Source organism: Colossoma macropomum, unplaced genomic scaffold (assembly GCF_904425465.1).
Source record: "Colossoma macropomum unplaced genomic scaffold, Colossoma_macropomum, whole genome shotgun sequence".
NCBI classification, from domain to species: Eukaryota; Metazoa; Chordata; class Actinopteri; order Characiformes; family Serrasalmidae; genus Colossoma; species Colossoma macropomum.
Window position 1 is genome coordinate 12,106,562 of NW_023494809.1, and position 55,657 is coordinate 12,162,218.

Here is a 55,657-nt window from a genome sequence, read left to right on the forward strand (position 1 = left end):
GCACTCGGCAGCCCTGCACTGTGAGGTTGCTTGGTTTAGCACTTTGCAGCTGAGCTGTTGTTGCTCCTTTTCACAACAATAGCACTTTGTGTTTACCAAGGCAGATCTAGCAAGGCAAAACTTTCACAAACTGACTTGTGGCAAAGGTGACATCCTGTGACAGTGACACATTTAAAGTCAGCAAGATCTTCAGTATGACATACTCTACTGCCAGTCTTTGTCTATGGAGATTGCAAGGCAACATGCTTGAATTTATAGACCTGTTAGCAATAGGTGTGGCTGAAACACCTGAATTCCCTAATTAGGGTTTGTCTTTCAGTGTGAGTGGTGCCACATGGCACATATGCCACAGACACTATTACACCACCACCATGACAAATAGTGGCTTTTGAAATTGAGCTGGCATGGTGAGGTTGTTAATGCGACACAATCTGTAGGATCAAAGCTTGAGGATATTCTGTTGTGATTGTCAGCTTTGCCGTTTACGCACAGAGATTTCTCTGGATATCCTGAATTTTTTGCTGATACTATGCACTGTATATTGTAAAATACAAATCCTTGCAGTTGCTCCTTGAGGAACACTGTCAGATTTCTTGCTGATTTTCCTGCAAAGTGATGAGTCTCAACCCGTCGCTCATGAAGGACTAGGCTTTTCCTGGATGCTCCTTTTACACACAGATATGATTGCAACACTTGTTTAAGATGTAATCAAGGTACAAACAACGTAAATGTACCCTCAAAGTTAGCACTGTGATCTTAAGGTCCAACGGTGTACCTTGTAGGTTTTTCCCAGGTATGCATTCGTACCTTTTAATAACCTGTTTTGAAATATTAAAACGAAGCTTATGCAAGATGTTTTAATCCTCCCAGTGACCTCAGGTGGCTACTGCTGATCAACACTTTACAGATATTACCAACTGCAGCTGTATGCACCTGTATATTGTCTGTATATTTACATGAGAAGTAGAAATATTCAGTACAGAAATTTGGCCATCATGTTTTGAATCAGATATGTTGGATATATACTGTTTATTACATGATTAAATGACTTGTTAAGACATCATTATTCAAATGCATTAGTCTAACAGAATCAACAGTTAAAGTTATTCTGCGCTATCAGTCCAATGAACAGATGAATACATTCATTAGGTCCACTTCCAAATAGTATAAATACTGTTTCTGGTGCAAGTTTAGACAGCCCACTTGGCTATCTTGGAACACCTATAGTATTTGTTCACATTAATATATCAATTTTGATAATTTCATACTGACATCATATTCCTCACATTTCAGAATCTGCAAAAATAGTTCAGATTCATTAGATTTCAAGTGCTGACTTAATTCTACTTCTTTATTGTAGAAGAATTTATCAGATTCTGTTCACTTAAATCTTTTTGCATATACATTTTTGAACTAACCAAATCTTTCAATGCAAAGATACTTTTATGAATGCATATTCATACATTGAGCTTAAATTCTAGGATGCTGTACTTTGTTTTTCTCCCTCAGGCAACTTTTCCATAAAAACCCAAAATTATTTATAAATTTAGGTCAAGAAATTTGCTACTTGACAGTTAAAAATGCAGAAATGAAGGTGTGAAGAAGTCTGTTCTTACCCGCTGCTAGTTAGTGATGCAAATGGACAAGATGTGACCTCGCTAGTGCTTTTTTGTGATGCTGCAATAACCTGCAGACTTGTTTAAGAAAGATGAAACCACTGTTTTTTCAGAATTTCATTTCTAGACTTCGTTAGAATTCACTGAATTCCACTGAATTTTCTAAATTTCTGCATAATTCAGTGGTTGAGATGTATTCAAAGTCATTTGAAGTGCCATTTGAAGTGTGATTTGAAGACAATTTAAAACCTAAAAATGACAAATTTGTACAGTGTACAGTGTAAGTTCAGTGGGATATCATGGTGTAGGCCAGCTGGTAGTATGTTAAACGACATATGCCTAAAATGCTGTCCACAAGGGTGCGCTATTAGGCCTCAAATGTGTGCATCACTGGCTATTTTTATGTGCAAAGATTTTTGCCAATCCAATTGAATACATTCCGATTATAGAAGAAGACTGAGGTGTTTTTATGCTCACTCTACTCAACAATCTGATGGAAAATCTCCGTTTATATGCACACCACAAGTAAACTGATCCAAAATCACGCACATGCGTAGAGAACCACTTAGTGTACATGTTCCCATGACAACGAGCATCACGTGTGTCCAGTCAGTGAGATGAGCAGCAGTGAGCAGTACTTGTGTTTTAAAATACTTTAAAATGTCAGACTCAGGAAAACATACTTCACATGTGCTTATTAAAGAAGGGCGAGAGGAAGACTCTGGACGCCCGTCCCACCTCCATCTTTTAAAGCTCAAGGCATAAACTTCGTCTCCTCTGCAGACCAGTTTCTGCTCCCTCCATGTTGAATGTTACAAACTTTTGCTATGATGTAACGCACATGCGCAGAATGTACTTAAAATTTCTGATTGGGAATGTAATCAGATAAAGGTGTTTACACGGCTATTATTCTTCTATTTAACGGATTATTTACGCGATTACCCATCTAGTTCGATCGGATAGAAATTGTATTCCGAATGGAGAATCAGACTAGTCTATTCCGACTGGCCTATACATGGATGTATTCTATTAGAATTGAGCTATTTGTTGGATTATTAATGGATTATCAGGCTGCATGTGACCATGGCTATTGAAAGAGAGGATACTGGCTTCAATAAAGGTCAGCTTTAGATTGAAATTTTTACTGAAGAACTCACTTTAAACCTTGTTTTTTCTGTAATGGAATACTTGGCTTTTTTGTGCTCTGATCTTGGGATGTTCTTGATTTTAACTACATGTAGGATTGATGGCCTTTATAGCTTTGCTTGGGAACATCCTCAGAAATGAATGCAATGCTTGTGCAAAATGCAATACCAACATGAACAGTGGGGGCAGTATACCACAACGTAAGACAGGGCAAGTTTATTTGTATAGCATCTTTTATACACACTGGCAATTCAAAGTGCTTTACACAACCCGCAAAATAAAATAAGGGATTAAAAGAAATTAAAATAGTGCTATAAAGTGCAGTAAAAACAAGGGAGTTTATCACATCCCAAAATCAAGCACCTTAGAAAGGCCTTTGCAAAGGTAGTTAATTGAAAGAAGGTACAAAGTACATAGCTCAAAGTACAAAGACAATAATAAAAGACAATAAAATCTCATCTGGGAGTTTGTTCCCACAGTTGGCAGCATAGTGACTGAATGCTGCCTCACCCTGTTTGATTCTGATTCTGGGCACTAATAACTGACCGGTCCCAAGTGATTGGAGAGGCCTTTTGGGTTCATGTGTTTCCAGGAGATCAGCAAAGTATTTTGTAAGATGATTTCAGCAGAAGACGGAACAAAACTATGACCACAACCATTTCTGCTGTCTGCTTCTTTCATTTCTCAAGATACACAACTGTGAACAATTGCTTAACTGTTGCCGTGTTGGCTGATAACCTTGTGCCATGTTGGTAGAAACTGTCAAAGAAAGAAATTTTGGCCTGTGATGTGTCAGCCCTGAACTGACCTCTAGTTTATATAGCTTTCAATTCTCCGCAAAGGTTACATAAAAATATACACAAACAATAAATTTGCATGAATTGAACAGATGCAGAGTACACAATAACACATACTAAACCACACAACACTCTTCTAAACTGGGTGAAGAAAATAAAGAACTGTTAAAATTTAAGGAAATTCCACATAATATGTTCTAAGAGCCCTTACATTTGTATAGGACATTTATATTATGTGAAGGTTCTTTACATCTTTAAAACTTTCTATAAATCTTTTTTTTTCAAACATGCGCATAGCTACAGGACAGATCACAAACTTTGATAAGCTGTAGTTTGGAGCACTGTAGGCATCAGAGCTGGAGTTTTGATCCTGTGGTCACTGTTCAAGGACATACATGATCAATTTAGTTTTGGGGTTTCATCCTGGTTGCTCTTGGTTAACAGTCTACTGGTATTCTTGATCTTCATTTTCTCACAAAGAAATGAGGGAAAAGAGCAATCCAAAATTAATGCTGAATCAAGTGAAAGCTGCCGCTGGAGCTTTGTGTGTTCTCCTTAGCACTGGAGCGGTTCATCTTGGGGCAGCACAGAGCTTTGGGACAGCAGGACAGCCTTTTGATTAGTCCCTGTAAGCAGTGTTTGAACGTTGCCCGGAGTGCTGAAGAGGAGAAATAGAAGATAAAGGGGTCCATACAGGCGTTAAAGGTGCTGGTGAGCAATGCGTACACTCTCCAATTTGGACTGTACCAACCAATGAAACCCACCAAGTGGGTCATGCTAAAGGGCATGAAGCAGACGATGAAGACGAGGAGAGTGCCAAGAGCGAGCCCAATCGCCCTGAAGCGCTTCTTGGGATTGACGTTGGGTAGTCGGGAGAGGATGAGGATAAAGTTGATGTAGCAGAAGCAGCAGATGAGGAAAGGGACGCAGAAAAATACCACAAACAGCTCCAGGCGGAAGGGCATGAGGATGGTCATCTGTTCTTTGTTGAACTCCCCATAGCAGGAGTTTTGCTTGAGTCGAATGGTGGTGTTGGTGGGGGAATAATACTGCACAATAAAGACAACACTGCAGTGCACAATGGAAATCACCCAGAACATGACGCTTGCTGTCACCGCGTGGCGAGGATTCCGCTTGATTTTGTACCTGACCGGGAAGGCCACTCCGAGGTAGCGCTCCACACCGATAGCCGTCAAGAGAAAGGTGCTGTTGTAGATGGTGGTGAAGAAGATGAAAATCGACACTGAACAAAGGAAGTAGCTCATGTTCCATTTCATGTCGGCTGCCTCTTTCATCCGTAAGGGGAGGAAGAAGAGGAAGATCAGGTCTGAGATGTTGAGACTTAGCAAGAGCACATCAATGGGTTTGGCGTTCTGCTTTACTTTTTGGACGAAGGTGTAGAAGGCCAGCAGGTTGGCAGGAAGGCCTGTGATCAGCGTGATGCCATACACTGCCAGGACCAGGTCACTCGTTTCCCTTGTCCACTGCATGGTGCTGATATGGGTAAGTAATCTGTGGAAATAGCGACATTTTAACTGCATGTCAGATATAACATAAAACTTAATGCTGGGGAGAAGTGATATGAGCATAATTTAGACAGATAAGAGCAGAAAGTGAGGCGTAACGCAGAGTGAAGGTAAGTCTTTAACTAGGATTTGAAAGTTGAGATGGAGATGCTACCAAGGGTCTGTTGGAGATTATTCCAGAGTTTAGATGCCATTCCACTGACTGATCTGCTGTTCATGGAAGAGAGGTGGAACTCGAGGACTGCAAGGACACTATGACTAGAGTATATAAGGCTAGCATGTAAGGATTGAGTACCTCTGACTGAGGAGGCAAATGGTTAACAATGTGAAGTGTAACTGGTTGCCATGGCAAGTTGTCAAGGATGAGGGTGATAAATGTACAGCAGTCAAAAGAGCATTTGTGAGGTCAGGCACTGATGTTGGATGAGAGGGTCTTGCAACTGACATTCCAGTTCATCCAACAGCCCCAGACCATTATCCCTCCTCCACCAAACTGTACTGTTGACACTGCATTCAGGTAGACAGCATTCTCCTGGCTTCCGCCAAACCAATTTTGTCCATCACACTGCCTGTTGCATTCCAGTGAAGCATGATTTATCACTCCAGAGAACATGTTTCCACTGCTCCAGAGTCCAGTGGTGGAGTACTCTGCACTCAAGCCGCCGCTTGGCATTGCACATAGTGATCTTATGCTTGTGTGCAGCTGCTCAGACGGAAACCCATTTCATGAGAGTTCTTGTGCTGACGTTGCTTCCAGGGTCAGTTTGGGACTCTGTAGTGAGTGACGCAACAGACAATAGACGTAGTACGTGCTTTAGCACTCGGCAGCCCTGCACTGTGAGGTTGCTTGGTTTAGCACTTTGCAGCTGAGCTGTTGTTGCTCCTTTTCACAACAATAGCACTTTGTGTTTACCAAGGCAGATCTAGCAAGGCAAAACTTTCACAAACTGACTTGTGGCAAAGGTGACATCCTGTGACAGTGACACATTTAAAGTCAGCAAGATCTTCAGTATGACATACTCTACTGCCAGTCTTTGTCTATGGAGATTGCAAGGCAACATGCTTGAATTTATAGACCTGTTAGCAATAGGTGTGGCTGAAACACCTGAATTCCCTAATTAGGGTTTGTCTTTCAGTGTGAGTGGTGCCACATGGCACATATGCCACAGACACTATTACACCACCACCATGACAAATAGTGGCTTTTGAAATTGAGCCGGCATGGTGAGGTTGTTAATGCGACACAATCTGTAGGATCAAAGCTTGAGGATATTCTGTTGTGATTGTCAGCTTTGCCGTTTACGCACAGAGATTTCTCTGGATATCCTGAATTTTTTGCTGATACTATGCACTGTATATTGTAAAATACAAATCCTTGCAGTTGCTCCTTGAGGAACACTGTCAGATTTCTTGCTGATTTTCCTGCAAAGTGATGAGTCTCAACCCGTCGCTCATGAAGGACTAGGCTTTTCCTGGATGCTCCTTTTACACACAGATATGATTGCAACACTTGTTTAAGATGTAATCAAGGTACAAACAACGTAAATGTACCCTCAAAGTTAGCACTGTGATCTTAAGGTCCAACGGTGTACCTTGTAGGTTTTTCCCAGGTATGCATTCGTACCTTTTAATAACCTGTTTTGAAATATTAAAACGAAGCTTATGCAAGATGTTTTAATCCTCCCAGTGACCTCAGGTGGCTACTGCTGATCAACACTTTACAGATATTACCAACTGCAGCTGTATGCACCTGTATATTGTCTGTATATTTACATGAGAAGTAGAAATATTCAGTACAGAAATTTGGCCATCATGTTTTGAATCAGATATGTTGGATATATACTGTTTATTACATGATTAAATGACTTGTTAAGACATCATTATTCAAATGCATTAGTCTAACAGAATCAACAGTTAAAGTTATTCTGCGCTATCAGTCCAATGAACAGATGAATACATTCATTAGGTCCACTTCCAAATAGTATAAATACTGTTTCTGGTGCAAGTTTAGACAGCCCACTTGGCTATCTTGGAACACCTATAGTATTTGTTCACATTAATATATCAATTTTGATAATTTCATACTGACATCATATTCCTCACATTTCAGAATCTGCAAAAATAGTTCAGATTCATTAGATTTCAAGTGCTGACTTAATTCTACTTCTTTATTGTAGAAGAATTTATCAGATTCTGTTCACTTAAATCTTTTTGCATATACATTTTTGAACTAACCAAATCTTTCAATGCAAAGATACTTTTATGAATGCATATTCATACATTGAGCTTAAATTCTAGGATGCTGTACTTTGTTTTTCTCCCTCAGGCAACTTTTCCATAAAAACCCAAAATTATTTATAAATTTAGGTCAAGAAATTTGCTACTTGACAGTTAAAAATGCAGAAATGAAGGTGTGAAGAAGTCTGTTCTTACCCGCTGCTAGTTAGTGATGCAAATGGACAAGATGTGACCTCGCTAGTGCTTTTTTGTGATGCTGCAATAACCTGCAGACTTGTTTAAGAAAGATGAAACCACTGTTTTTTCAGAATTTCATTTCTAGACTTCGTTAGAATTCACTGAATTCCACTGAATTTTCTAAATTTCTGCATAATTCAGTGGTTGAGATGTATTCAAAGTCATTTGAAGTGCCATTTGAAGTGTGATTTGAAGACAATTTAAAACCTAAAAATGACAAATTTGTACAGTGTACAGTGTAAGTTCAGTGGGATATCATGGTGTAGGCCAGCTGGTAGTATGTTAAACGACATATGCCTAAAATGCTGTCCACAAGGGTGCGCTATTAGGCCTCAAATGTGTGCATCACTGGCTATTTTTATGTGCAAAGATTTTTGCCAATCCAATTGAATACATTCCGATTATAGAAGAAGACTGAGGTGTTTTTATGCTCACTCTACTCAACAATCTGATGGAAAATCTCCGTTTATATGCACACCACAAGTAAACTGATCCAAAATCACGCACATGCGTAGAGAACCACTTAGTGTACATGTTCCCATGACAACGAGCATCACGTGTGTCCAGTCAGTGAGATGAGCAGCAGTGAGCAGTACTTGTGTTTTAAAATACTTTAAAATGTCAGACTCAGGAAAACATACTTCACATGTGCTTATTAAAGAAGGGCGAGAGGAAGACTCTGGACGCCCGTCCCACCTCCATCTTTTAAAGCTCAAGGCATAAACTTCGTCTCCTCTGCAGACCAGTTTCTGCTCCCTCCATGTTGAATGTTACAAACTTTTGCTATGATGTAACGCACATGCGCAGAATGTACTTAAAATTTCTGATTGGGAATGTAATCAGATAAAGGTGTTTACACGGCTATTATTCTTCTATTTAACGGATTATTTACGCGATTACCCATCTAGTTCGATCGGATAGAAATTGTATTCCGAATGGAGAATCAGACTAGTCTATTCCGACTGGCCTATACATGGATGTATTCTATTAGAATTGAGCTATTTGTTGGATTATTAATGGATTATCAGGCTGCATGTGACCATGGCTATTGAAAGAGAGGATACTGGCTTCAATAAAGGTCAGCTTTAGATTGAAATTTTTACTGAAGAACTCACTTTAAACCTTGTTTTTTCTGTAATGGAATACTTGGCTTTTTTGTGCTCTGATCTTGGGATGTTCTTGATTTTAACTACATGTAGGATTGATGGCCTTTATAGCTTTGCTTGGGAACATCCTCAGAAATGAATGCAATGCTTGTGCAAAATGCAATACCAACATGAACAGTGGGGGCAGTATACCACAACGTAAGACAGGGCAAGTTTATTTGTATAGCATCTTTTATACACACTGGCAATTCAAAGTGCTTTACACAACCCGCAAAATAAAATAAGGGATTAAAAGAAATTAAAATAGTGCTATAAAGTGCAGTAAAAACAAGGGAGTTTATCACATCCCAAAATCAAGCACCTTAGAAAGGCCTTTGCAAAGGTAGTTAATTGAAAGAAGGTACAAAGTACATAGCTCAAAGTACAAAGACAATAATAAAAGACAATAAAATCTCATCTGGGAGTTTGTTCCCACAGTTGGCAGCATAGTGACTGAATGCTGCCTCACCCTGTTTGATTCTGATTCTGGGCACTAATAACTGACCGGTCCCAAGTGATTGGAGAGGCCTTTTGGGTTCATGTGTTTCCAGGAGATCAGCAAAGTATTTTGTAAGATGATTTCAGCAGAAGACGGAACAAAACTATGACCACAACCATTTCTGCTGTCTGCTTCTTTCATTTCTCAAGATACACAACTGTGAACAATTGCTTAACTGTTGCCGTGTTGGCTGATAACCTTGTGCCATGTTGGTAGAAACTGTCAAAGAAAGAAATTTTGGCCTGTGATGTGTCAGCCCTGAACTGACCTCTAGTTTATATAGCTTTCAATTCTCCGCAAAGTTTACATAAAAATATACACAAACAATAAATTTGCATGAATTGAACAGATGCAGAGTACACAATAACACATACTAAACCACACAACACTCTTCTAAACTGGGTGAAGAAAATAAAGAACTGTTAAAATTTAAGGAAATTCCACATAATATGTTCTAAGAGCCCTTACATTTGTATAGGACATTTATATTATGTGAAGGTTCTTTACATCTTTAAAACTTTCTATAAATCTTTTTTTTTCAAACATGCGCATAGCTACAGGACAGATCACAAACTTTGATAAGCTGTAGTTTGGAGCACTGTAGGCATCAGAGCTGGAGTTTTGATCCTGTGGTCACTGTTCAAGGACATACATGATCAATTTAGTTTTGGGGTTTCATCCTGGTTGCTCTTGGTTAACAGTCTACTGGTATTCTTGATCTTCATTTTCTCACAAAGAAATGAGGGAAAAGAGCAATCCAAAATTAATGCTGAATCTAGTGAAAGCTGCCACTGGAGCTTTGTGTGTTCTCCTTAGCACTGGAGCGGTTCATCTTGGGGCAGCACAGAGCTTTGGGACAGCAGGACAGCCTTTTGATTAGTCCCTGTAAGCAGTGTTTGAACGTTGCCCGGAGTGCTGAAGAGGAGAAATAGAAGATAAAGGGGTCCATACAGGCGTTAAAGGTGCTGGTGAGCAATGCGTACACTCTCCAATTTGGACTGTACCAACCAATGAAACCCACCAAGTGGGTCATGCTAAAGGGCATGAAGCAGACGATGAAGACGAGGAGAGTGCCAAGAGCGAGCCCAATCGCCCTGAAGCGCTTCTTGGGATTGACGTTGGGTAGTCGGGAGAGGATGAGGATAAAGTTGATGTAGCAGAAGCAGCAGATGAGGAAAGGGACGCAGAAAAATACCACAAACAGCTCCAGGCGGAAGGGCATGAGGATGGTCATCTGTTCTTTGTTGAACTCCCCATAGCAGGAGTTTTGCTTGAGTCGAATGGTGGTGTTGGTGGGGGTATAATACTGCACAATAAAGACAACACTGCAGTGCACAATGGAAATCACCCAGAACATGACGCTTGCTGTCACCGCGTGGCGAGGATTCCGCTTGATTTTGTACCTGACCGGGAAGGCCACTCCGAGGTAGCGCTCCACACCGATAGCCGTCAAGAGAAAGGTGCTGTTGTAGATGGTGGTGAAGAAGATGAAAATCGACACTGAACAAAGGAAGTAGCTCATGTTCCATTTCATGTCGGCTGCCTCTTTCATCCGTAAGGGGAGGAAGAAGAGGAAGATCAGGTCCGAGATGTTGAGACTTAGCAAGAGCACATCAATGGGTTTGGCGTTCTGCTTTACTTTTTGGACGAAGGTGTAGAAGGCCAGCAGGTTGGCAGGAAGGCCTGTGATCAGCGTGATGCCATACACTGCCAGGACCAGGTCACTCGTTTCCCTTGTCCACTGCATGGTGCTGATATGGGTAAGTAATCTGTGGAAATAGCGACATTTTAACTGCATGTCAGATATTTTGGCCATGAGAGAACAAAACAGCAAAACATAACACATAATTCTGGGGAGAAGCAATATGACCATGTTTTAGCCAGATAAGAGCAGAAAGTGAGGCATAACGCAGAGTGAAGGTAAGTCTTTAACTAGGATTTGAAAGTTGAGATGGAGATGCTACCAAGGGTCTGTTGGAGATTATTCCAGAGTTTAGATGCCATTCCACTGACTGATCTGCTGTTCATGGAAGAGAGGTGGAACACGAGGACTGCAAGGACACTATGACTAGAGTATATAAGGCTAGCATGTAAGGATTAAGTACCTCTGACTGAGGAGGCAAATGGTTAACAATATGAAGTGTAACTGGTTGCAATGGCAAGTTGTTGAGGATAGGAGTGATAAGTGTACATCAACTGGTGTGTGTAAAAACTTTAGCTGCAGAATTTTTATTACCAGTTATTGATGGTAAGAAAGAGAAGGTCAACGAAAAGTGTATTAAAGTTCTCAAGAACAGAGGTTATGAAGGCATGAACTACAGTTTTCACATCCTTTCTCATTCCAAAATCATGGGTATTAATATGGAGTTGGCTCCCCCATGTGGCTGCTATAACAGCCCCCACTGTTTTGTTAGGGCTTTCCACAAGATTTCGGAATGTGTTTGTGGAAATTTGTGCCCATTCAGTCAAAAGAGCATTTGTGAGGTCAGGCGCTGATGTTGGATGAGAGGGTCTTGCAACTGACATTCCAGTTCATCCAACAGCCCCAGATTATTATCCCTCCTCCACCAAACTGTACTGTTGACACTGCATTCAAGTAGACAGCGTTCTCCTGGCTTCCGCCAAACCAATTTTGTCCATCACACTGCCAGTTGCATTCCAGTGAAGCATGAATTATCACTCCAGAGAACATGTTTCCACTGCTCCAGAGTCCAGTGGTGGAGTACTCTGCACTCAAGCCGCCGCTTGGCATTGCACATAGTGATCTTACGCTTGTGTGCAGCTGCTCAGACGGAAACCCATTTCATGAGAGTTCTTGTGCTGACGTTGCTTCCAGGGGCAGTTTGGGACTCTGTAGTGAGTGACGCAACAGACAATAGATGTAGTACGTGCTTTAGCACTCGGCAGCCCTGCACTGTGAGGTTGCTTGGTTTAGCACTTTGCAGCTGAGCTGTTGTTGCTCCTTTTCACAACAATAGCACTTTGTGTTGACCAAGGCAGATCTAGCAAGGCAAAACTTTCACAAACTGACTTGTGGCAAAGGTGACATCCTGTGACAGTGACACATTTAAAGTCAGCAAGATCTTCAGTATGACATACTCTACTGCCAGTCTTTGTCTATGGAGATTGCAAGGCAACATGCTTGAATTTATAGACCTGTTAGCAATAGGTGTGGCTGAAACACCTGAATTCCCTAATTAGGGTTTGCCTTTCAGTGTGAGTGGTGCCACATGGCACATATGCCACAGACACTATTACACCACCACCATGACAGATGGTGGCTTTTGAAATTGAGCCAGTGTGGTAAGGTTTTCAATGCAACACCACCTGAGGGATCAAAGCTTGCGGATATTCAGTTGTGATTGTCGGTGAGGTGTATTTAGAAGAGTAACTATAAAAGAAGGCAACAACACTCTTAACGTTGAGTATAAGTATCTAGGAGTTCCCTGTGTGCTCTGTTTTGCAGGTATGTTTTTGCAGGTTTCAGAATGTTTAGGTTAAGGGGGCCCCCTGGTCCAAAAGGCCCCATAGGGAGTGGGCCTCTCACTTTCTCCCTTCTTCTCTTAGTTCCACATAGATTAGATCATTTTAAAAAGGACCATATGTTCTGTCTCCTGTTTCAACAAGTCCACTATATAAGCAGCTGGAATATTCTGTTCAAGAGAGGACATTTAGAATTGGCACGGATCCTCTCTCAGGTACTTTATAGTGCTTGATATGATGCTGTTTTACTTTGTAATAAACATTTTACTAGCAACACAGTGTCAAAGGAGTTGTCCTTCACAACATCTACACATCATCGCTACTTAATAAACAACATCGGCTTTGCCGTTTACGCACAGATTTCTCTGGATATCCTGAATTTTTTGGTGATACTATGCACTGTATATTGTAAAATACAAATCCTTGCAGTTGCTCCTTGAGGAACACTTGGATTACTTGCTGATTTTCCTGCAAAGTGATGAGTCTCAACCCGTCGCTCATGAAGGACTAGGCTTTTCCTGGATACTCCTTTTACACACAGATATGATTGCAACACTTGTTTAAGATGTTTTCTGGACATTTCCCACTTTCCTACACAGTCAGAAGAGGATGTACTGTAGAGGTGAAGTTTTGGTAATCAAGGTACAAACAATGTAAATGTACCCTCAAAGTTAGCACTGTGATCTTAAGGTCCAACGGTGTACCTTGTAGGTTTTTCCCAGGTATGCATTCGTACCTTTTAATAACCTAATGTTTTGAAATATTAAAACGAAGCTTATCCTCCCAGTGACCTCAGGTGGCTACTGCTGATCAACACTTTACAGATATTACCAACTGCAGCTGCATGCACCTGTATATTGTCTGTATATTTACATGAGAAGTAGAAATATTCAGTACAGAAATTTGGCCATCATGTTTTGTGTCAGGCATGTTGGATATATACTGTTTATTACATGATTAATTACTTCTTAAGACAATAAATTACTTCTTAAGACATTATATAATTCCAAATACATTAGCCTAAGAGAATCAGCAGTCAGTTGAGAGTAAAAGTGATTCTGTTCAGTCTAATTAACAGATAAATAAATTCATTAGGTCCAGTTCCAAATAGTGTTATTTTAGAATTGTTTGTTTCTGGTACAAGTACAGACAGCCCACTTGGCTAAATTGGATCATTAATAATATTTGTTTACATTAGTATATCAATTTTGATAATTTCATACTGACATCATATTCCTCACATCTCAGAATCTGCAAAAATAGTTCAGATTTGTTACATTTCAAGTGCTGACCTAATTTTACTTCTTTATTGTAGAGGAATTTATCAGATTCTGTTCACTCAAATCTTTTTGCATATAAATATTTGAAGTAACCAAATCCTTCAATGCAAAGATACTTTTATGAATGCATATTCATACCTTGAGCTTATATTCTAGGATGCTGTACTTTGTTTTTCTCCTTCAGACAACGTTTCCATAAAAACTCCACATTATTTACAAAATTAGGTCAAGAAATTTGCCACTTGCTAGTTAAAAATGCAGAAATGAAGGTGTGAAGAAGTCTGTTCTTACCCGCTGCCAGTCAGTGATGCAAATGGACAAGATGTGACCTCACTGGTGCTTTTTTGTGATGCTGCAATAACCTGTGGACTTGTTTAAGAAAGATGAAACCACTGTTTTTTTGTTTCAGAATTTCATTTCTAGACTTTATTAAAATTCATTGAATTCCACTGAATTTTCTAAATTTCTGCATAATTCAGTGGTTGATATGTATTCAAAGCAATTTGAAGTAGTTTGATTTGAAATGGTTCACTGTAGAGAAACTTACTCAATTTTCTTTACAGTGGTGGTGATGGGAACCAGGTGTTGCCATGACTACAACACAAACATAGCCATTTTATTTACTATCCACAATCATCAGTGAACCTACACGTGTCTCCTGAGTTTTTATATGTAATTTTAATGATGGTTAAATGGAGGTAAATCTGTAAAAATATAGGTTTTCTTTGGGGACTATTTTGCCTCACAACACCCAACATGTACCTCTCCACCATGAATGGATTTTTAAAATACATTTTAGACCAAATATATCAAAAGTCCTGGACAATGTATTAGCGGACATTTCATGTAAAAACTTTCTGTGAGGGAGCTTTTAGATGTGGACATCTGGTTCCTTTCACCACCACTGTGAAGAATTCTCAATCTGTAAGTTTCTCTAGAACAGAGCATTTCACAACAAACCACCCTGAATGACTCTGTTTACATATTACCCTTTTACTTATGCAGAAATTTGGAAAAATCTGTGAAATTCCTGCTTAAGGTGGAAATATATTTATTATATCATGTAATAGCTTCAGATAACTGGCAGTCACTTGAGAGCAAAAGTCGATCTGTGCTGATGGTTAATAAACAGATGAATAAATAGTCAAATATATTGTCTGATTTAGTACATTCATATTTGTTCATATTTGTTTACAATCGATTGTCTAGTTTGTTTCATAATGTTTCATAATTACATCACATTGGTATAAATATATTTCAGCATTGATTACTGATTACTAAGATGACCATTACTTAATAAAAGGCAAGCAAACTGGACTATTTCATAAGACAATATATGTGACATAATCGTCTGCGCTTTATGTGTCTGTCATCCATTTGAAAAAGTCATCAAATATTTTAGTGAAGACAATTTGGTGTTCAAATAAGGCATGCACAGTCTGGAACTGGTAGAACCACAGAAGACATAAGAGAGACGTAAGCAGCTGCTATTGTGTCTCACACAAATAATCATTGACCTCAGGTTTTGCTATATGACCAAATGTAAGTGGAGCCAAGTATGCAATTATTTCAAATCTCAAATACACTATATGGATTTATGCAATTAGGCCTCAAATACACTATATGGTCAAAAGTATGTGGACACCTTCCACTCTTCTGTCCGAGCTTTCCACAAGATTTTGGAGTTGCCTGCGGTAGTTTGTACCCATTCCATTCAGTCGAAAGAGCAGTTGTGAGCTCAGACACTGATGTTGGATGACAATGTCTGGCTCGCAATCAACGTTCTAATTCGTCCCAAAGGTGTTCAGTGAGGTCGAGGTCAGGGCTCTGTGCAGGCCACTGGAGTTCTTCCACAGCAAACTCATCAAACCATGTCTTTATGGAGATCACTTTGTGCACAGGAGCACAGTAATAGTGAAACAGCAATGGGTCTTCCCCAAAATGCTGCCTCAAAGTTGGAAGCAGTCCAGTGGTGGGGTGCTAGTCATCACTCTTGGCATTGTGCATAGTGATCTTAGGCTTCTGTACGGCTGCTTGGCCATAGAATCCCATTTCATGAAGCTCCTGACAAAGTTCTTGTGTGCTTCAGCACTCAGCTTCTCTGCTTTGTGTTTGTGTAATTTCCACTTTGTGGCTTAGCTGTTGTTTCTTGTAAATGCTTCCTTTTTACAATAACAGCACTTACATTTTTACAGGGTAGATCTAGCAGGAAAGAAATTTCACAAACCGACTTGTGGTAAAGGTTGCATCCTAGGACAGTGACATATTTAAAGTCACCAAGTCCTTCACTGAGACCCATTCTACTGCAAATGTTTGCCTATAGAGATTGCATGGCTATGTGCTTGATGTGATTGAATGCATCATTATATAATTCCAAATGCATTAGTCTAACAGAATCAGCAGTCAGTTGTCAGTCTAATGAACAGATAAATAAATTCATTAGGTCCACTTCCAAATAGTTTTGTTTTAGAATTGTTCGCTTCAGGTGAAAGTACAGACAGCCCACTTAGCTAACTTGGATCAAGCACAGGATGCTGTACTTTATGGGAGGATTGTGCAAAAATGGATGGAATGGTGATTCACTGATGTCTGTACACAATATTATGTGCAACATTTTCCAAAGCTGTCACTGTAATATCAATTCCGTATGAGTGCTAATGTATTAGTATAGGCTTACGTTGCTCTGCTTTAAGCTTTAGCTCAACTATAGCTGCTTTTCCCTCATCTCCAGCAGGAAACTTTTCCTCAGAAGTAGAATAGTTTCTTGTAAAATGTCTCTCAGCATTCAGTTTTTTATGAGGCTGAAGTCAGCTTCTCATTCGCCAGCTTCTTGTTTGAATTTTCCTGTTCCACCTTAAATGGTGCCTGAGGTCCCAGAATGTAACTGCTGCACCATTTAAGGTGGAACAGGGAAATCTGAACAAGAAGTCAACTTAAGCTTTGCGACTTTTTAGTGTTTGACAGTTTCTCGTTGCAGATTAAACGTATTAGGAAACAAGCTGAAGTGATCACAGATGCTAATAAGTCTGTTAGTCTCCAAATTATCTATGTTTATCTTTAATCTTTCTTTTTGCCTTTTTGTTTGCTACTAGCTAGGCGAGATTGTTGATATTTTGCTATGGTGACCAGGAGTCTGCGCACCAATCTTCAGGATTAAAGGGTGAATTAGCAGTTATATATTAACTCCAGCATTTAAGACCATTTATTGTTAACACTGTTTGAACAATCAGCAGAACTTTATTTTACTGCAAAGGAGGATTATTTTATTTTTACCTAAAATCTAATTCTGTTGTAGAGCCGCAACAGGGCAGTAAAAGAGCCACATGTTGCCAACCACTTGGTCCAGTCTGTCACTTTTTCCTCACTATGTGCTTTTTGTTGTTGTTTTGATGTCTGTCTCCTCCCCTAGCCTGCATGTAGTCTGTAGTCCCAGTTGTTTCTTGGCTGTTCCTTGTGCATTTATTCCCCTGTGTTTTCTCAGAGCTCTTTGGCTTGCATTGCATATGTGAGCATTTGTTTCTGTTCATAGTAAATACTCATCTTTGTGTAGGTTTTTTGTTTAGATTTGTCTTTATCTGTGTTTAATTCAGTGTTTTACTCCTGTGCGTTTTCCTTCGTTCCTTTGTCTAATTTGTTTTACAATGTATATTTTTACCTGCTTCAGCTAATCAGATTCTAGACTGTGTAAAATTTGATGTTAGTAAAAATAACTCTGCCTCTTCGCCTACAACGCTACACCAACACACTTGATCCAACTAATCATCTCATTAGCAACCACTCACTGAGTTGAAGTGGAAGTGTTAAAGCAGGGGAAGCACCAAAATATGCAGAGCACTGCACTGTGAAAAATTAGATCAGGTCATCTTGAAATTTAAGTTCACCTTTTGCATAACTTTTTTTTAAAGATCTTATAACTTACAGTTTTTATCTAAACTAAATTAGGTCTACAAAATACACTTTAAGTCAAACTTACTTAAATAAAACAGTGAATGTGGTTGCCTCACCTTTACATTCTTTCTCAAACACAGAAATTTAAAGCAGTTTATGGCTTCTGAGTGGTACAGATGTCTATCTGCCTAACCATCAGGAGCATCTGCAATCAGGAGGCTGAGTGGAGGAAGCCCAAGCTGGGGGCACTGTTTGATAAAGGGGGAGTCGTTATCTGTGGGCAGGAAAATTGCAATCGCTAAATTTGTGGAGGAAGCCATAAACACATTTACTCTTTTTTTAAAACATATTTCTTTTATGTAAATGTGTTAAAACTGTATTGATTATAGTTTTTATTTGGATATTACAGACCCTTGAACACAGTTGGGGGGCGCTCATAATGCATTTTTGTCTGAACACTGCAGTCTTTTATTTCCTTTGGGGTTCACGCTTTTAAATGCATTTATTGTTGCTAAGCAACAATAGCACTGTAATGCTCAATCAGCTAACAAAAGCTAAAAAAAGCCAGCAAATACATGGTTCTTAATTCAGGGAAGCATCACTGAGCCCCCACCACTGGTCAGGTACACGAAAATGACTTGGGTTTCAACACAGGGCACATGGAATTTTCTGCATAAATAGAGCTGCGCAGGTCACAAAAAATGCATGACTACCCTTGATAACCTTGAAAAAAGCAACACCTCAAAAAGCGCATACAGTGTAAGACAACCCACATGGTACCCCATATACATTTTATTATTGAATATTTGTGCCAAAATCCAAAGAATTCTTTTAACACAGCCCAGACTCTGTTCTAATTCATACACATTTATGACCGATTTACAGCGTGCACCTTGTCCTCATTACCAAGCAGGTCAGCCCAGCTACAGGAAATAGGGCTAATGAGCTGTCAGTCCACTCGGATTCCTGATAAACACTGCAAAAAGGCACATAACAATATGTGAGCCAGAATACAAACAAATGTCCGCTGTTTGTGGGACTGCACTCTGGGAGGTAGAGGGAGTCTGAACATTTGAATCAACTCATTAATAGTTATTAAACATGCACCAACTGAACCCACTGCAGTGCTACAGTCCATGAGGGGTTTGCATACAAGCCCAGACTGGCCTTTCTGCCTTTGTGGAGAAATTTGTGTACAAATTAGTTTCGCTCATAGGAAAGCACATTAGCAATAGTTAATATCCCTCTTTTCATGCTTTTTTAATTAAATGTTGTGTTTTAACAGCTGTAGAGATTCACATATTAAATTATTATAATTGTATATGTTTAATTGGGTCACTGATATACATAAAGTCACAAGGGAAAATTACCTTTACTTTGACTGTAAAGAGGCACTCCAGCCTAAAACTTGGAGTTAATATGGTAATTGTTTGTGTTATGATAAGGTGACCATATTTTAGCTGTCAAAATGGAGGACAATGGAGGCAGGAAGATGGCACAAAGAAAGCAAACGTCAATTCCCAGACATTTTAGGCAATTCAGAAATCCTTTTTTAGGTCCCAAAAAGTGGATCTATCATTACTCTGTTATGCAGTATTCTTCAACACAGCACTGTATCCCTCACCCTTATCGGTTTGACAGGATTCATGATTTTATTTCATGTTTTCATTCATCAGTGTTCTCTCACTACAGTACCCAGCATGCACTACACTCATCACATCACACACATCACACAGCCACTGGGAATTGCGATGGTGTAACTATTTTTACTTTAAAACCAACAACACATAATTTGAAAGAGGGGTGTTCAAACTTGCACATGACTGTATTTAGATAACCAGCTATTTGGCTTGTTGCCCTCCTGATGAGTCATTTCTGTCATATGAATAATCCATTCTCTCCACTATAATGAAGATTTGAAGACAGTTACTACAGTTATACATCTGCAGTAACTTCAGCTCGACAGTAAATACCAACAACATTGTATGAAGAAAGCACAACAACGTCTGTACTTTCTAAAGTACCTTAAAAAGGACTGACTCCACAAAAGAGAACTCGCTTTTACAGAGGAACCATTGAGAGTGGTGTGATAACTGGTTTGGCAATGCCATGCAAAAAAGTGAAACAAGCCCTCCAGAGAATAGTTAAGATGTCCTACAGGATCATCGGAGTAGAACTTTTTTACGATGGGTTGTTTGCATGAAATTCAAAATGGGCATACATTTTTCAAAAAAACAATAAAATTTCTCAGCTTCAACATTGTGTGTAAATTTCATGGTGAATGGACCAAAAGAAACAGCCTAAAAGTACTTGGAAAAAAGTGTGGTTGCATGAAAAGTAAAGCATGTTTTGTCCTTCTCCTGTAAAGTTATCATTTTGGAGATACAAGGTTTTGTTCCAACAGCAGCGATATCTTTATATATTTATTTACTTGACTAAGCACTGTGTTAGAATTGGTGTAAATGGCAATGGTGTAAAATCTTTAACTTGAACTTGTATTTGATAAGGTATTTGGCTTTTTAGCGTTAATGTTTGCCTTCGTTCTGGATTGACCAGCTAAAGTAATAATATTAATAGTAATAATAATCAATATAATACTAGCAATGATAACTTCAAAACAGCCCATCGAAAATCCACTCAAAGCTGTTGCAGTTTCTCAGAAGTTCCTACCAGCTTGAAGATCAAAGAACCTCAGAAGGGGGTTTTGCTTGTCTTTAAACTGGAAAATTTTACTCAATGCAGGATGTGAGTAAGCATAAACAAAAGGTGGTTATGCTTGTATTTCTCATTTCCTATTTAACCCAGCCATATATTAATATCATGGCCTTTAACCTAACCACATGCATGAACCTTATGCTTAGTAACACCGAGTTTTGGCTTTTTCCCCTTGTTCTAATGAAAAAGAGAAATATAATATCTTTGCACTTCGCCTAGTGGATATCTATCTGTAAAGAAATACTTTTATACTTTACTCCTATACACGGGATGTTATTAGGGGTCCAAGCACCTATTGCTCTTGCTAGGATTTTTCTTCTTATTCTTTTTCTTCCCTAAAACGGTTTGTGGAGAAGACATCGTAAGTCATCCAAAGACCAAACTTGGAGGGTAGGTGTAGATTCCCCCCACTACTCAGGCAACTGAACTGACCCCAGTTGGCCTGATGGTGGCGCTGATAGCAGAGCAACATTTTACGCTTTTGCCCATATCTCCTGAACCATGGGGTCTACACTCAAAATTCTTGCTTCTTCAGAATCCTTGCTTTATTCTACATCAACGCTCCACTGCATATTTTTAGCCCCAAATTTATCATCATTATTGGCAAAATATGTGACATCTACATTTTTACACCAGTCTGAGGTTTTTCAAGATATCAACATAATAAAATGTTCAGGGGAGTCTGGATATCAAGAATTATCAAAAAAAAAATGTATATTTGTAAACAGTATGGCTGCCACGTGCCAATTAAGCCCCTCTGGGTTTGGTTTAATTCACATAAATGGCTACAGATCGAGACTGCTTTTGCCAATTCACATCAAACTTAACAGTCCTGTACCCCACATGATTCTGTAGAAGCCCACCAAGGTTGATACCGATTATTCAATAGGGGGCGCTATAACAACCAAAAATCTGTTTCTCAGCAACTGCTTGGCCAATTGAGCTGAAACTTTGCGTGCTGTATCCATGGCCTAATATTTACAAGATCTATTGAGGACAACTGAATCATTGGACAAATATGGCCGCCATTAGCCAATAAGCTTTCAACAGGCATTTGGAGGGCTTAGCATTGGCCAATCATCACAAAAATTATATCATGTGTCCAAATAGGCAATCTCTAATAGCCTATAAAGTTTGATCTCAATTGGCCATGAGGTGGCGCTATAGAGCATAAACAAGAATAAGTCCTATACATTTTATCATATATCAAAATAAATCAATACATATCATTGCTTACACTGAGATTGACATTTTATCAAAGTCTTTTAAAATTCTGTAAAGTTTTTCTTTGATTGATCAATGTTTGAAAATTGAGGTTTTCGAACTAGTCTGTGGATTTTAAGACAATTGTTTCAATTTTGGTCTTAAAATAATCTGTGGAGTCCGTAGGTAAATAATTATCAAAAAAACTTTGACTTTTTGCAAATATAAAATAAAATATTTTTGCCATATGACACCAATGAATCTGTGCAGCCTGGCCTTTTCTGACTTAGGGGGCTATAGATTCTTTAGTTTTTAGGTGATTGTGATAAATCTTGGTAAACTTGTACAATACCATTTTCTGAGCAAACATGCAAATTCATTTAAATTGATTTGTCATAAGCCCCTACAATACTTAATCTAGTGCGTAATTGTCATTATTTTCTTCTATGAATGAAATAAAGAAAAGACAGTGGTTTTAAATTACACATCTCATTAGCATCTAAAACAGTGCAATTATATGTGTGTTCCAAAATTGCACAAGACATCTGGAAATTTGACTTAAACCGAGGTTGGCCACACAATTAATAAGGGTAATATCTTTTCTGCCCAGCAGAGGAAGCATCAGCATTAAATGCAAATTATTACTTCAAACATACTTATGGTCATAGTCTTTGCAACATCCATCTTGCGGCAAAGGAACTTTCTGAATTTTATGTATTCCACTGAGCCAAGCAATTTTGCTTATACAAGTCTTTTAAAAAACTATATTGTTTTTCTGTAAATCATCAGAGTTTGAAAACTGATGTTTTCATACTGCTTGTTGAAATGTTTTTGCAACATCTCAAACTTGGTCTCTAAACAACCGTCAAAGTGTTAAGATCAACAATTATTTTTAAAAATCTTGCCTTTTAAGCACAATATTATTGCAAGTTATGGATCAGTCAGTGCGGTCCAGCCTATTCGGAAACAAGGGACCACAAATCTGTCACTTATGCTCTGATTGTGACCAAAATTGATCTATACTTTGAAAATAATCAGCTGAGGAAACCTATGACATTTGGCTTGAATTGACTTAATTTGGCTCTTACAATGCTCAATGGACTGCCAGCAATCTAGAATGTAATTATTCCTGTCTAAGATTAAAATAAAGACATTGTTTCAAATTATGCATCTTAATGAGAATTAACACTTTGCAAATATGTGTAGGTTGCTTAACTGTATAGGAAATCATATAATTTGATTTCAACAAATTTTAATAATTAGCGCAAAAGGTGTTTTATATTTCTCTGGCCACCAGAGGGAGCCAAATCAGTAACTGTAAATGTCAATGTTGAACTAATTAACAGAAAATATACAATTAGTGGAAAGCTTTACTGTATGTCTTTAGGTCAAGACCATTTCTGTATTTTATGCTTTCCACCATGCCTGACAATTTTGCAAATACAAGTCTTTTAAAAACTCTATTGTTTTTCTAAAATGTAATTATTCCTGTCTAAGAATAAAAACAATAAAAACATGACAATTGTTTCAAATTATGCATCCTAATGAGAATTGTCACTTTGCAAATATGTGTAGGTTGTACTGTACAGAAAATCCTATGATTGATTTCAACAAATTTTGTTCCACCAGAGGGAGCCAAATCAGTAACTGCACATCACTGTTGACATATACATGGAAAACTTTACTGTATGTCTTTAAGCGAAGAGCATTTCTGAATGTTATGTTTTCCAATAAGTCTAACAATTTTTCAAATACAAGTCTTAAAAAACTTTCAGTTTTGTCAGTAATATCTGAATTCAGTAATATCACAGCTGAAAAATCTTTTCTTAAAACAATCATATTGAAAATATCATGACTTTTAATCACAGTGTGGCTGAAGATTTGAAGAAATTGATGTGAACTGGCTTATTCTGCCATAAAAGGCTAATAATACACCAATAATTGTCTGAATATAACCCAATTTGACACAAATATACAAAATGACAAACTGACAGTGTATTATGATTTCATTTGGAATTATACTCCTCAATAGTCAAAGTAATTGCAAGGTGGAAACTAATTCCCAAAATGGTGCTTGGCTCCTTATTGCTCCATACCAATAAATTCTCTCAAAAAAACAGGTCTGCTGTGGGCCTCTTGTAGCTCACCATGAAAACATCTGCCTTTGAAGAGTAAAGTAGTGGGTTTGATTCCCTGTCACAGGTATTGGATGGTGCTGTAGCAGTTGTTGTGAACACACACTTAGTTATCTTAATGAAGGGTCTTTCTTAAAAATCCATCAATTTGCTGCCTACTATGTCCAGAGACATGAAATTTGTTCATGCTGCTACTTTGTCCTAAAATGGTGTGTGGTTCCTTGTTGCTTCCTTTCAATAAATTGTTTCAAAAACTGCAGTTTTGCCACAGACAGTAGCTCACCATTAGAGCCTTTGAACTCTAGGGTTGTGGGTTCGAATCCCTGTCATGGATGTTAAAATGAGTTGCGTAGATTGTAGCAGATGTATCACCTAGTGGTCTTAATCATACGAAAAGGAGATCTTTCTAAAAATCTGCTGCCTTCTACGACCAGGAGCCACTACTCTATTCCTCGGTGTCTTCCTAGTGCTTGGACCCCGCAGATTTCCGCTTGCGGCTATATTTGCTATTGTTATTGCTTATTGCTTGGGAACGCCATTCAAAATGAGAGCTACTGTTGTTCCATATGGAATTTGCTTGCTCTCCTGAATATACTAATGTGTTTGCATCAAATCCTCCACAAAATGGTAAACATGAGATATGATGACAGTAACATTGTCTTTACTTTCAGTATATGTACTGCAACCTGGGTTCCCTAAAACTTTTGTTTTCAGTTTAATTCAATAGTAAGACCAAAGGTTAGAGGCTACATGGAGTTTACTTTAACATCAGCTAACAACAGGAGAAAAGCTAATGAATACATTAAATAAACAAGAAAAAATAAAAAGCCAAACAATCACATTTGCAATTAATCAGCAAAGCCTTCTGTGGAATGAGAAAAAGTCAGCTGAAACAAATTATTACTTTGTCGAGCTTATTTTCGGAAACCAATTTGCCTGAGCCCTTCTCGACAACCTCCACCACTTCAAGTCATTAGTATTTTCCAAGTCATTAACATTAAATAAATGTGCATAATTAATAAGAGCATGTCCGTTTGGCGGCTCTCCTTCATAGTTTGCTGAGCATTTCGTCCACATGGGCACCGTGGCGCATCGCGCTAATTGAGCAGTGTCGCAAGAAGCATCTGTGAAGCGAGCGCTGAATAAACAGCTGTGTGAGAACGCACAAAACTGGAAGTCCATTAGTTATCATTTAGCGCTTTCTGGTAGCTTGGCCTCATTTTCCCACTTGGATCCGGTCCAAGTCCTCCACTCGACAGAGCGACACTTCACTCTGCATTGTGAATTATGTTCGGGCTCTAATGAGTAAGAAGTTATCCCAAAGTAGCATTGTTTCACTGGTAGATAGTCATCATACAGAAAGCTACACTGTAGTCTATTGAAAATCTTTAACAGTTCAATTTTTATTTGCCTATGCGATATGGCCATTTCACAATTAGTATTCTCTATAGTTATACAGCTGGTGAAACAACAGCTCTGAAGTACAATGAAGTGAAAAATGCTACTGAAGTGTGACACAATGTCTGCTATATTCTGTTTCCCCCCTAAATTGTATTTTACCAGCATGTGTCTTGCTGTCATTGTTGTGCTTCGTCAAAGCAATGGGCTGTCTCAGAGTCTGGGTCTACTTCTGTGGACCTTTTGAAAGAGAGAGAGAGAAAGAAAGAGATAGATTCATGTCCAACACACTATTTGACACAGTGAGGCAGTAAAACATGGCAGATAGAGCCCTACTTCTAAATACATAGGCCTCTGCTGCTATGATAGCACACCTGCAGGAAAGTATTACTCATATGCTGTCAGATAAATATAGACAAATAAATAAATAATATCAACTGTGCACATTCTGAGTACAAATGTACCTGATAAGTAAGTGCAACAAAACTAGCACGTCAGAACATGACACGTGGGTGGTTATAGTGCTCAGATGTGCAATAAATGGGTGCAACCGCAGACATGGCAAGCTAATGCATTCAGCAGCTCTTTCTGCATTACAGATACTGTGCTTGGTTGCATAAGACACCTTAAATTTAATAAATAAAAGGCGCCAGATTGTAACTGCTGCACAATTTAAGGTGGAACGGGAAATTTAGCAAGCTAGCTACCAAGACATCCGCATACTACTATATAGTATACAGATGTCTTGGTAGCTTGTTATAAAGAAAAGGACCATAATACACTGAAACGACATTAAACTAAGATAATACAGTGGTTATTATAATTCTTTTCAGAGAAAATTCTCACATTTGTGGGTTTCTTTAGTTGCTTGCGCAGCCATCTTGCTGTTTCTCTCATAACACTCTATTTGGAGTGTGCCTCTGGAAAAACCTCAGTTTGGAGGGTCATGTAGCCCCAAGACTTCGCCCTACCCCTTTATCTCAACAAAATTCGGGACACCCTACCTCTAGAAGTGAACACGCAAAATGGAGGGGAAAGGGCTAAGTGGTAGGAGCGAGGGGTGCAATGGGATTGGACCCAAATATGTATTGGCTGACTGACTACAGTTAAAGTGAAATATTTTGTCAGTTTGATTTTACCTCAGGCGTTTCTCTTGAGAGATACTAAATGCACCCACTGGGCATGCATATCCATAGCACATTGCTCAAAAAGTCAGAACTGATTACCAAATAAAGCAGCTGTCAGTGGAGTGCAATATTCAGACAGTTTTAGCAAGCTGTAGTTAATGAACTGGCTAACTTAGCACACCAAAAGGGGGTTGGGTTCACCTTATTTTGTAATGTTATAAAGTGCTTTTGTGCAGTTGTGGTCTAAAATATGAATAAAGAGGTTCAAAATGAACTGTTTATCTGTTTTATTCTAGGCAAACCTACTTGCCTGTTGTAATGTTAATGCTAGACAACTAAAAAGTGCTAAATTAAACAGGTAAGAGAAATAATCTCTTCACTGGTAACACTTTAAAGAATTTAAAAACTGAGAAGTAAAATTTGCTATAATTTAAGCTTTTAATATCTGACAAATCAAAATAGCAGCCTTAACAGTGGTATATTCCCCTGATGATATATGTATTAATAGACATTGGATTGCGTCTTTATTCACCAACTGAGCAATATAAGGCCACAGAGCCTATCAAATCATTTATACAGGGTAATGTTAAGTTTTTATATGTATGGTTATTATAAAACAGAGTAAATACATCTAAACAGACATACAGTAAAGTCCAACAAAGAGTTTCTCCTTCAATGACCGCTACATCACTTGTTAGGTGGTGAAATTGCTACTTTTGCTTTGTTTGGCTCCACATGGCCATTATCATCTCCCATTTATCTTAGCTAAAGGATAATGCTGAGGGGTTTATTGCAACGACTGGGGTTTACTGTTGTAAAGTTGCATCATATCTATGACAGCATTCTGTCATTAATGGAACCTTCTATTACCAGCTAATCTGGTTAATACTAAATTGACTCTCCTAAGATCAGTTTTGATAACCTGCCAAGATATTAAAAGAACTGTTCGGTTTAACCCTGCGATGGACTGGCGACCTGTCCAGGGGGTATCCTGCCTTCCGCCCGATGACAGCTGGGATAGGCTCCAGCACTCCCTGCAACCCTGAGGGAGAAGCGGCTTAGAAGATGTGTGTGTGTGTGTGTGTGTGTGTGTGGGTGTTTGGTTTAAGCACCAGCAAAGTGTGTCTTCCTCTCGTTGGATAACCCTGCCCAGAGAGGGACATGAACATGAAAAACACTTCCTGTCAGAGACTGTTTACCACTTGCTTTAGATGTTTGTTTTTAACACCAGTGTAACTGGCTCTGTATGTCACGTTTTTCATGTCAGGCCAAGATTTGAAGCTTCCCAGAGGAAAAATGTCTTTCTTAAGATTGCCTTTAAAAAAAATGAAGCAGATCTTAGTCTTGTATTAATGAAGGATCACTGATTTCTGTATTCTTTCTCTTAAACCAAGAGAAAAGAGGAGGTTAACATCAGCATTTAACTGTAAGAAGTTCTGGTGATGAATGAGAAAAGCATGAGTTCTCCTTCTACACTGACAGACAGCTGAAAGAGTTCTGGAATATAGAATAGAGCTGTATAAGCAAACAATGAGATCTTACACTTTTGTTATGGAAATCTTATTCAGCTGAGACTGGAGTGAGATAAGTCAGACACAAGTTCATCCATATGTGTGACAATATTTTGATCAAAGTGAGAAAATCGGGGCTATTTCTCAGGAGCCAAATTTCAGAAACAGAAGAAAATGGCCTAAGAGTCACTCTGATTTCAATCATAACCATGTCTAGGAGAAGTACAAGAGATTAAGAGGAGATCTTATTTAGAGTATTTCCTCTGGGTTATCGGTCTCTACAGTTGGAACAGAGTAAAACTGTATATTCTCACAGCCCAAAATAAAAAACTCTTTCTAACAAAAAATTAGTTGGATCATTGAATGCCTGTTATTTTCTCTGAAGGGTGTTTACATGCACTCAATTATCTGATAACTGCAGAAAGTCTGCTTTGTCAGGTATTCACCCCTGGTTCCCATCTGCACCACTATAAAGAAATTCAGTCAGTAAATTTCTCTCGAATGGAGCATTTCACATCAAACCCCTTGACTGACTTTGTTCACATCTTAAAGACTGAATGATGCAGAAATCTAGAAATTGTTGGAATTCCACTTTAGGGCTTTTTTGTGCAACACACTTAAAGCTACACTATGAAAGATCTGAAGACCTCTCTGGTGGAAATGTGGAAATGCACACAATGTGCAGAAGAACATTGTGTAATGTGGGTTGTGCTTTGGACCCCTTCCCCAAGCAGTTCAATCCAAATGATTGCAAGCGAGTAAGAGAACACAGTCAGAGCTTGGTCAAGGACGTGTCTTCTGAAGATAAGAGTGAATTATCTATTATTGTCATCATATTTTCATTAATATAACTTTGACTTTGAGATCCATACACTAAGTTGGACCTTCTTTTTGAGCCAGTGGCTTTAGTACGTAAAGCAGCACACACACTGTGTTTTAGCCTGTTTTTTTTTTCTCCTGACTCAGAAATGCTACTTATTTCAATCTTAACAAAAAATCTTAAAGGTAAACTTAAGGGAAAACTCATCTTAAGATGTTTAATGGAACCAGGCACAGTCTACACCAAAGCTCTCACCTGGCTCACGTGTGGAGGGTGTCTATGGGCTGGCGCATTGCCGTGTCTGTTTGGGTTGCCATGCGTGTGCGGGTTCCCTGTGTGTCTCTGTGGACTGGTATGCATGGCGTGTCTGTGCATATTCTGAGGTCTTTGACCATGAGGCCTCATCACGTGAGCGGGCTGTAGCGTCCTCGGTTGCCGCAGAGGATCTTGCGGTAATGTCCGAAACTCCGCCGGCCGCAAAACTGGAGGGGGAGTTGGTGGCCTCTGGCCTGTCTGCTTTGTCTCTGCTGTAGGACGAGGTTGGGATTGACTGGGCTGGACAGGTCTTGACCCAGGTCCAGGGTGTTGCAAAGCAGCTTGGGTCTGCTGGTTTCGGTTGGTGAATGGTTTGGGAGTGTGATTGGTGTGCAGCTGCAGGGCAGCTTGGGTGAGAGGGACAGAGTTTGGAGGGTTGGCATTTTGTGGCGGTTTAGCAGTCTGTACTTGGGTTGTCTGATTTTGAGGGACGCTTGCTCTCTGGGATGCCCCTGCATTTTGTGTGCCGTGTGCCTGGACAAAAGGATTCTGGGGTACAGCAGCCTGATTTTCATGAGCAGCATGTAGATAAGCACCAGCATTGCGCTGTACATCTTGCCTCTGCACATTCGGGTCCATTTGAGAGGGACTTGCTATACTGTCACCTGCATCCCTCTGAACGTTTCTCCTCGGTGTCCTGGAAACAGTCCGAATCTGGGCATCTACAGGTGACCTCGGTCTGGGAACCTGAGATGACCGTCCCCTCTGTGGATCTGACCGTGCTGGTCTACCTTGCAGTGCTGTAGTTTGAGACTCTGAACTGTCTGAACTGTCCACTTGAGGATTGGGGTATGCTGGTGTACCCCGAAGGCGATCCCATGGCATTTGATGGAGATGTGTGCTAGTACTTGACATGGGGTCAGGAGATCTGGAGCGTGCATCGTTCGAGCGCCTGTGACGGAGCTCTGAGGAAGGATCTGTAGCTCTAATGTTAAGACTAGTCAAGGTTTGGTTGGTGGGGTGTGAGTAGCCAGTCTGAACAAGGCCACTGGGCACTTGGTTTTGAGTTCTTAAAGTGCTATTCAAGGCAGCTTGGTCTGTGTTACGCATGTTTTCCACTACATGAGCTCTGGAGCGTGGCACAACAACATTTGAGAGATTTTGCTGGCTAGCATTAGCAAGATGCTGCGGTAATGTATTGTTTTGCTGTTCATTATACTGTGTGTCATTCTGGTTTGGCTGGCCTGGAAATGGTTGAGGAGCATTGAGACTGACTTGCACCATGTGGGGTTGTGTGGTGGTGTTCCGTGGCTCCATATGTGGCAGTGGATTGAGATTTATTAGTACAGTTTGAGTACCTGGCTCGCCATTGCCTGTTTGTATGAGAACATTTGGGTTCTGTTGGCCTGACTGTGGGAACAAGCTGGAGTTATGCAGGCCATTGTGTGGATATGAATTGCTATTTTGATGGCCATTGTACGGGTGGGCACTGGAGTTGCGGATGCCATTGTTTGGTAATGTGTCAGTGTTAAGATTAGTGCTGTTGAGTCTGTTTTGTGTCAGTGTTTCGTTGTTTTCTTGGCCAGTGTGCCAGAAACTGGCCACTGTTTCTTGATTTTTTGGGAGATTGAGCCTGTTCAGATTGTGCAGCGGTGGATCAGGTTGGTCACCATTACCAATCACCGCAGAAGTATCAAGGCCATTCTGTGGAACTGGAAGAACCTTAGAAAGAGGATATAAAATCACATCAGTGCCTTCTCTTAAACGGAATACACTGCAACAAATCATCATATATTGGCCAGTGTAATAATCTTAACTCCAGTCAATATATGTAATATTTCACAAATTGAGACTGCTGAATAATTTCACTAGATAGAATCACTTAAAACTAATCTCAAAATATTCTTAAAACAATCATTAAATGAGAAATAGTAAATATATTGACAAGATGTTTTCACTTGCCAAGATATAATTTTTGCAGTGTAACCACTGCAAACAGGTATACAAGAGGATGTTTTACTTACTGGTGGTCTGTTATTCAGGTCTGTCTTCTGCTGTCCAGTGACATTTCTGAGTCTCTGATCAACTGCAATAGGAATTAGTGAATATGATACATAAAGTCACACTAAAACTGCTTAAAATGCTCATAGCGTAGAAAAGATAAGCTTTACCATTCCGTTGGCGTATCAGCAGCACAATGGCAACAATAATTAAGACGAGAGCAACAAAGCAAGCCACAACAATTCCTGCAACTGCGCCCACGCTGAGACACGTTCCTGAGGAGAGACAGGTGCATGAACGGTGTGGGTGTGTGGTTGCATATGTGGAAAAGGAATGGTGCAATGATAAAGGTTAATAATAATAACAAGTAGTGGAGCTCTGATATGAAGTAATGTAGAGAAGCAAATGATAGAATTCTAACACTGCATAACAGAGTGAGTAATATATGAAAGACCATGGAAAAAGAAGCGAAAATCATTACAGTCGTATTCCTTCCAGTGTGGTAGCATCTGTATTTGTCAATCTATGTTTGTCAGAAACAGAAAGAAAATAGCTCTCCAGGCAAGAAAACTGATGCTAGTCAAGCACTCACGCATCTGTCGTAGAGAAACAGGGCTTGCAGATAACTCACCCACAACGCTGAAGCTGATCTGCTGCTGTGAGGTGCCCAGTGTGATGCTGTTTTGTGCTGTACAGATGTACTGCCCACTCTGATTGGTGGAGAAAACCTGCAGATTTAGTGTGCCGCCATCCGTTTGGCTCGTCGTCAGCAGGTTACCGTTATATCGCCATGACAACAGAGCAGGTGGCAGAGAGACAGACGTGCAGGTGAGTTTGGCCGTCTGACCCACTGTGGCATCTCCCCCACCTACACATTCTGAAGACGTTTTAGTCAACTGAGGGGTGTCTGGACCATCTGGTGGAGATACAGAAGTATGTTATTGATGTTATCATACGTGAGTTGTGCTATATGCTGTCGTTTACTGTGCCATAAAGCATGGCTCTTCAGTTCCAGTCCAGGAGGGCCAGTATTGTTTAGTATTTCCCTGCACAAACGCACCTACTAAACCTGCCAATTAACTAGGGCTGGGATGATAAGCAAGTTTGAAAAATCTTTAAATTGGTATAAAATGATAAATAAATACCAATATTTAAATTTGTTAAAACTACAGATATATTAAAATTACATATTCAGTTTATCTACGAGATTCCATTTCTGTCCAAGGGCGGGCAAAGCCTTAAGGCCTCTCGACCTTAAGTCCGAGTTTTAAAAAAGTTTTAAAAATTTAAATATTGAAGACCTTTACAAACAATTTATTGGGCTGACAAGAAAATGAATTCCAGCATGTGTATAGCTGATATCTTGCACGCCAAATACAATTTTTCAGATGGAAAAAAAAATATTCTCCCTTTGTTTGATTGTTGCAAATTTTCACCAGTGACATTAACTCTCTGACAATTCACTGATGTCTCTGCCGTTGACATGGCAGCAACCAAGCTGGAACTTTCTGACAAATGTCATAAGAATTAGTTTGAAGAGAATTAGTTTGCTCTTTGCATCTTCTGATTTTTGGTTAACACGGTGTATGGTTTAGGGCTAATGTGTTACTGCGTTGTGGTCAAGTTTAATGAAGTCTTGTGGGCCTAAAACACTGCTTCCCAGTTTCTCCAATTTCATTGTGAATGCTGGTGTTCCTATTAAATCAGTTCAAGTCAATAAAAACCTTAATTTTTTTAACTCTTTACCTATATCTGAGCCTCATACTATGTCCCTAAGACTGCATTTGATCATTTACGCAATATTGCATGCCTCCGCCCTCTGCTCAACAACGCTGATGCAAAAATGCTTCATTTTTTTCCCCACACTGATTATTTCGACTCCCTTTTAATGCTCTTCCTGTGAATTTGCTCAACCAGCTTCAGTCTATTAAAGACTCAGTAGCCAAAGATCTCACTTTTTCCAAGCTTTCTGCACACATCACACCTATCCTTCATCAGCTTCACTGGTTCCCAGTAGGTTCCCGCATCAAGTATAAAGTTCTCCTGCTAACTTTCAAAGCCCTTCGTGGTCTCGCTTCTACATACCTTAGTGAGCCCCTTCATCCTTACTGTCCCTCTCGCTGTCTCAGATCTTCTGACACTGGACCTCTAGCAGTCCAACGCACAAGACTCTCATCAGTTGGCGGCATTTCTTTTAGTGCTGCTACTCCTAAACTTTGGAACTCTCCCACAGTCTCTTCGTGACTGCTCTACCCTCTTTTGCTTTAAAGCTCAACTTAAAGTCTTCCTCTTTACTGCACACTGTTCTTCTTACTTCAGGTCTCAGAAGGTTTTTTCATTGCTATTTTGCTTCTCAATTTAAAGCTAAAAAAAGGCAATGTAATCCTTGGGTTTGTTCTTTATAAGTATTATTATTATTGTTATTATTATTATTATCTCCAAAAGCATCTCAAATGGGGCTAAAACTGGCCTACAGACATCTATGCTAAATGCACAGCGCCTCATAAAGCTCTTCACGCTACTTTCACTCTCAAACATGAAGAGTAGCCTACCCATATCACTGTTTGCCCATTTTGTGAGCAGTAATTAATGTTACTGATTAACTGGATAATCGTTAAGTATCAAATACATAAATGCTTTGGGATAAAAATTTATTTAATTTCCGATCGACAACTGATATTTGAATAGGTGGTTTTCTACTTTCTGGAGTCGACTCCAACTCCCTTTAATTTTGACCGGTAGCACCAGATCCAATGGGAAAGGCAGAGATTAAACCACCCTAAATGTACCTCACAGCAGTACCGCAACTAAGCTATTTAGCCACGTCACAGTGCTAAGCTAGGCAACAACTGAGTCTTTTTATTAATGTTATTTTGCTTCTGTTAAATGCAGCTTTGAGCTATAACAAATGTGTTATGCCTGAGGTTAGCCTATGTGGTTAGTCCAATGACAAAAACAGCATTAAAGTTTTGAGCTACCAGTGTTATCTTGTTTAAACTATGCCTATTGACTTCATGCTAGCCCCAGTCAGGCTATATATGTTTGTTAACTTCTGGTATATATGTGGTAAATGTAAGTAAGTAAACTGCATATTTCATTACTGTCTAATCTGTTACATTAGGCTGTGTTTTTCATTCAATAAAGCCTAAAGCCATGTATATACAAAATAGAGTGCAATACAAATTCACATCCTTAGTGAGGAGCAAAATTAAGGAAATGTTTTTGCACTTGAAGACATTTCGGCCATTTGTTTGGTTCTCCTCGTTGTGTGAAGAGCACAGCAAAATTCCAATATACATCTAGTGTGTATAGTTCTGATGCATAAACATGCATATTTTACACTTTCGTGTTGTTTATTTGCATTGTGGTTGTTCTTTTAGTTTGTTTTTGTTTGCTCAATTGGCTAAAAAAGTCTGTCACTGTTAGAACTCAATGGATCCAGTTCTTCCATGTTCCATTATTAGTGTTTGCCTAATAACAAAGGCATATTGGACTTAATGTGAAGGTTTCTGTGCGTTAGAAATGTTATTCACCGTTTTATCTGTAAAAATCGACTCTAAGAACTCCAACGATGCACCCATCCCAAGATTTAACTGGATTTGATTCATGATACAGGGTACACAATACAGCATTTTCACAGTATTTTGAATGAAATTCAAATGAAGGAAAATTATGACTATAATCATGTTGTTACACTTCATACTTACTAAACCTGGGAGGCAGGGGGAGTGCTAGAATGAGGTAATAACTGGGACTGACCTGCTCATTTACAAACTTTGGTGTTCAATCAATGCAACCTCATTAGATGGCATATTTAATAGAATGTCTGTTCTCCACGATGCATAGTCATAGTTTTGCACCCTTAATCGACTTGGTGTGATAATTAAGTAAAATCAGGAGTGGAGTGGAGTGGGATCACAGAGCATCGTACTAATGAATACAAAAAGGAGAGGAAAAGAAAACAATAAATTCTACTTGCTGTTTTTGGTAGTTATCAATAAATCGACAGATGGTCCCAGCTCTACAATTAAAAGATGAATCAAACCAGGCGTGTGTGAGCAAGGAAATCAGCAAACTGTGCTGGACCGGAATTGAAGAACAAAAGTCATGAAGTTACTTTTCATCTTAAAGTTCACCTCAAACAGATATAAATCTTTCTGTCTCTATTTTGCTAATGACCTGCCAAAACACTGCCTGTAGATTTGTTGATTTGTTGGATAGAATGAGCCAAGCTTTTGCAGTAATTACATGTTTTCAGCACCAATACTGGTAATAACAAATGAAATCTACAGCATATCTACACCAAAAGCGAAGATGAACTCACAGTACACAGTGAGGCTTGCCGTTGCTGTTTGGGCGCTGATGAGGTTGCTCACAGTGCAGCCATATTGACCAGCATCACTCCGCTTGGCTGGGCTGATGATCAGAGAACCAGCATTGATGGTGATGTGAGTGTCCGCCGTGAGGCTAGAGCCACCTTTCCCCCATGCTACACTGGTCTCAGTGCCTTTAGTCCAGCTGCAGAGCAGAGACACATTTCCACCCTCTATAGACATAGAGGGCACGAACAGACTCACCTGACCCACAGCATCTAAAGTGTTATTACACAGAATCAAAGGGATATTAGTGATTCAGATATGTGACCAATGCTACCAATGCTACCTTACTGTCAGATTAGAAAGAAAGGTGTGAATGCTCCATTCTAGAAAAAACTTACAGATTCAGAATTGTTCACAGTGGTGGTGATAGGAACCAGATATCTGAACCATTTAATGCCTCTAAAAGCTCCCTCACAGAAAGTTACTACAAAGAAATGGTTATAAATATGTTATCTAATGCCTGAAACATGTTACGTTTAAGAAGCTTGTGGCCTAAAATGTATTTTTAGATGTGAAGCACCTCATGGACCTGGCTTGTAACTCACTCATGTTTACCAAGATTGTCCACAAGGGGGAGCTACTGACAGTATCAAGCAACTAGAGTGAACACAACCTTGAGCATTGTGAACACACTGGCAGTGCATGTTTTCTAGGACTTTTGTGGTACTACATGCTGGTGCTTTGCATCAATGACTCTTTGTATTGTTGTTTAAAAAGCCATTCATGGTGGAGAGGTATATTCAGGGCATTAAGAGACAAAATAGTCCCAAAAAAAGTTTTTTTACTACTATTTTACCATATCATCAGCATCAAACATAAAGCTCAGAAGACACGTGTAAGTTCACTGTTGGTTTTAGATAGCAAAGAAAATAGCTATATTTGTGTTGTGGGCATTGTGACCCCTGGTTCCTATCACCATCACTGTAAAGAAATCCAGCTTTCTCTAGAACAGATAATTTCACATCAAACCACTCTGACTTGAATTATGCAGAAATTTTGAAACATTTGAAACAATATATACCGATCAGGCATAACATTATGACCATTATGACCTTGTTTCTACGCTCATTGTCCATTTTATCAGCTCCACGTACTATTATAGGTGCACTTTGTAGTTCTACAATTATAGACTGTAGTCGATCTGTTTCTCTGCATACTTTGTTAGCCCCCTTTTACCCTGTTCTTCAGTGATCAGGACCCCCATGGACCCTCACAGAGCAGGTACTGTTTGGGTGGTGGATCATTCTCAGCACTGCAGTAACACTGATGTGGTGGTGGTGTGTTAGTGTGTGTTGTGCTGGTGTGAGTGGATCAGACACAGCAGTGCTGCTGGAGTTTTTAAACACTGTCCACTCACTGTCCACTCTATTAGACACTTCTACCTAGTCAGTCCACTTTGTAGATGTAAAGTCAGAGACGATAGCTCATCTGCTGCTGCACAGTTTGTGTTGGTCATCCTCTAGTCATTCATCAGTGGTCATAGGACGCTGTCAACCCCCGCCTGCCAGTGGATCACCAACATCCTCACTGGCAGAGAGCAGCAGGTGAGGTTGGGAAAGTTCACCTCAAACACCCAGATCATCAGTACAGGCGCTCCACAGGGTTGTGTACTCTCACCATTGCTCTTCTCACTGTACACTAACAGCTGTAGCTCCACAGACCCCTCCGTCAAAATCTTGAAGTATGCAGATGACACTACAGTCACTGGTCTCATTCAAGACGGTGACGAGTTTGCTTACAGACAGGTGGTTGATCAGGTGGTCCTTTGAAGCAGCCACAACAGCCTGGTGCTGAATACAACAAAAACAGTGGAGATGACAGTGGACTTCAGGAGGGGCCCTCCAACTCTGCCAGCACTCACCATCCTGGACAGAACTGTGGTGGCAGTAGAGTCCTGTTCCTGGGCACAACAATCACCAGGGACCTGAAGTGGGACAGCAACATCAGCTCCATCATCAAAAGAGCCCAGCAGAGGATGTACTTCCTGCATCAGCTGAGGAAGTTCAACCTGCCCCAGGAGCTGATGGTGCGGTTCTACACAGCCATCATAGAGTCCGTCATCACCATGTCTATCACAGTGTGGGGTAGCTCAGCCACCAAGCATGACCTCCACAGACTGCAGCGCACCATCAGGTCTGCAAAGAGGACAACTGGGGTTAAGTTGCCCACACTGCTGGAACTGCATGCCTCCAAAACCAGGAAGCGTGCAGAGAAGATCTCCAGAGACCCCTCACACCCTGGGCACCACCTGTTCCAGCTCCTTCCCTCAGGCCGGCGCTTCAGCCAGACGAGGATCAGGACATCCAGGCTACAGTGGAGCTTCTTCCCACAAGCTATTACTCTCTTAAACAGTTAATTATTACACATAAACAATATTCCAGCTTCAAAACTGCACTTCTAAATATACTGGTATATAGTATCACACTCAACTGCATCCTCTGAAACTACCGTCTCAAACCAGTGTTTATTCTAGCATCTTACTTACCTGCCATATTACCCCACCTTTCTGACTGTTCCTCACTGATCCCTTTCCCTGCCACTATACACCCTCTAACTGCTGCTGCACTCAGCACTTGCACTTTAGACGTATACTTTGCACAATGTAAAGGTTACAGGTATGACTGTGTGTGTGTGTATGAGTGAGTGATGGTAGGAATGCATGTTTTATTATTTTTTTATTTTTTGTATTTTATCTTACTGTATTTTATTTTATTTTATTCACTACATGTAAATGTTTGTCTGATACTGTGCACTGTGAGCTCCTGTAACCAAAACCAAATTCCTTGTATGTGTAAGCATACCTGGCCAATAAAGCTTGATTCTGATTCTGCCCACAGGACGCTGTTGGCTGGATATTTTTGGTTGGTGGACTATTCTCAGTCCAGCAGTGACACTGAGGTGTTTAAAAACTCCAGCAGCACTGCTGTGTCTGATCCACTCAGACCAGCGCAACACACACTAACACACCACCACCATGTCAGCGTTACTGCAGTGCTGAGAATGATCCACCACCCAAATAGCACCTGCTCTGTGAGGGTCCATGGGGGTCCTGATCACTGAAGAACAGGGTAAAAGGGGGCTAACAAAGTATGCAAAGAAACAGATGGACTACAGTCTGTAACTGTAGAACTACAAAGTGCACCTATATAGTAAGTGCAGCTGATAAAACGGACAATGAGCGCAGAAACAAGGAGGCGGTCATAATGTTATGCCTGATCGGTGTATACACACACAAGCATTTTATATGTGTGTATATATACATATATGTACTTAACATGCTCATGTTGTGCTATGTTACTGATTAGGTCATTCCTGAACATTAATCTACATTATTGTTTCCAAAGTATTACAACTGAGCTGACAAAAGACATTATTAACCATACAACTATAAATAATAACTATGTGATTAGTCACCTTGTTCATGTGAAAATCTAAGCGCCTCTCTGAAGTAAATATCTGCTCCATTTGCTCATTTGCACTATACTGTGATTGGCTACAGAGACTTGTGCTTTGTCTTGAAATGTTTAACACAGGTGTGTCTCACCATCCTTTTAAAACCCAAAAATAGATTTACACTTGCAAATATACATGGAATGTGCTAACAGACTGAACAGCACAGCTTATTGTTTTCACCTCTGAACACGTCAGACAGTTTCCAGAACGACTGGGCAAGTAGTCTATCAGTGCTGAACACAAACACATGACTCACCAAACACTCTCAAGGCTACAGAGAGGGAGTTGGTGGTGAATCCAGTGGTAGCAGTTGGTACTACAGTGACCGTGTAGTTTCCAGCGTCACTGAGTAGGGTGGAGCTGATGGTGAGCTGAGTGGCCGTGATGGTCACTCTGCCCTGGTACTGAGGCACTGAGTTAAGCACGGCCTGGCCTCCGACCCACTGGCCGAGGGTGCTCCCTCCTGGAGCAATCCATGCGATGGAAAAGGTGCTGGTGATGGTTTGCAGCGTAAAAACAGCATTAGTTCCTGAAGCCACCAGCACAGGAGACGTCTGAAACTGGATGGGCACCAGGCTTTGAGACACAGTCGTCCAGGGCAGCACTGATGAAAAGAAGTTAAAATTAGGAAAGATAACCTAATAATGGTTGCTGTTTGAGACATTGTTTTACTACAGTTTTGAGAAGGTTTTGGTCTAAAACATTTTTAACATACATACAGGCAATTTTTTTTGTAATTTTTACTATTATTATTCAAAATTATTTTACCATTATCAACATTACATTACTCATTTCATAACTTCTAAAAACTCTGAAGACGTGTGTCTCACTGGTGGTTTTGGCTATGTTTGTGTTGTAGTCACGATGACCCCTGGTTCCTATCACCACCACTGTAGTCTCTACAATCAACTATTTCACACTAAACCACTCTGAATGATTCTTTTTACATTCATACATTTTTTTTCCAAAAAATCAGAGGGATTCTTCTTCTAGCTGATCAATTACAGCTTAAATCTATAAAACTGTGTAACTTTTATTTTGCTTTAAGCGTGAATTAATTAATGAAAACACTGTAAAATGTGGTGCACATATTTATGCAGCATACAGGGTTGTACGGGAATTTTAAAAACTGCGTCATTCAGATTAAAGAATGTAGTTTTACTGGTTGCACCCATTTCTATTCAACTCTTTTGACCCTTCAAAGGTAGTTTCGATTAGGAGGAGCATCTCTAACTCACATCCACTTGCGTAAATATTGCATACTGCACTGCCACCCAGGCATATTGCATACCTACTAACATGTTATCATTTACAGTGTTTAGTCACTTGTGGACATGACATGCACCACTGCATTGTCACCAGCGTAATATTTATACAATTTTACATATTTTTGTACTGCACATTATGTTATAATATTATAATAATATAATATTATATTTATGGTTGTTTTAGTATATTTTATTATATATATTTACTTTTTTCTATTTATGCATCTGTATAATCTATCTATCCACCTATCTATTTATCCATCCAACCATCCATCCATCCACCCATCTATCCATCCATCCATCTATCTATCCATCTATTTGTCTATCTGTCCATCTATCCATCTCTCCATCCATCTACCTATCTATCTATCTATTTGTCAATCTATCTATCTATCCATCTATTTATCCGTCTATCTATCTATCTGTCTGTCTGTCCATCTATCTATCCATCCATCTATTTGTCCGTCTATCTATCTATCCAGTTTCTAAGCACAGTTCATGTTCCTTCATTGCAGAGCTGTTGTTTTTGTTAATGTGACAAGTGGTTTCACATTTAAGCGTTAAATGCCTTAATTTAATGCCTCTAAAATCTCCCTGACAAAGTTATTACATGAATTTGTCATTATTACACTGCCTGATGTCTGACACATTGTTTTACGATAGTATTGTGTTAAAGCATTTTAAACCATTTATTTTATCCATTGATGACAGAGGGATACACACAGGGCATTGTAAGGCAAAACAATCCCCAAAGAAAACTGTTGTTTTTCAGATTTATGCCTAGTTCACCATCATCAACATTACACATAAAGACTCAGAAGACATGTGAAGGTTCACTGATGGTTTTTGACGGTAAATAAAATGTCTTTGTCTTTGTTCCTAATCTTAATCTTTCATTTTTTAGAGACTGTTTTGATTTCTTTTAAGCAAAATAAAAAAAGTATAATTTTTAAAAAGAAATGCTGTTCCATGTTTTCATGTCACTACCGAAACAGCAGAAGTTTTAGTCTGTAGGTGGAGCCCCACTCTAGCCACGCCCCTGCATTTCAGAGAAGGAAGTGAGACTGCATCTCTGTCCCTCATGACTACATGATGAGCAGTTACATCCCATTGTTTTGAAGTACGTGTCCTAAAGTCTGAAAATCAGCGTGGAACATCAAGAATTGTCACCACAGATTTTCTCCATTTAAGTATAGTCTTTATGTTTTAATGAAAAATATGACTATGTGTACAAACGTTCAAAGTTGTGTCTGCTAGTCATGTACTGGCTAGCCTTTTTGAGTTCGGCCCAAATTAAGCTAAAATTGTCCCTACTGACACAGTCACTACTGAAACATTTGGCAAAGACACGTATAAGTTCACTGTTGGTTTTGGATAGTAGATAAAATGTCTATATTTGTGTTGTGGACATGATGACTCCTGGTTCCTATCACCACTGTAAAGAAATCTCAGTCTCTATGATGAACCATTTCACACCAAACCACTCTGAATGACTCTGTTTACATCTTAAGGACTGAATTATTCAGGAATTTTGAAAAAATGGTGGAATTCCCCTTTAAAGGCGTCAGAATATAACCGTTGCACCATTTAAGGTGGAACGGAAAATTCCAAGCTAAAGAACATAAGGGTGAACAGAGAAATACACACCTGCCAACGTTATGACAAAACATGGGTGTAGCAGTATGTTCATCTCAGTCTGGACGAGCTGGAGGAGAAAAAAACTTAAAGATTAGCTTGTTGTGAGGAGCTACATTCAGACTCCACGGGTGGCTCCTAGTGTGTAACGAAACTGAAGTTAGCTTGTTGTTTGAATTTTCCCGTTCCACCTCAAATAGTGCAGCAGTTACGTTCTGGCACCTGATGCGCCAGAATGTAACTGCTGCATATTTAAGGTGGAACGGGAAAATTCGAACGAGAAGCCGGCGAATAAGAAACCAGCTCCAGCTTCCTTCGCTTGTAAACATTACCAGAGCTGCGAATGTATCATTTACCGCGCTATAAATAAAACTGAGATCATTTTAACGTAACTTTTTTCGAGTAAAATGTAATAAAATGCACTCACTGTACACTTTTCTGTTAGCAGTCATATCCAGCTGAAGGTCTACAGTGCTGTAGACAAGCATGATGTTTTCCTGACTGACTTTCTCTTCTCTTCCTGATTTTCCAGTTTCGCCTGACAGGCACACCTGTTTTAAACAGGTTAGCTGTGAGGCTAACTGTGTCGGTAGAGCTTCAAAACATTTTGGTGTATATTTCAAATGGAATGATAAAAATGTTGCTCATTAACAAAAAAGCTCCTTACTAAGCTACTCACACTAAAGAGCTCCCCTATAGTTCAAAATAGCATAAACATAACCTTAAAGGGCCCATATCCTATTTTCTTCTTGCATTTCATTTTGTCCCCTTAAGTTCACCTGTGATATTTGTGTTTTTTATGCACCAAAAACATTGTAAAATGCCCCCAGAGATTTCCATTTTCTGATAAGGAGATTTAGGCGCTTAAATTGTCCTACATGTAGATTTATGTATGTAGATAGTTTATGTAGAGCACTACCTAAAAATATGCAGTACGATAGACAACAAGATAGCACAATTCGTCAGAACACTGGTTTATGAGGAGCCTGGCCTCTTCCTGTTTCCCTTGTTATATCAAAAACAGGACTGCAAAACAGCAGAGGGTACCCGCAAGCGAATCCTTAATGAATGGGAACGAATGGAGCTAGATGGCTTAAGTTAAAATAGTTTCTAATCACTTGTCCAGAACTTTCCTTTAATTAAAAAAATAGAAAAAATATATTTCACTTAAAAAGCAAGGAAAACGTACCTGTATATTTCCTTTTTTCTACAGCAAACAGGTTTTGGGCAGTACAACGCTAGCATTACTGCTACACTAGCACTACTCTATTTGCATCTGTACATAGCATATAAGACAGATTTGTTGTATTTACATGATAGCAGTTACTAAGTGGTATGAGGTAGTCTAAAAGCACAATGAGTATAGACATAACTAGGAGTTGCAGCAATATTGCAGTGTATGGTGCGCAGTGAGAGTGTCATTACAGTAGCAGTTATGATGTATTGCACAGTGTGTATTAACAGAAGAGGTGATATAGTGATGTGGTTCAGCACAGTTCAGACAGCAGGAGATCAGTACCGTCTCTGCAGTAAGGAGGCTCATTGTAGAGCCTTTAGCAGTGCGTAAGAAAGATCTCACATGACGCTCTTTAACACAGCGCAGCTGTAACAGTCGGCCACTGAATGTGCTTCTCTGTTTATCCAGGGTAGTATGCAGGGGGTGTGAGGTGTTGTCCAAGATTGCTAACAGCTTGTTGAGCATCCTTTGTTCTGCCACAACCTCCTAAGAGTCCAGCTTGACTCATACAACGGAGCCAGCCTTTCTAATATGTTTGTTTAATGTAGACCCCAGTGATTACCCAAGTGCATGTAAACATGTTGATCGGATTTTCTGACAAAATCTGATTTTCTGCAGTTATCAGATTAAGAGCATGTAAACGCACTCTAAAAATCTAACATTATAATATGGTTTTGAATTTACTTCATATTTTCTCCCTGTTGACTGTTGTTACAGTGTCTCCCCCATCCAACCCAAACATTACAACTACATTATATTAGATATATTATTATATATTGATTTCATGTTCTGTATTGATATTAGATTTAATAATATATACAATATATAGATAGTTTATATGATAGATGTAATATTATATATTATATAGGGTTCAAAGCTTCCCAAAACATAAATTATTATACAATATTATACAATATTTACTTTATTAAACAATATTTTCTGTGTGTGTGTTACAGTCAAAAGCAAGTTTAAACACCCCCCAGTCAAATGACGTTTAGTTGATATGTGCGAACAGAGAACACACTTGTCTGTCTGTTGGCTGAGTTTAACATATTGGAACCAAATAAATCACACAGTATAAAATGTGCCATAATGTTTGCACAGGCCATATTTTTTGTTTCTGCAAATACACAGCAATTGTATCGTAAAATGCACAGAAGTGTGTTCTCTGTAGAGGACGTGTTAACTTACTTTCACTTTGAAAATCAACATGTCATTTAAATATGACTATGTGTGTTTTATTAATAAGACAGATATGCATAGACACTGAAGACCAGGGCAGTGTCTGAACATTAGGTGAGCATAAGTGACATCCTACTTGGGGTTATTATAATTATATACTATTATTATTATTGTGGTTATTATAATTATATTATTTTATAACTATATTATTTTATGATTATATTCTTTTGTATGCAAGAAAATAATTAATACTTAATTAATTTAGATACAGACACAGTGGTAGAAAATCTCTGGATTCACTGCAGTCTTTGACCAAGAGATGTTTTCTCACACTTGCTGTCTGCCATGTTTGGTCTAATCCCTTCAGTAACCCTGCTGAAGGAATGACCTGCTGTATTATATGCTTTATGTAATATTATATTAAGTATGCCCTGTGATTGACTGGTGACCTGTCCGGGGTGTTTTCTGCCTTCCACCCAATGACTGCTGGGATAAGCTCCAGCTCCCCCGCGACCCAGAAGGATAAGCGGCTTAGAAAGTGTATGTGTGTGTGTGTGTGTATGCATAGTCAGTATTATTTCCTAGGATATGAATGTGATCTGTATATATTTGTTGTACTCAATGACATTGTGAACATCTACAACCCCATGTCCAAAAAAGTTGGGACGCTATGCAAAATGTAAATAAAAACAAAATGCAACGATGTTCAAATAATTTAAACCCTATATTTCATTGAAAATAGTACAAAGACAACAAATCAAATGTTGAAAGTGAGAATTTTTAGTTATTTGAAAAAATATATGCCCTTTTGTGGGCTTTTGAAACCGCTGTCTGTGAAAACAGTTTGTCGCTGCATCGACAAATGCAAGTTAAATCTCTAAAACGCAAAGAAGAAACCACATATAAACAGGATCCAGAAATGCTGCCACCTTCTCTGAGCTTGAGCACATTTAAAATTGACTGAGGGGAAGTGGAAAAGTGTCCTGTGGTCCAACGAATCAACATTTAAAAAAATTTTTGGAAATCATGGACACTGTGTCTTCCGGGCTAAAGGCCACTCAGTTTGTTATCAGTGCACAGTTCAGGGGTGCACATGGCATGGGTGACATGCACATCTGTGAAGGCACCATTAAGGCTAAACAATATATACATGTTTTAGCAACATATGCCATCATCCAAATGATGTCTTTTTCAGGGAAGGCCTTGTTTATTTCAGCAAGGCAATGTCAAACCAGTGTCCAAGAAGCAAGGCTCAGACAGGGCCGAGACTGGATTAGGATTATATCTCAATATAATGAAAGAGACAAAAGGATTGAGATTTATGAGCAGTTCCATTTACAGGATAGACATTATAATAACAATAATGATAAAAATAATGTAAAAAATTAACAACTAAAATTAATCATTAGTAATAACAAAAATAGTATTGACCTAGCACACCATCTTAAATCAACTCAATTAATTCAACTTCATTTTTGGAAGCAAATAAAAGTGAAGTAAAGATATTTCTCTGTCTCTGTCTAATTTCTCTGATCTTAAAATCAGGCTTTAAAAAACACTGTTTATTAATTTGATACTGAATGAGGATTCACTTTGCCCCTTTGGAACTGAGTTACAGGGGGTAGTAGTTGAAATCGTCCCCTATGAAATGGGACCCTCAAATAAAGAAGAGCATTACTTCATTAACAGGCTACTAGCGCTGCTCTGTAGGCGACCCTGCCAGTTTGCAATGATAGCGAAAGAGGGTAAAGTTCAGCAACCTCACTGCTGGGCTTTAGTTACATTTAGGGCATCATATGCCTTCAAAGAGGGGGGATGCGACAGCTATTTATTATCACTCACCCCTAATTCTTCGGTGATATGAAGCTGAAGTCAGTTTAAATTTTTCCGTTCCACCTTAAATAATGCAGCAGTTCCGATGCCTGCGGCGCCAGAATGTAACTGCTTCACCATTTAAGGTGGAACAGGAAAGGTGGCTTTAAAGAAGGCATGGAGGAACTAGAAGGTGGATTTCCTCTGATTGTTTTGGGAGTAATTTGAAATTAGGCCTGCACCACGGGTGAGATCTGTCCTGGATTTTTCTTTTTTGTTTGCTGCAATGCATTGCTAAGGACTTGTGGGATTTGGGATTTTCTAGGGTTTTGGGTTTGGACTTTGTGGACTTTGAGACTTTGATGGACACTAGTTATATATTGTGTATGTGTGCATGTGTTTGTCCCAGTATTATAAATCTCTAATATTTTGATTAAATATAATCTCAAAAGGATTGTTTTTGTCTCTCTCCTGTTTGGACTTTATTGCAAACTCTTCAACTCTTATACTTGAAGTGTATTTTCCTCAAACAACTTTAGTAACTATTTTCTTGGTTGAGATTGACAAAGGGATTGTTACAAACTATTGAGACATCAACAAACTATTAGTGATTTTTATGCTTGTTATGAAGAAAAGGACCATAATGTATTGAAACGACATTAAACTAAGATAATACAGTGGTTATCATAATTTTTAATGGATAAAATACTCACATTTGTGGTTTTCTTTGGTCATCTGCACAGCCATCTTGCCAGTTTTTCTTTTTTTTTCTCACAACACTCTGTTTGGAGTGTGCCTCTGAAAAACCTCAGTTTGCAGGGCCATATAGCCCTAACACTTTGCCCTACGGCACTATCTCAACAAAAATTGGGACAAAGTGAGCATGCAAAACAGAGGGCTGAGGGCTAAGTGGTAGGGGGGAAGGGTGGAATGGGTTTGGGCCTAAGAACCACTTGCTCCTCCTTAGTATAGGCCTGAGGACGACTAGAGGGTGCTTTAGGCCCATTTGTGGTCGGCGGCCCAGTAGTTGAGAAACCCTGATCTTTGTTTTAAAAACTGCCACTGTAAATGCTTTTTGATCCTGGTTTAGTTTTTTTAGAAACTTCACACCGCATTATGCCAGTGTGACCTACTCATCATTGTTAAGACCTACTGGAACTCAGGAAGCTCCAACTTTTTTTTAACCAGAAAAGAAACAATAGACTGGTGTAAGCGGGAAATGACTGCACACGTTTGACAAGAGACTTAATATACAAACCTCACTACATGTGAAATGCTGTTAAAAAAAGAAAGCAGTGAATAGCAAAATAGTAAGTATACTTAAAGTAAAATTGTTTTGTTTTATGAACCTCATTGTTGTATGTAAACATACTTTCATTCCAAATTTGGGACCTGCAACACATTCCAGAAAAGCTGGGACAGGAGAATATTTACCACTCTGTTCCATCACCTTTTTTTCAAGGCACTTCATAATCTTTTGGAGAATCAAGACACAAACTGTCCCAGTTTTTGCCATTCTTTTATTATAAGTGCCTGTAATAGCACAACCGGATGGGCCCCTAGGGCTGTATTTTTCATAATGCGCCACATATTTACTGTTGGCAGCAGGCCAGTCTAGCACCTGCTACACCTGCCCTCTCTGATTACTCAGTCATGCTGTTGTTACATGTTTGTGCTAAAATGAGCATGATCATCCTTGAAAAACAAACCATCCATAAGGCAGCATGTGTTCCTCCAAAATGTGCAGGGGTGTATTAAGTGATTCTGTCAATCTAGGCAAAAGGCAGGAAATGGGGCCCCAAGGACGGACATCTTTAAAATTTGAAACCAGTGATTGAACCGACTACACTGCATAAAACGATATCCTGGCATTTAAAATCGTTTAAAGTGCTCACTCACTCACTCACTCACTCACTCACTCACAGCCACTAACTCACTCACTCACTCACAGCCACTAACTCACTCACTCACTCACAGCCACTCATTCACTCACTCACTCACTCACTGCCACTAACCCGCCTAAGTTGCAGGGGACCAAGAGATGTTTTCTCACACTTGCTGTCTGCCATGTTTGGTCTAATCCCTTCAGTAACCCTGCTGAAGGAATGACCTGCTGTATTATATGCTTTATGTAATATTATATTAAGTATGCCCTGTGACTGACTGGTGACCTGTCCAGGGTGTTTTCTGCCTTCCACCCAATGACTGCTAGGATAAGCTCCAGCTCCCCCGCGACCCAGAAGGATAAGCGGCTTAGAAAGTGTGTGTGTGTGTGTGTGTGTGTGTGTGTTTGTGTGCATGCATAGTCAGTATTATTTCTTAGGATATGAATGTGATCTGTATATATTTGTTGTACTCAATGACATTGTGAACATCTACAACCCCATGTCCAAAAAAGTTGGGACGCTATGCAAAATGTAAATAAAAACAAAATGCAACGATGTTCAAATAATTTAAACCCTATATTTCATTGAAAATAGTACAAAGACAACAAATCAAATGTTGAAAGTGAGAATTTTTAGTTATTTGAAAAAATATATGCCCTTTTGTGGGCTTTTGAAACCGCTGTCTGTGAAAACAGTTTGTCGCTGCCACCTTCTCTGGGCATGAGCACATTTAAAATTGACTGAGGGGAAGTGGAAAAGTGTCCTGTGGTCCAACGAATCAACATTTAAAAAAATTTTTGGAAATCATGGACACTGTGTCCTCCGGGCTAAAGGCCACTCAGTTTGTTATCAGTGCACAGTTCAGGGGTGCACATGGCATGGGTGACGTGCACATCTGTAAAGGCACCATTAATGCTAAACAATATATACATGTTTTAGCAACATATGCCATCATCCAAATGATGTCTTTTTCAGGGAAGGCCTTGTTTATTTCAGCAAGGCAATGTCAAACCAGTGTCCAAGAAGCAAGGCTCAGCCAGGGCCGAGACTGGATTAGGATTATATCTCAATATAATGAAAGAGACAAAAGGATTGAGATTTATGAGCAGTTCCATTTACAGGATAGACATTATAATAACAATAATGATAAAAATAATGTAAAAAATTAACAACTAAAATTAATCATTAGTAATAACAAAAATAGTATTGACCTAGCACACCATCTTAAATCAACTCAATTAATTCAACTTCATTTTTGGAAGCAAATAAAAGTGAAGTAAAGATATTTCTCTGTCTCTGTCTAATTTCTCTGATCTTAAAATCAGGCTTTAAAAAACACTGTTTATTAATTTGATACTGAATGAGGATTCACTTTGCCCCTTTGGAACTGAGTTACAGGGGGTAGTAGTTGAAATCGTCCCCTATGAAATGGGACCCTCAAATAAAGAAGAGCATTACTTCATTAACAGGCTACTAGCGCTGCTCTGTAGGCGACCCTGCCAGTTTGCAATGATAGCGAAAGAGGGTAAAGTTCAGCAACCTCACTGCTGGGCTTTAGTTACATTTAGGGCATCATATGCCTTCAAAGAGAGGGGATGCGACAGCTATTTATTATCACTCACCCCTAATTCTTCGGTGATATGAAGCTGAAGTCAGTTTAATTTTTTCCGTTCCACCTTAAATAATGCAGCAGTTCCGATGCCTGCGGCGCCAGAATGTAACTGCTTCACCATTTAAGGTGGAACAGGAAAGGGATACCCAGAAGGATAAGTGGCTTTAAAGAAGGCATGGAGGAACGAGAAGGTGGATTTCCTCTGATTGTTTTGGGAGTAATTTGAAATTAGGCCTGCACCACGGGTGAGATCTGTCCTGGATTTTTCTTTTTTGTTTGCTGCAATGCATTGCTAAGGACTTGTGGGATTTGGGATTTTCTAGGGTTTTGGGTTTGGACTTTGTGGACTTTGAGACTTTGATGGACACTAGTTATATATGTGTATGTGTGCATGTGTTTGTCCCAGTATTATAAATATTTTGATTAAATATAATCTCAAAAGGATTGTTTTTGTCTCTCTCCTGTTTGGACTTCATTGCAAACTCTTCAACTCTTATACTTGAAGTGTATTTTCCTCAAACAACTTTAGTAACTATTTTCTTGGTTGAGATTGACAAGGGGATTGCAAACTATTGAGACAACAAACTATTCGTGATTTTTATGCTTGTTATGAAGAAAAGGACCATAATACATTGAAACGACATTAAACTAAGATAATACAGTGGTTATCATAACTTTTAATGGATAAAATTCTCACATTTGTGGTTTTCTTTGGTCATCTGCACAGCCATCCTGCCAGTTTTTCTTTTTTTTTCTCACAACACTCCGTTTGGAGTGTGCCTCTGAAAAACCTCAGTTTGCAGGGCCATATAGCCCTAACACTTTGCCCTACGGCACTATCTCAACAAAAATTGGGACACCCTACCCCTAGAAGTGAGCATGCAAAACAGAGGGCTGAGGGCTAAGTGGTAGGGGGGAAGGGTGGAATGGGTTTGGGCCTAAGAACCACTTGCTCCTCCTCAGTATAGGCCTGAGGACAACTAGAGGGTGCTTCACGGCCCATTTGTGGTCGGCGGCCCAGTAGTTGAGAAACCCTGATCCTTGTTTTAAAAACTGCCACTGTAAATGCTTTTTGATCCTGGTTTAGTTTTTTTAGAAACTTCACACCGCATTATGCCAGTGTGACCTACTCATCATTGTTAAGACCTACTGGAACTCAGGAAGCTCCAACTTTTTTTTAACCAGAAAAGAAACAATAGACTGGTGTAAGCGGGAAATGACTGCACACGTTTGACAAGAGACTTAATATACAAACCTCAATTCCAAAACTGCATGTGAAATGCTGTTAAAAAAAGAAAGCAGTGAATAGCAAAATAGTAAGTATACTTAAAGTAAAATTGTTTTGTTTTATGAACCTCATTGTTGTATGTAAATATACTTTCATTCCAAATTTGGGACCTGCAACACATTCCAGAAAAGCTGGGACAGGAGAATGTTTACCACTCTGTTCCATCACCTTTTTTCAAAGCACTTCATAATCTTTTGGAGAATCAAGACACAAACTGTCCCAGTTTTTGCCATTCTTTTATTATAAGTGCCTGTAATAGCACAACCAGATGGGCCCCTAGGGCTGTATTTTTCACAATGCGCCACATATTTACTGTTTGCAGCAGGCCAGTCTAGCACCTGCTACACCTGCCCTCTCTGATTACTCAGTCATGCTGTTGTTACATGTTTGTGCTGAAATGAGCATGATCATCCTTGAAAAACAAACCATCCATAAGGCAGCATGTGTTCCTCCAAAATGTGCAGGGGTGTATTAAATGATTCTGCCAATCTAGGCAAAAGGCAGGAAATGGGGCCCCAAGGATGGACATCTTTAAAATTTGAAACCAGTGATTGAACCGACTACACTGCATAAAACGATATCCTGGCATTTAAAATCGTTTAAAGTGCTCACTTACTCACTCACAGCCACTAACTCACTCACTCACAGCCACTAACTCACTCACTCACTCACTCACTCACAGCCACTAACTCACTCAATCACTCACTCACTCACTCACTCACTCACAGCCACTAACTCACTCACTCACAGCCACTAACTCACTCAATCACTCACTCACAGCCACTAACTCACTCAATCACTCACTCACTCACTCACTGCCACTAACCCGCCTAAGTTGCAGGGGTTGCTGGAGCCTGTCAACGCTTATTGGGAGAAAACAGGAAACACCCTGGGCGGGCCACCAGTTTAGCACAGGACACTCAGACATATACACAAATGGAGCATCCAGAAGAAACCCACATAGGAGAACATGCAAAATCCACACAGAAAGGACCCTGGTCACCCGGCCAGGGAATCGAACCCAGGCCCTTCTTGCTCTGAGCCAACACCACTATTTCCAGAACATTATTAGATTATTTCACTACTTTTTAGACATTTTTGTTTAAATATTTTCATTAGGTGAAATTATCTCACTATATTGGCAGATAATTTTGCTTGTTGTAAGAAATAATGCTTGAGAGAAAAAAAAACATTATCTGCCAGTGAATTGAGATAATTAATAAGGTAGCAGTAAAGTACTGAATAATGAGAGTACTTTTTCCAGTAAATAATATAGTAATCCTATTCAATTTTGATGTAAATTGATTACATTGCTGTAATGAATATTTTATTCAATGTTTAAACAAAATAAAAAGGGAAAAGTAAACAATTTACTCAAAGAAAAAAAAAAACACACACAGAACCACCATACTGACACTTTCTCTAGGTATACAACTACATCCTGATATAACTGAATATTGAATTACTAGGTTGACCTTTAACTTACTGATAGCCAGTAGGTGAAAGAACTCCACATAAGCCTTTACTGATCTAGCCTATTCAGTAGAAAGTCTAGCACTCTCTTATAAGCAGCCATCTGTGCCATTGTTGTAGACCATTCTTCATTAAAGGGGGGGGGGTCCTTTCCTCCAGCGTCTCATTAATAACCGTTTAGCTGTTGAAAGAACCAAAATAATCCATCTCTTTTCAAAACAGGAGACGTCAGGGTCCTGAAGGTTAATCTTTTTTTCTTTAGCCTGGAGAACATGATGTCTGTTCTTTTCACAAATAACATTACGGATGAACTGAAGCCCAAGGTTTCGACATTGTTGTGTGGCTTCCAAAATAACAGTAAAAAACCACATCCAGGACTAAACATGACCCTGTAATGCCAAATACAGATACATGTAGTATATCCCTAGAACACATGGTCATCACTTTTGTGGTATGTTAGACACTGGCTATTTACATGCAAAGTTTTTTCCAAACCAACTGAATACATTCTGACTACACATTAAGACTGAGGTGTTTATATGCTCACTCTACTCAACAATCTGATGGAAAATCTCCATTTTCATGCACAAGTAATTCGATCCAGAATTGTGCGCATGCGTAGAGAACCACTTGGTGTAGATGTTACCATGACAACAAGCATCACGTGAGTCCAGTCAGAGTGAGACGAACAGCAGTAAGCAGTTCTTGTGTTTTTAATTAATTTAAAATGATAAATGACTTTAAAGGATCTCAGGAAAACGTACTTCACATGTACTTATTAAAGAAGGGTGAGAGGAAGACGGCATGTTCTGAGACACATAAGCTGGACGCCCGTCCCGCCGCCATCTTTTAAAGATGAAAGCAACTTCGTCTCCTCTGCAGACCAGTTTCTGCTCCTGCCATGTTGAACGTTATAAACTTTCACTATGACGCTAACGCAAATGCGCAGAACGTAGTTAAACTTTCCGATTGGAAATGTAATCAGATACAGCAGTTTACACTATTATTCTTCTATTTAATGGATTATTACAGGATTACCCACCTTGTTCAGTCGGATAGAAATTGTATTCCGAATTACCTCAATCTGACTAGTCTAGTACTATTGAGGTGTTTACATGGACGTATTTAATTCCAATTGAGCTGTTAGTCGGATTATTGACAGATTATCAGGCTGCATGTAAACGTGGCTAGTGCTAATCAAGTGTATGTGTGTGTGTGTGTGTAGGGGAAGGGCCGATGAACACTGACTGGGAAACCCAGCTTGAGCTCAGAGACACACACACAAACACCAGCAAGTGAATCTCAGGGCTTTGTTAACACATTTCTACGTGAACATACACTAAAACGTAAACTAGGATTGCTCAGCCTCTTACTTAAACCAAAGTCCCTCTTACTCATACCTTTTTGTGGCTTTCTCTCTCCAGCATGCGTGTGAAGGCCTGGAGGCCTTCGTCCTCTCCTCTCCTCACCCTGCCCACACTGGAACGAAAGCTATATACATATATATAAGCTTGGCATGGTCATTCTTTTTCTAAGGAAGCTAGAGAAGCTGGACCTGGACTTGTTTTGCGTGGAAGTTTTTGTCCTTTCTGTTTGCAAAAAAACACATTTAAAAAACAGCTTATAATACACAGTGCAATTACTCCTCCCAAGAAATAAGAGGAGCTTAATGAAACAGCTCTGCGAATGTGAAGGAGTCAGCTAAACTGGGCCATGCAACCAGGGAAACTGATTAAACCCTGGTTGTGCTTAACAGTGGGAGTGCCAGAATAGCCTTAAAGTATTATTACAAGCAACTTGAGTACAAAAGCAGCTTAAAGACTGTGTAACTTGTAGAATTCAATTTTAAATTCCTCTCATCTAACAGGAAAGTAACTGAACTGAAATTAAAGAGTCTTTGGTGTAGGTCCGGGGCAGCACGGTGGGTCATTTCTGTGTGGAGTTAGCTAATTGGACACCTAGGTGTGAGTGGGTGTGAATGTTTATGTCTGTCTGTCTGCCCTGCGATGCACTGGCGACCTGTCCAGGGTGTATCCTGCCTTCCGCCCAATGACAGCTGGGATAGGCTCCAGCGACCCAGAAGGAGGTCTTGGAGCATCGAGACCCTAACTGATCCTGCTAGATAGAGACAGCAGGACAACCAGACAGGGACTAAACTGGTGGTGGTGGGGAGGAAGGAGAGGAACATCAAAACGTAGGCACCTCAAAGCAGCAGAATAGGTATGCACATCATTTTAAAGATAGGTGTAGGCTCGTGATTGGCTAGAGTAATGAATGAATGACATAGAGTCTTCCTGGCAGAATGTCCGCTAAAGCTTCCAATTTGTTAGACTCAATTCTTCTGTTTTTGGATCCTTTTGGTCTAAATTTAAATGATAAACCTCAGTGTGACCCGTCATAAAGCAAATGTCAAAATTAGATTATTTTCCTTCCAACCTATTTTTAAATAGAAGCAAAGGTATTACCATATGAAAATATAATTTGATACCGACTGGATCCTAAAATACTGGTTTTAAAATGAAATCCGATACGTATCCGATCTGCGGCAATGCGACTCGGTCTGAACAGCCAGATCGGAATTCATGCGACTTTTACGTCAGTCCAACTCGACATTCGTCATAATTTTGCGCTGCTGAGACTCATAAACATTTAGTCTGATGATTCTGTACTAAAACATTAGAAGAGACTCATCAAACCGCTCCGTGATCGAAGAGGTTAGAATGAAACGGCCGAGCGCGGCCGGAGGAGCCCGAGGCTGCAGCGTCAGAGAACAGTTTAAAGAATCCGAGGACGCGAACCAAAGAAGCGGCCGTGGCCGAATAACGCGCCCTTTTTACGGCGAACTCGAACACATTCTGGGTGATGAGCCCAGCTCGGCTGTCAACCACTGGAACTTTATACTCGCTCCTGCGATGCTGGCGAAGACGAAACTGAAAGCTCCGGGAGCGACTGGCGTTCACTGGCCGACATGGCTGTTTACCTCTGAACGAGCACGACACGTGAAGCACTGTTCTTTTGCGCATGCGGGTCGGTTTAGGAGCGTGATCTGTTCAGACTGATGTTGCATACAGGTCACATTTAAAAGATAATGTGAACAGCCAAACAAAAAAATCGGATTTAGTAAGAGAATTAGATTTGGGCCACTTTTACCTGCTGTGTAAACGTAGCCTAAATGCATTTTACAGAGCATTTCCTTCACGTCTTTGGCTCTGCGAACTTTGCATGGAGCTTAGAATGTAGATTTATTTACTGGATTTCAACTCCAGGCCTTATAATATGAATAGTAGTTGCCTAAAGTTCAACCTTTAGGTTGAAAACTTCAGAAAACTTTTGTTTATCTCGCAGAGTTTTTTTTTTTTAAGTTTGCAGTTCTGCATTATTATTATGAAATGATACAAAAGCTGCTGAGCGA

At 39.5% G+C, this 55,657-nt stretch overlaps 3 protein-coding genes across 6 annotated transcripts; all 3 read right to left on the reverse strand.

The window, feature by feature from the left end:
- Nucleotides 1-3,130: 3,130 nt before the first annotated feature.
- LOC118798923 (free fatty acid receptor 2-like) lies at nucleotides 3,131-5,163 on the reverse strand. Its single transcript, XM_036558548.1, has one exon. It carries the CDS (start codon nucleotides 5,146-5,148, stop codon nucleotides 4,066-4,068), a length of 1,083 nt encoding a protein of 360 aa, XP_036414441.1. The 5' UTR covers nucleotides 5,149-5,163; the 3' UTR covers nucleotides 3,131-4,065.
- A 4,435-nt stretch (nucleotides 5,164-9,598) lies between these two features.
- LOC118798770 (free fatty acid receptor 2-like) lies at nucleotides 9,599-25,544 on the reverse strand. 3 transcript variants are annotated; one of them, XM_036558320.1, is made up of 2 exons: nucleotides 25,469-25,544; nucleotides 9,599-10,973 (listed from the first exon to the last, which is right to left on the reverse strand). In XM_036558320.1, the coding sequence occupies exon 2, from the start codon at nucleotides 10,949-10,951 to the stop codon at nucleotides 9,980-9,982; it is 972 nt and encodes a 323-aa protein (XP_036414213.1). In that variant the 5' UTR covers nucleotides 10,952-10,973; nucleotides 25,469-25,544; the 3' UTR covers nucleotides 9,599-9,979. The 3 variants fall into 3 exon arrangements, with proteins under 3 accessions (XP_036414213.1, XP_036414212.1, XP_036414211.1); XM_036558319.1 differs by lacking the exon at nucleotides 25,469-25,544 and adding an exon at nucleotides 14,259-14,275; XM_036558318.1 differs by lacking the exon at nucleotides 25,469-25,544 and adding an exon at nucleotides 14,106-14,251.
- On the reverse strand, nucleotides 24,548-42,482 carry si:dkeyp-97a10.3 (transcription factor mef2A). Of its 2 annotated transcripts, XM_036558315.1 has the most exons (9): nucleotides 42,183-42,482; nucleotides 41,768-41,825; nucleotides 39,109-39,456; nucleotides 35,345-35,611; nucleotides 31,652-31,936; nucleotides 31,191-31,295; nucleotides 31,044-31,105; nucleotides 29,020-30,741; nucleotides 24,548-25,546 (listed from the first exon to the last, which is right to left on the reverse strand). In XM_036558315.1, exons 2-9 carry the CDS (start codon nucleotides 41,808-41,810, stop codon nucleotides 25,520-25,522), a joined length of 2,859 nt encoding a protein of 952 aa, XP_036414208.1. In that variant the 5' UTR covers nucleotides 41,811-41,825; nucleotides 42,183-42,482; the 3' UTR covers nucleotides 24,548-25,519. The 2 variants fall into 2 exon arrangements, with proteins under 2 accessions (XP_036414208.1, XP_036414209.1); XM_036558316.1 differs by lacking the exon at nucleotides 31,191-31,295.
- Between the last annotated feature and the right edge of the window lie 13,175 nt (nucleotides 42,483-55,657).

Bases quoted from the DNA above. Each gene is read 5' to 3' on its own strand.
- LOC118798923 (XM_036558548.1), bottom strand. From the start codon at position 5,148: ATGCTCATATCACTTCTCCCCAGCATTAAGTTTTATGTTATATCTGAC.
- LOC118798770 (XM_036558320.1), bottom strand. From the start codon at position 10,951: ATGCAGTGGACAAGGGAAACGAGTGACCTGGTCCTGGCAGTGTATGGC.
- si:dkeyp-97a10.3 (XM_036558315.1), bottom strand. From the start codon at position 41,810: ATGAACATACTGCTACACCCATGTTTTGTCATAACGTTGGCAG. The intron at 39,457-41,767 runs GTGTGTATTTCT...TCTTTTCATCAG, and splicing joins TTTTGTCATAACGTTGGCAG to TGCTGCCCTGGACGACTGTG. The intron at 31,937-35,344 runs GTGAGTTCATCT...TATCTCCACCAG, and splicing joins GGCAAGCCTCACTGTGTACT to ATGGTCCAGACACCCCTCAG.